The sequence below is a fragment of the Mercenaria mercenaria genome, unplaced genomic scaffold (assembly GCF_021730395.1).
Source record: "Mercenaria mercenaria strain notata unplaced genomic scaffold, MADL_Memer_1 contig_3205, whole genome shotgun sequence".
Taxonomy (NCBI): domain Eukaryota; kingdom Metazoa; phylum Mollusca; class Bivalvia; order Venerida; family Veneridae; genus Mercenaria; species Mercenaria mercenaria.
In genome coordinates this window covers 1-52,940 of record NW_026461324.1, presented here as the reverse complement: position 1 = coordinate 52,940, position 52,940 = coordinate 1, and the positions used below count along the sequence as shown (strand labels likewise).

The window sequence follows — 52,940 nt, the reverse complement described above, 5'->3', positions numbered from 1 at the left end:
AATAACAATGGCTTCTGCAGACTCATCAAATAACAGGCTACTGAAATATGTAAACCTTCATTTGCTGAAACAGTTAAACTATTTACGCTCTGACTGGGTCTAGATTTCTTCAGTACTTTCCATAACTGATTGATGTTATTATAACATTCAACGAGTTTAATGCGTTCTCTACTTTGAAAAGCATACTTTTTCTGATTTACAGCATTTTTAAAAATACTTTTCCTCTCTTTATAACATTCAAGGTCTTGATTACAATTTGTTGCTCTAAACTGACGCAGAGCCCTATATTTACTGAGTTTTAATATTTCGCACTCTTCATCCCACCATTTTGGTTGAGTTACTGATAATTAGGGTTGGATATCGTTAAGGACGAAGCGGTCCGATACCGATACCGATACCAACGAAACGATACGGTATTTTTAACGATACCGATACCGATACCATGCTTTGTAGTACATTACATAAGCAATGATTTGCTTAGTATTATATACACCTATGTAAGTAGATATACATGAAAATTTGCTGTGATAAATGAACATTTTAAGTTTGTTAATGGAATGTTGTATGTATTAGAAAAAATAAACATATCTTACAGACTAGTTTTCCAAAATAAAAATCTAGAGCAGATACCTCGCTCACTATGCAATTTAAATCTATGAATACACTCACTGTAGTAATGCTTTTAAAGCTCAGTACTGTCTAGAACTGTTAAACTGAACACTTATTAGCTTTCAAATTACCCCTCTAACAAGTCAGACTCATTCTCACTCATGATAATCTTCGACTAGGTTGACTAGTAATGTTTTTAAAGTGAAACACCTTGCAACACATTTTTAATTGAGCAATAACCTTCAAAACACTTGAAACAACCAACATTCCAACAAAAACATTATTTCTAATGGTTCGCGAAAACCGATTACCGGTATTTGTTTACGTAAGTTACAGCTTAGTCTCGTAATTTTTTATTTACATCATTTTTTTTTCATTGGTTTTAAAAGAAAACTACAAAGAAAAATAGTGTCGTATATTTTGAAAGTAAGTATTGGTTTACGTTGTTTAAAACGACGGGGAAAGAAGTATTTCAGGTAATATATTTAGCATACGAAACTATTCGCACGGTTGGCTCTCCATGTCAAGGGAGGTTACTCTGAGCGGTATCACAGTAAACAATGTCGATCGCGTTATTACGCTATTTGCTTAAATTTCTGCTTTATTTTGCCGCAGATTTTGTAAGAATTTTGTTTTTACTTTTATGGAAATACCGAAATCGGTACCGGTTCTTTTACGAAACGGTATATACTGGTACTTTTTGAAGTGATTATTCGGTATTGTACCGATACCGGGAACCGGTATCCAACCCTACTGATAATGTAGTATTGCTAGATTTAGAATACACTCGCATATGTGATGCTGCTTCTTGATATACATTAGTTAATGTACTAACTGCTCTATTTATGTCTGTATTTATAAGATTGAGAAAGGAGTCTCTGTGCTGTTCAAAAAGATTATTAAAAACAGTGAAAAAAGTATGGCTCTCATTAGAATCCCATTTAAATTTCGGAAATATCATTCCAGATGTACTCTCTGAGACCAATGTTTGTGTTTCATTATGACTGTATATACTAAAGTGTAATATACAGGCTACGGGAAAATGGTCCGATTCATTCCTTTCCAAGACATCGAAATATGAAACATGATTAAAAAGATCTTCACATGCTATCATATAGTCTACCACGCTAGCTCCATCCCCAGATGAACAAGTAAAATTACCTTGAGAATCATCAAAACGACCATTTAAAACATGCATGTCGTGGGTACAGCAAAAATTTATAAGAGTTCGACCAAAATTATTACACCGATTGTCTTTACTTTGCCTTGGGATATCAAAGAAGCTACTATTATATTCTGTATCACCAAATACATAAAAAAGGTTATCTGCTGGTATATAATCTAAAAGATCCTTAATCCTAGCATTCAAATCCCCAGCCCAGAAAAACATAGCATCAGGAAAACTTAATCGTATATTATCAATATTATCTTGTATTAGAATAATTCCATTTCTTTCATTATCATTATACAATGATGACCCTTCTGGTGATACATATGAAAAGTATATAATAAGATCTTTACAGTCGCTTATCAACGAAAATTTAAATAGCATCACGATACAATCTTTGAGTTCTTTCTTAATTCTAGTAATACTGATATGTTGAAACAATGACTCTTTAATAAATATGGATACTCCGCCACTATTACGAATTGAGTTCTTATTAACCTTCCGGATATTATCATAATTACTCATAAAATGATCGAATTCACCTGTATATCTTGACCAAGTCTCACATAAACATATAATGTCAAAGCCCTTCAAAAAATATTTTAAAGTACAACCCTCAACATATTTACTAAGTCCTTGAATATTCCAAGTCACAATATTTACATATTGTAAAAAACAGTCATTGTTTGGAACGCCTTGGCCAACTTCCTATTCGTCCACGCCCATTTCATCGTGCGCGCTCCAATCGTCTTCTTGCGCGGTAGACCACGTTCCTCCTACGTCACTGTTCACCTGATCGGTCTCGTCCAATCATTCGCTTTCCCCAATGTTGTTTACACGCTGGCCATGTGCTTGAGCACGTGGCCGTCTAATCTGTCGTCGCTTGCCGATACACACGATAGCCTGTTTTACATCATCGTATTTATAGATTTGGTCATCCACAATAAGCTTATCGTACCGTATCACAGCATACTTATCTTTATCTCGTTCTTCCAACATACGGGTACCCAATACACGTCTGTGTCGAACTACACGGTCTGTGTAGTCAGGTTTTACATATTTGTCCGAATCTCGAGTTAATATTCCGTTAGCTTTATTCAAAATGCATTCCCAACCTTTCAACCTACTGAATTTGACAATAATCGTGCATTTGGATGGGTCCTTTGATTTGACTTTGTGCACTCTCTCTATTTCAACAGACTCCATTTCCGGCAAATCAAGATCGTCCCTGATAAATTTCCTAATCTCAGACTCACAGACTGACCAGTCCTCACTCACGGGCCCAGGAATACCTCCTATACGTAAATTGTTCCGACGAGAATGACTCTCTAGGCTGTCAATTTGACCTCTCAAATAGTTCAGCTCAGATCTAATAGCCTGGTTTTCAGTTTTTAATTTGTCATTTTCATCACGTAGGCATTGCATAGAATCAGATAATGAGTCAATTTTTGTATTTACCTGTGATATGTTCTTTGACACACTATTATACTGGTTTGCTATATCCGTTTTCATTTTCTTAAGGAAATCCATCATATGTGAATCTTGTAAGTCCGTAGGCCCCCTATCCTGTGACTCATTTGCGGCATATGGATCACCGACGGATGTCCGACGGCCTGTCGGCAGCTGAGACATAGAATACGAAAACTAAGACAATGTTCTCTGGCGGGACCGAGTTCCGATATTGTCTCTAGCAACTTGAATATTCCCAGCACCACGCCTTGTTGGCCCAGGGTTAGTCTCAATATCCCCATCAAGGATCAAGATTATCGACACAAATACAATCCAATGTAATCCTTTACTGCACATATGTTTAGACACTTTTATTCCATAGAATGTGAATCTTTGCTTATTTGGCTGCATAAATCCACCTATCGCAGCACGCCAAGTTGTAAATCATTCCCCATTTTCACAAAACAAATATCAATGTCACTTATTTTGAAAAAGTACGGCCATCTTGCCAAGGGACACAAGGTCTTTCTATGTTTTGACAGAGAGACATAGTTTGATTCCAGATAACACAGTTTCATATTTATCCTAGATTTTATCAAGACATTCTCACAATGCTTTATACATATTAATTAAGTAGAAAATATGGCTTCTGGAGTGTGAATAAAGTTTTTCTATGATATAATCTACTGACCTACTTTTGATGCAACTTGACCCAGTTTCAACCTTTGCTTCAATTTCATAAATACAAACATTCTGACCATGTTTTACAAAATCAGGCGGATAATATAATGACTTCTACAATTTTAACAAGGTTTTCCTATAATTTGACCTAGTGACCTAATTTGAGAACCCATATGGCCCAGATTCGAGCCTGGCCTTTATTTAACAATGACAACATTCTTACCAGGATTCATACAGAACAGACAGAAAGTGTCAACATGATTTTTCTATGATTTGATCCAGTGTTCTAGTTTTTTTACCCCTGATGTCTCACTTTCAAATTTAGCCCAGATTTTATCAAGAAAGCCCTGTTTACATGCAAACCTGTAGCAAGAAACAGGGAAATAATTTTGACAAAACAAGAGCATACCAGTTTAAAACTTTGTTAGTATTCGTACCTTGTGGTTGTTGGCAACAGCGTTAAGACTAACTAGAAATGTGTCCATGGGACACAGATGCTCCCACTTCATGACAAAGGACACAGGTCAACTTTGGGAAAACAATATGTAATGGCTGTAGGTAAAATATTTTGGAGTTACGCATGATACAGCATTAAAATGACCATTTTTTCCTAGGTCAGGGGCCATAACTTCTACAATACTGAATGAATCCGGATGTGAAACCCCAGGTGCACCACTACACACATGCTGATCAACACTCCTGTAAAGTTTTGTGACTCTACGTCAAATACTTTTGGAGCTAGGCATGACACAACATTCTCAAAGGACGGACGGACAAGGGCAAATCTATATGCCCTCCCCACCACCAAAGTGGGGGCATAAAAATGCTTCTAGGCATTTAGAAGCTAAGAAACAAAAACTATTTTTACTTAAATTTCAAGAATGACCTTTACCTACAAGCATATATCACGTGCACCACACACTGTCTCATCAAGGGGAACATTTGTGTGCAGTATTAAGATTATCCATTAATGCACATAAAAGTTATGGAGTGGAAACAAATTCTTATTTTACCTTCAAAGGTGATCTTGGCTTTTGACTGACAACCATGAGTCATAAGCATGTCAAATAGTCTATCATGGGGAATATTTCTATGTAATAATAAAACAAGAGCTGTCCGTAAGTCAGCCAATGCTCAACTATTAAAACTGTTGCCACAGAGGCAGGATTATTTCTATTAATCTGTATTAGATTTTGGAAATAGTAACTTGCATTCCTAACTTCAACCAGGATTTTCAAAGTTCAAAAGGGGGCATTATTTGGCCAAAATGCATGTAAGTGTTATGGGACTTGATGATATAACCTAATTTTTTAACACCAAAGACACATATTATGAAGTTTCAATTCAATATTGGAGACAGAAACTTGAATGCAAAACTTTATCCAAAATTTTAAGTTCAAATGGGGGCATAATTTGCTAAAATACAACTTAAAAGTTATGGGATTTGACCCAGTGAAACTGGTAATAGACCTAGAAAAAGAAACAAGAGGGCCATGATGACCCCATATCGCTCACCTGAATAATGGTGACCTTGACCACAACCTTTACCCTCAGGGTCATATACTGGTTAGGACAAACATCCCTACTAAGTTTTCCATGGCAACCATAGTTAAGCATAGAATTCAGTTCTTTGAAGAAATTTAAATCTGATATATACTGTATAACAAGAGGGCCATAAAGGCCCTGTATCGCTCACCTGACCTATTGACCTAAAGATCATCATAATTAACATTCTGACCAAGTTTTATTAAGATATGGTCATAAATGTCGTCTCTAAAGTGTTAACTAGCTTTTCCTCTGATTTGACCCGGTGACTTAGTTTTTGACCCCACATGACCCAGATTCGTACTTGACCCAAAGATCATCAAGATTAACATTCTGACTAAGTTTCATAAAGATAAAGTTATAAATGTGGCCTCAAGCTTTCCTTTGATTTGACCTAGTAACCTAGATTTTGACCTCACCTGACCCAGATTAAAAGATGACCTAGAGATCATCAAGATTAACATTCTGACCAAGTTTCATTAAGATATGGTCATAAATGCGGCCTCTACAGTTTTAACTAGCTTTTCCTTTGATCTGACCTGGTGACATAGTTTTTGAGCCTACATGACACAGATTCAAGCTGGACCTTGAGACCATCAAGATAAACATCCTGACCAAGATTCATGAAGATACAGTCATAAATGTGGCCTCTAGAGTGTTAAGAGGCTTTTCCTTTGGTTTGACCTGGTGACCTAGTTTTTGAACCCAGATGACCCAATATCGAACTCGTCCAAGACTTTATTGAGGGTAACATTCTGACCAAATTTCAGTAAGATTGGGCCAAAATTATGTCCTCTAGAGTGTTAACAAGCTTTTCCTTTGATTTGACCTGGTGACCTAGTTGTTTACCCCAGATGACCCAAAATCGAACTAGTCCAAGGCTTAATTGTGAGTAATATTCTGACCATGTTTCATTAAGATTGGGCCAAAATTGTGACCTCTTGAATGTTAACAAGCTTTTCCTTTCATTTGACCTGGTGACCTAGTTTTTTACTCCAGATGATCCAATATCGAACTCATCCAAGATTCAATTGAGAGTAATATTCTGACCAAGTTTCAATAAGATTGGCTCAAAATTGTGACCTCTAGAGTGTTAACAAGCTTTTCCTTTGATCTGACCTGGTGACCTAGTTTTTGAACCCAGATGACCCAATATCGAACTTGTCCAAGATTTGATTGAGAATAACATTCTGACCAAGTTTCATTAAGATTGGGCCAAAATTGTGACCTCTAGAGTGTTAACAGTCAAATTGTTGACGACGACGGACGGACGACGAACACAGGGCGATCACAAAAGCTCACCTTTGAGCACTTCATGCTCAGGTGAGCTAAAAATCAAGGTGCTTACCATAAAACTTGCATCATTTATCCCAAGTGACCTTTACCTTCTGGATACCTGACTCTATCAGATGTCAGCTCCTTACCATCCCTTACCGGAGTGTTATGAAAATTGGGAAAATAGTTAAAAAGATATAGTGAAATTAAGAAGCTTGTCATAAAACAAAACCTAAATGCAATGGTGATGCTGACACCAGGGGGGAGTACAAAAGCCCTCCTCATTCTTCAGATAGAAAATTTATAGTGGAGATAAGTCAAATGCCATTTATGTCAGCGTCACTCAAAAATAATAATACCAACTACATATTTCATAACATGCAAAAATTTTGTACTCACCTTAAAAGCGCATCCAACAGACTGGAATTTGCATTCTTTAGGTTTACTTGGACACATGGCTTTATGGTTATTGAGCTGAAATAAAAATACACATTCTGATCTTACCAATGTTAAAATTCCAGTCCACAAGAAAACTAGGGCTATCAATAAAGCAATAAGGTGATTAATACCTCAAACATCGCTTTGGTACAAGGGAAGTAAACTGTAGTGCTTAACACATTCAACATTAAAATGTGACCTTGACCTTTGACTTAGTGATCTGGATTGTACACTTTGCAAGTTGTCTTGATGAGTTTACAACTGTTGCTTGCTTTACAAACATCCTTCCAGCACTTAAGAAAATTTGGGTAGAATACACATTTAAGTAATCTGATCTTTGACTGCTAAGTGTTATCTTAACCTTGGGCCTGACGACCTGTGTTGTTCAATTGATATGCCATCAGCTGATGCTAATTTTATGAAATTTATTCTGGCGGTTTAGAATACAATGTGTGGACAAGAATTTAAATTACCTGACCTTTCACTGCCAAAGTGACCTTGACCTTAGACTTAGTGACCCTGGTTGCATGCTCTGCATGGTGTCTCGATGGGGTAAACAACTGATGTAAGCTTTATGAAAATCATCCAAGCAGTTTAGACAATATGTGGTTGATACAGTTATACTACTTATCCTTTGACCTTCAAGTATTACGTTGACCCTGAATCTAGTGATCTGGGTAGTGCACTCTGCATGTTTACTTAAAAAGCTTAATAATTAATGCTAGTTTCATGTAAATCACCCCAGCAGTTAAGAAGACATGCAGGAGACATGATGGACGGACAGACAGTCAGGATACGATTTATTTGACCAAAGGAAATGCTCTTATGTCTCTGTCTCACCTTACCAATGCTCAGCCTGTATTTGCTATTATCTATCTTGTAAATGTTTAACTTCTATGCGTAGGTCCTAAAGCTCAAAACCTAGTTCCAATACAGCAACTCTTCTTTAGTCTCAAACGTCTTCTTTTATATAATTTATCTGCCCTGACAGTGTAGCTACAAAAGCTCACTTATTAAGATACTGGGATAAATTACAGGTTAACTCCTCGATGTGTTTACATCAATCGCTGGATACAGAATGAACTTACTGTCATTCGTCTACCTATAGTAAAGTAAAGTAAAGTTTCTTGTTTAACGTGGGTAGTCGACGAAAATTCCCATCTGGAATGGATGGAACAACTTATTTCCAGCTGAGACCATGGCAGGGGTCGTATTTCCTCCCCAGCATCCAGCACCACTGACCCCTATATGCCTATCCATACCCTAGAAGTGTGCTTGAATGGTGCTTGACTGGTGCTATCTATAGAACATGTTACTGATAGGTACAAAGATCATCAAGATTAACATTCTGACCAAGTTTTATTACGATAAGGTTATAAATGTGGCCACTAAAGTGTTAACTAGCTTTTCCTTTTATTAGACCTGGTGACCTAGTTTTTGACACCACATGACCCAGATTTGAACTTGACCTAAAGATCATCAAGATTAACAGCTAAGTTTCATGAAGATACAGTCATAAATGTGGCCTCTATAGTGTTAACAAGCTTTTCCTTTGATTACCTAGTGACCTAGTTTTCAACCCCACCTAACCCAGATTTATTCAGTGTCCTACAGATCATCAAGATTAACATTCTGACCAAGTTTTATGAAGATACAGTCAAATATGTGGCCTTTACAGTGTTAAGAAGCTTTTCCTTTGATTCGACCTGGTGACCTTGTTTTTGAAGCCAAATGACTCAATATCAAACTTGTGTAAGATTTTATTAAAATGTAACATTCCAACCAAGTTTCATTAGGACTGGACCAAAATTGTGACCTCTAGAGTGTTAACAAGCTTTTCCTTTGATTTGATCTGGTGACCTAATTTTTGACTTCCCATATGACCCAATATCAAACTCATCCAAAATTTTATTGAGAGTAACATTCTGACCAAGTTTCATTAAGATTGGGCTAAAATTGTGACCTCTAAAGTGTTAACAGTCAAATTGCTGACAATGACGAATGACAACGGACACAGGGCCATCACAAAAAGTCTACCTTTGAGCACTTCGTGCTAAGGTGAGCTAAAAATGTACAAATTATGATCTTTTTTAAATTCAAATTCAAATTTCAATTTAAGTATCATTGAACGCTTTCATTAACAAGAGGGCCACGAAGGCCCTGTACTGCTCACCTGACCTATTGACCTAAAGATCACCAATATAGTTTCATTAGGATATGATCATAAATATGGCCTCTAAAGTGTTAACAAACTTTTCCTTTGATTTGACCTGGTGACATAGTTTTTGATCCCATATGACTCAGATTCGAATTTGACCTAAAGATCATCAAGATTAACATTCTAAGTTTCACGAAGATACAGTCATAACTGTGGTCTCTAGAGTGTTAACAAGCTTTTCCTTTGATTTGACCTGGTGACCTAGTTTTTGACCCCATATGACCCAGATTCAAACTTGACCTAAAGATCATCAAGATTAACATTCTGACTAAGTTTCATGAAGATACAGTCATAAATGTGACCTCTAGAGTGTTAACAAGCTTTTCATTTGATTTGACCAAGATTTAAATGTGACCTATAGATCATCAAGATTTACATTCTGACCAAGTTTAATTAAGATATGGTCATAAATGTGGCCTCTAGAGTGTTAACTAGCTTTTCCTTTGATTTGAGCTGGTGACCTAGTTTTTGACCCTACATGACCCTACAGATTCAAACTGGACTTTGAGAGCGTCATGAGTAAAATTCTGACAAAAGTTTCATGAAGACAGAGTCACAAATGTGGACTCTACAGTGTTAGCAAGTTTTTCCTTTGATTTGATCTGGTGACCTAGTGTCTGACCCCAGATGACCCAATATCAAACTCATCCAAGATTTTATTGAGGGTAACATTCTGACCAAGTTTCATTAAGATTGGGCCAAAATTGTGACCTCTGGAGTGTTCCCTTTGATTTCACCCGGTGACCTAGTTTTTGACCCCAGATGACCCAATATTGAACTCGTCCAAGACTTTATTGAGGGTAACATTCTGACCAGTTTCATTAAGATTGGGTCAAAATTGTGACCTCTAGGGCGTTAACAAGCTTTTCCTTTGATCTGACCCAGTGACCTAGTTTTTGACCCCAGATGACCCAATATCAAACTCATCCAAGATTTTATTAAGGGTAACATTCTGACAAAGTTTCATTAGGATTGGGTCAAAATTGTGACCTCTAGAGTGTTAACAAGCTTTACCTTTGATTTGACCTGCTGACCTAGTTTTTGACCCCAGATGACCCAATATCAAACTCGTCCAGGATTTTTATGAGGGTAACAGTCTGACCAAGTTTCATCAAGATTGGGCCAAAATTGTGACCTCTTGAGTGTTAACAGTCAAACTGTTGAAGATGGACAGACGACTGACGAACGACGACGGACACAGGGCGATCACAAAAACTCACCTTGAGCACTTCGTGCTCAGATGAGCTAAAAATCATTACAACAAGGCAATCTGAAAGACAGCTAAATCCCCCGCCACTGCTATGGTTAGTGAAAGGGTTAACCTTTGATTTTAGCTGTGACCTTGACCTTGAACTGACATGGCTGACTCATGAATTCTGCACAACGTCTTGATGAGGTGATCATTTGACCCAAGTTTCATGAAAATCCTTCAAGGGGTTTAGGAGATACAGAGCTGAAACCTTTGACCTTCAGTTGTGACCTTGACCTTGAGTTGACATGGCTGACTCATGAGTTCTTGATGAGGTGATCAGTTGACCCAAGTTTGATAAATTCCTTCATGGGGTTTAGGAGATCTACAGAGTGGACACCAAATGGAAGGCTCAAACCTTCGACCCTTAGTTATGACCTTGACCTTGAGCTGGCATGGTTGACTCATAATTTCTGCACATCGTTCTGATGATGTAATAATTTGACCCAAGTTTTATAAAATTCCTTCGAGGGGTTTAGGAGATACAGAGCGGACACGAAATGGAAGGCTCAAACCTTTGACCTTCAGTTGTGACCTTGACCTTGAGCTGACATGGCTGACTCATAAGTTCTGCACATCGCCTTGATGAGGTGATCGTTTGACCCAAGTTTGATGAAAATCCTTTAAGGGGTTTAGGAGATATAGAGCGGACACCAAAATGGAAGGCTCAAACCTTTGACCCTAAGTTGTGACCTTGACCTTGAGCCAGCATGACTGACTCATTGGTTCTGCACATCGTCTTGATGAGGTGATCATTTGACCAAAGTGTTATAAAATTCCTTCAAGGGGTTTTAGAGATATAGAGCGGACACAAAATGGAAGGCTCAAACCTTTGATCTTGAGCTGTGACCTTGACCTTGAGCTAGCATGACTGACTCATGGGTTCTGCACATCGTCTTGATGAGGTGATCATTTGACCCAAGTGTTATAAAATTCCTTCAAGGGGTTTAAGAGATATAGAGCGGACACAAAATGGAAGGCTCAAACCTTTGACCTTGAGTTGTGACCTTGACCTTGAGCCGGCATGGATGACTCATTGGTTCTGCACATCGTCTTGATGAGGTGATCATTTGACCCAAGTTTCATGAAAATCCTTCAAGGGGTTTAGGAGATATGGACCGGACACGATTTTGTTACGGACGGACGCAGACCATTCCTATAATCCCTCCGCCACGGCGGGGGGATTAATTAAAAAAGTCTTTTTCAGCCACTGATGGCCAACTGTAAAATGCTGACAATTTAAATAATAATATCATCGATTCTCTTACATCCCTACTTTGTATGATTGCTACAATATGTAGGGTTTGTTTATAACTGTGACACATGTCTTCGAATGTCTACAATTCTAGTAGATTTTTTCCAAACTAAACAGAAGAACAAAATATAAATTTGTCAATAAATACTTTTTTTCTATTACAGTTTCTGACAAACATATCTGACTGCATCCATTCATACCATATAAAAGTACAAGACTAGAAATTGCTTTTGTAAACAAAGATCTGAATTCAATAAACACTTGATGCCCCTGGTGGCACCCTTGTCGATACAAAGCAACCTAAGTACAAAACGATGTCAAAGTCAAACTGAGGTCAGGTGATGTTTGAAGATGAGGAATGGTCACAGGTTACATCTGTATTAGTATCAATTCATTCTTGTAAGCGGTATTAATGCTAGACGATATGGTCCCATTTTGTTAACCAAGAGATGACCCATATAAAGCAACCTAAGTCCAAAATGAGGTCAAGGTCAAACTGAGGTCAGGTGATGCTTGAAGATGAGGAATGTTCACAGGCTACATCTGCATTAGTATCAAGTCATTCTAGCAAGGGGCATTGATGCTAGACGAAATGGTCCCATTTGGTTAACCTTGTACGGACGGATGGACAGACAGTACGATCACTATATGCCTCCCTCATCAGTAGATGCCGGGGGCATAAAAAGCGCACATCTCACCCAACGCAAAGTCCTATAGGCAAGAAGTCAATAGGGGTCAGGAGCGAAAGTCAAGTGACCCCAAAATAAATTGGGGTTATCTACTCTGCATGTCCAATCATCCTATTAAATGTCACTTAAAGCTAATTCTTCAGATAAAGCTTGCTGTATACAAAGTTTGGTGGCAGTAAGTACCCAGTAAGTCTTCACTAAAATTGAGAAGAAAAGAGTAAACTGCCTTTTTTATGATCACACTGAAAAAAAAAAGAAATTTGTAACTGCGACCTTGACCCAATGACATAAAAAACAAGAGGACCATGATGGTCCTGAATCGCTCACCTGTCCCCACATGACCCAATTTTATGAAGATCCATTGAAAAATATGGCCTCTAGAGAGGTCACAAGATTTTTCTATTATTTGACCTAATGACCTAGTTTTTGAATGCACATGACCCAGTTTTGAACTTGACCTAGATATCATCAAGGTGAACATTCTCACCAATTTTCATGAAGATCTCATGAAGAGTATGGGTTCTAGAGAGGTCACAAGGTTTTTCTATTTTTATACCTACTAACCTAGTTTTGACCACACGTGACCCAGTTTCACACGTTATCTAGATATCATCAAGGTGAACATTCAGACCAATTTTCATGAAGACCCATTTAAAAAATATGGCCTCTAGTGTGGTCAAAATGTTTTTATATTTTTAGACCTACTGACCTAGTTTTTGATTGCAGTTGACCCAGTTTCGAACTTGACCTAGATATCATCAAGATGAACAATCAGACCAACTTTCATGAAGATCCATTGAAAAGTATGGCCTCTAGAGAGGTAACAAGGTTTTTCTATTTTTAGACCTACTGACCTAGTATTAGACCGCAGTCGACCCAGTTTCAAACTGTTTTTTTAGATCTTAATGGAGATTCAACTGACATCCTTCTGTTCCACAGATTGGCCCAACACTCTAGATCACTGCAACACTGTTGAATTTTCTAAGTATGAAGATAAATTAAGTTATACCAACCTTGAACTTGACCCTAATGACCTCACATACAATCAAAAACTTAGTTTTTCTATAAGCTACCTATAGGTCAAGTTTAATTTCAATACAGCAATGCTAACTTAAGTTACCGGTTATGGAGATTAAATTTTTTTTTTCTATTTATAGCAACAGTGACCTTTACCTTGAACAAAATGACCTCATTATACAATCCCAATCTACGTTTCTATGCAGGCTACCTATATACCAAGTGTCATTTGAATCAGTCACTCCTTAAGTGGAAACAAAAGTTGACTGCCTCTACGCATTTACTTATGAAATACAAGCTGTATTTTTGACAAATTTAAATTTAGTTTATAATAAGTAGAAGGTTTACCATTTCTCTTAATATAATCCCTGTATAACTAATAAACTGTATTATTTGTATTTTATGCATTTTAATGGTAAAGTGAATCATACACACAGATTCTGTTAATGAGTTAAAAGCAAAGGAATGTTAAATGGTTGCTGCACAGCTCATAGAGGAATTATATGTAACTATCTTTTATACAAAAAGTCTGTGTTATATTTAAATGAAATCTGATTAAAAGGAAACAGCTGTAACTATTAAGACTGCTGAAGTTGGTAAACAGAAAATAGATAAAGTTTTAGTGTATTTATTTTTTACCTCTGCCCTAGCCATTGGTTGGCTACCACAATTGTACGGACAAGCCAGCTGAACCACCAAGCATTCTTCTTCCACATGTGTCTGCAATCAAACATTTTAAATCAGGTTATTTAAGGTAAGTCTGTGTAAATTTAATTAATAAATAGTTAACTAAAGTTTGATCAATTCTAAGTATCAAACAAGTGTAAACATAGTGAAACATCAATCTCTGGAGGACATAAGGGGATGGGTAATATGCTCAAATTAGCCATGGCTTCTTGACCAACTTTCTTCTGAAGTTTAAGTTTGCTTATCGGTTTTCACTGAGACACAAAGCAAATTGCAAATTTATCTGGCTGATACTGCAAAAATGATGTACAGTGAAAAGCCTCTTAACCAGAACCCTGCCCCCCCCCCACCCCCCGCCTCCAAATTGAACAAATTTTGCAGTCCCTAAGTTTGGACATTTTATTTTATTTGAAAAATTTCTTTGAAAACCAGAAACTGAACAATTATTCTGGACCAAACCTTTACTTATCAATACAAAGATACCATTGAAAGCAAACAATTTTAAAGGCAATCAGAACTTTGGCATTTGCATTTATCATGATCACCAGATGTTATCCTTTTTGGCGCCATATATCCATAACAAGAGGACCATGATGGTCCTCAATCGCTCACCTGTCCCCACATGACCCAGTTTTGAGTATGACGTTTTTTTCTATTATTTGACATAGTGACATAGTTCTTAAGCTCATGTTACCCAGTTCTGAACTTGACCTAGATATCATCAAGATAAAAATTCTGACCAATTTTCATGGGGTCACAAGGGTTTTCTATTACTTGACTTAATGACCTAGTTTTTGAGGCAAGTGACCCAGTTTTGAACCTGACCTAGATATCATCAAGATAAAAAATCTGACCAATTTTCATGAAGATCCATTGAAAAATATGGCCTCTAGAGAGGTCACAAGGTTTTTCTGTTATTTGACCTAATAACCTAGTATTTGAGGCACGTGATCCGTTTTCAACTTGACCTAGATATCATCAAGGTAAACATTCTCACCAATTTTCAAGAAGATCTTACGAAAAATATGGCCTCTAGAAAGGTCACAAGGTTTTTTAATTTTTATACATACTGACCTAGTTTTTGACCACATGTGACCCAGTTTCAAACTTTATCTAGATATCATCAAGGTGAACATTCAGACCAATTTTCATGAAGATCCGTTTAAAATGATATGACCTCTAGAGAGGCCAAAATTTTTCTATTTTTAGACCTACTGACCTAGTTTTTGACCACAGTTGACCCAGTTTTGATCTTGACTTAGATATCATCAAGATGAACATTCAGACCAACTTTCATACAGATCCCATGAAAACAAGAGCTCGTCGAACACGAAATGCCCCCCTTGATGCATTCAGTAATTGCACAAGGAACAGAAATTATATGCTCACTGTAAACAAAAGTTCTACCATTCTGGTTTAATCTGACCTTGACCTTTATTTAACCTATTAACCTAACAAGAGATTACAGAGTGATCTTGGTGCCATACACTGAGCCATTTTTGAATGTTCCAAATTTCAAGACTAGCTCAAGGTCAATTTGAAGGCTGTAGCTTGAGAAATGTGGAAGTAGGTCACTAGGTCAGAATCAAGGACAAATTTTATTTTGGAACAAAAAACTATGCATGTGGTCCAAATATGAAGCCTGTACCTTCAAAAATGTGAAAGTAGGTCACTAGGTCAATAACAAGGTCAAAGTTTTTTTCGGTACACAAACCTACGCATGTGGTCCAAATTTGAACGATGTAAGTTATGGACATGAAGATTCTAAGTTTTTCCCTATATAAGTCTATATGAACCATATGACCCCTGGGGTGGGGCCATATTTGACCCTAGAGGGATAATTTGAACAAACTTGGTAGAGAACCACTAAATGATGCTATATTACAAAATATCAAAGCCATAGTCTTTGTGGTTTGGACAAGAAGATTTTCAAAGATTTTCCCTATATAAGTCTATGTAAACCATGTGACCCCCTGGGCGGAGCCATATTTGACCCTAGGGGAATAATTTGAAAAATCTTAGTAGAGGACCACTAGATGATGTCATATACAAAATATCAAAGCCCTAGGCCCTGTGGTTTTGGACAAGAGGTTTTTCGAAGTTTTTTCCTATATAAGTCTATATAAACCATGTGACCCCCGGGGTGGGGCCATATTTGACCCCAGGGAAATAATCTGAACAATCTTGGTAGAGGACCACTAGATTTTGCTACATACCAAATATCAAAGCCCTAGGCCCTATGGTTTTGGACAAGAAGATCAGAAACCGTTTAACTATTCCTGGCCAATGTGACCTTGACCTTTGACCTAATGACCTCAAAATCAATAGGGGTCATCTGCTGGTCATGGCCAACCTAACTATCGATTTTCCTGACACTAGGCCCAAGCATTCTTGAGTTATTGCCTGGAAACCATTTTACTGTTCCTGGTCACTGTGACCTTGACCTTTGACATACTGACCTCAAAATCAATAGGGGTCATCTGCTGATCATGACCAACCTCCCTATCAACTTTCGTGACCCTAGGCCTAAGCGTTCTTGAGTTATCATCAGGAAACCGTTTTACTGTTCAGGGTCACTGTGACCTTGACCTTTAACATACTGACCTCAAAATCAATAGGGGTCATCTGCTGGTCATTACCAACCTCCCTATCAACTTTCATGATCCTAGGCCCAAGTGTTCTTGAGTTATCATCTGGAAACCGTTTTACTATTCAGGGTCACTGTGACCTTGACCTTTGACATACAGACCTCAAAATCAATAGGGGTCATCTGCTGGTGATGATCAACCTCCCTATCAACTTTCATGATCCTAGGCCCAAGCGTTCTTGAGTTATCATCCGGAAACGGATTGGTCTACATTCCGACCGACCGACCGACCGACCGACAGACCGACCGACGGACATCTGCAAAACAATATACCCCTCCTTCTTCGAAGGGGGGCATAAATATGGCCTCTAGAGAGGTCACAAGGTTTTTCTATTATTTGACCTACTGACCTAGTTTTTGACGGCATGTGACCCAGTTTCAAACCTGACCTAGATATCATCAAGATGAACATTTAGACTAATTTTCATACAGATCCCAAGAAAAATATGGCCTCTAGAGAGGTCACAAGGTTTTTATATTATTTGACCTAATGACCTAGTTTTTGAGGTACATGACCCAGTTTTGAACTTGACCTAGATATCATTAAAATAAACATTCTGACCAACTTTCATGAAGATCCATTTAAAATTATGGCCTCTAGGGAGGTCACAAGGATTTTCTATTTTTAGACCTACTGACCTAGTTTTGGACCGCACATGACCCAGTTTCGAACTTGACCTAAATATCATCAAGATAAAAAATTCTCACCAACTTGAGTGGTCACAAGCAAGTTTACGCACAGACGGGGACCATGGACGCTGCGCGATCACAAAAGCTCGCCTTGTCACTATGTAACAGGTGAGCTAAAAACATAAATGGGATGGTTTAATACAATAACATATATATTATGCAAGATCAGGAACTGACTGAATGAGGTTGCTTGATAACTGTATAACTATTTATGTAATGTAGCACACAATCCACCAACAAAACCATTCTAATCAAATACCCATCTAAACCTACCTTTTACTCTTGTCTAGAGGCCATTTAGGTTGGAGAGGTTCCACTGTAACGTTAACTTGGCCAGAATTGTTGTCTATAGAGTGGTAGCAGTAAAGTTGTAACAGTACAATGAACTAACACAACAGCACATAGGCAGATCACAATAGATCACCTTGAGCAATTTGTGCCCAGCTTAGCTTAACAAGTTTTAGGCGGCATTTTATATATTTCATCATAAATCTACTTATCTAATACTGCAAAATACTGATCAAATTATAACTCATACTGCTGGCAGAGGTGCATATCTGGGAAAAATCAAAAACTTTCTGCAGGCAAAATGGAGACTAAGATTCTCACATTAAAGTGTTGTTAAGGATGTAACAGAAGTTCATTCTAATTGGAAAAGTTAACCAGCATTGCATAATGAGATATTTTTCAGTCACATAAACTGTTAGATTACTATTATTAAATTTAGTTAATTTCAGATTTTCTTACTGGAGAAAATACACTTTATTCTATAACAAGAGGGTCATGATGACCCTGGATCGCTCACCCGAGTAATATAAACTACATATTTCTAATGTCAAACTGATGATTTTTAGAAATTTTTTGGAAGATTTTCCTATGTACAATCAAGTAACCCTTGGGGCTTGGTCAATTTGACCCTGGGGGTCAAGATTTGAAAAAAATTTTGTTGAGGTCTACTGCACAATGCTACATGTCAAATATCTAAGCTCTAGGCCTTCTGTTTTATTTTTAGAAAATTTTGAAGATTTTTCTATGAACAATCAAGTAACCCCATGGGACGGGGTCAATTTGACCCCGGGGTTCATGATTTGACCAAATTTTGTAGAAGTCTAATTGGCAATGCTACATATCAATTATCTAAGATCTAGTCCTTCTGGTTTATTTTAAGAAAATTTTAGGAGATTTTCCTATGTAAAATCAAGTGACCCCTGGGTCGGGGGTCAATTTTGACCCCGGGGGTCATGATTTGAACAAATTTTGTAGAGGTCCACTAGGCAATGCTACATGTTAAATATATGAGCTCTAGGCCTTCTGGTTTATTTTTAGAAAAATTTTGAAGAATTTCCTATATATACAGTGGAGTCCGCTTATTTGCATACCCAATTTGTCAAAGCAAAATATGCGAATAACCGGGCTATTCGTTTATCCGAATATACGTACATGGCATCTGTTTCGGTATGCTTCGGCTGCTCTAGGAGCAATGGTTATTACTTTGAATCAATACGGCAACATTAATTGGAAAATGGGTCACTAATGGAGTGATTAATCATACCTGTGTATGTTTTAAACAAATAAAGCTGTAAACGACAATATTTTTTATTTACCACTGACTGGAATTTACCCGCGAATCGTACAGATATCAAAACGCCATGCCGGTAATTTTCCATTCCACGAGCACGTGCGACCTATCGTAATACCTAACTTTTGTTCATCGACACGTATACAAAAAACGCGCGTCACGCTTTCATTTTTTTATTTTATCGCTTCAGATTTTCAACACCGATTGAGAAGTAATATAGTTTGAATTCTATAATGATTTAAAAAAGGTTTTAACAGAAATGTTGGCAAAATTCTATAAAATGGTCGATTTTTCATAAAATTACTTGCAAAATTTCAAACAGCAAGATCCTAATTACTTATTACTTTCTAAAAGTAAATAGATGATACAAACTATGGGCATAAAATTCAGACTTTTGACCAGAAAGTACAAAAAAAAACAGAATAGAAAAATCTTAAATAATGAAAAGGCAGCAGCAATTTAAAAATATGAAGTAAAACAATTTTTGCACAGATTTCTGTTACGCGACCTCGTGAACGTACATAGAAATTGCGGTTAAAAAACAAAAATATTGTTGTTGCGTATTTTTAATAAGTTTTGAATGAATCTTTGTACATGTATTTTTTGACACGACACTTTATAATAAGATATTCTTCTCAAACCATTTGTAATTTCCTTGAGGGCAAATAGGTCACAGGGGTAAGAAATCCGCTATTATAGTTTGACACGTTTACCTGTCAGTTTGTACGGGATATTGCACATTCGCTTTAACAAATTAAAAAGAAGCTTTTTTATTGATTGTTACAACACTAGATCTACTTCTCTCAGCACTTAAGTACCGAGGCGGTACGATCAAACAGTGATGTGCAACATGGCGCGAAAACATGACGTAATGCCACGAAAATCTCGGGGAAACTATACAGCTTTGATCTCCACTTCTAATGTCACGCACCTAGGCGACGTGAAACAGCTGATCGGCTAGAGTAATTCACAATTCAACAGTAAATTTTCGGCATCTTTTGATAATTTTTATCGCTGTTTGCGACCAAATTAGTGGACTTTTAGCCAAATGTTTTATGCAATTAAGCGGGAAGGATTAAAAATTCAATGCAATTATACGAAAATCTTTAACCCTTTCCCACATCGATACGTTTATCACCGTATCTATCGATTACCAAACAGAAACGTATTGACACGTGTCTATCGGTTCCCCGATAGAAACGTATTATACTGATTAACGGCCATTTGAACAGAATCGTTTTATCCTGTGTCTCATAATCAATTGCTTTATTTTCGTTCTTTTCCTAAAGAAACAAATTCCGGATGTTTACTAACTCAAAATATGGGATTTCATCATCATTATTTATGTAAAAGATCATGTGGTTACTATTTAAATTTATCGAGTACTTTGCAAAGAAAGACACCGGGGTTTTTTCCTACATGTGCACGACGCTACGTCATGGAAAATTACTGAGAAAACTGCTTGCAACTAGCCGTTTCGCAGGGCTTTCCTCGTTCTAAAAATAACAACCATTTAACATCAAAGTATTTTTAAATGTGTTAGGTCATGAAGGTCACGCGTGATACATGCAGATTTCCCCTAAACAACAATTTGTGTATACGATGGCTTGGAATTTATGGCCTTACATAACGGGAAGTGTCAATCAAAACAGAAGGACCGCGGCTTTCAAATATTTTATGACACCCAAGAGTTAATTGCAGCGGAAGTCACCCGTGATGTACCGACGTTTGATCATCAAAATATTACGTAATATTATCTTAAAAATATTTAATTTTTAGCACAAGAATACTGTAGTCGGTTACGAGTCTCGATCTCCGCGATCTTTTTGCACTTTCAGAAATTTTACGATCCGTTATTTTTGAAGTGTTATTCAGTTTGATGGTTGTTTTTTATATAAATACTTACCGATTCCGATTCGGAAGATAAGTCTATTAACTATAAATCAAACTTTCGAACATCAAAATGAAATTGTAAATGAATTTCAATGTGAAAGTAATCCAAAGCAGAATTTTATGCCTAAAAATATATATTCCCGTACTTTAACACTTTATATCTTCGAAACTAAAAGAGAAACTACAATAAATTTTGTATCATCGGAAAGAGAATTTAAATTGCTATAAACTTTATATTGACAAAAATAATGTCAAACTTACAGAAAATATCAAAATAATGACATTTTTAACATGAGTGTGTGTAATCACAAAATAATGCCAACACCTCTGTTCAGATAAGACAGTCACCTTTATCAGCCATATACCGATAATTGATTATTGATAATCACTTATCAGTATTATGTAAAAGAGGTTACTTTGGCTTCTGTTCTGTGTGGTAAAGGGTTAAAGGTAATTATATAGGGATCGATCGGTGCTTCAAGTTCGTATGTGAATATCCGGGATATGCGATTAACCGATATGCCATTAAGTGGAACGTACTGTACTCTGTGTCACTGAAAAGTTACCACCTAATATATACCTCTTTACTATTTTATACAATATCGACTTCACTTTTTCATGGCCTGTGCATGCTCTATTACTTATAGACCCTGTGTGATCATTTCTCCTAACCCATTTCATGACTGTCAGGTGAAAACAGCACATACGACGTGCAATTTCGCGACATGAAAGTTCGGCGTCAACCATGCTAATGGCCTGATGGCGTTGATCGTGCCTTAAACGTGGCATTCTTAGCAAGGATATTCTGGGTTTTTTTAATGTATTCCTTTTAGTCTGTCGACTAACTTTCAAGTGCAATGAATGATTTGCGATAGAAAATTCGTACATGTCGACATTGCTGGAAAAAGTCATTTTGCACATGCAGCCCATGCCTCAAATGGAGTTAATCGAATTTGACAAATCTTTACACCAGTAACGTCTCAGCTGCATCAAAAATGTAGTCATGTTATGCATTTAACACAGTCCAATGCGATTTTTAAAATATAAGGGCCATTAGGGTGCTAACTTTTCCGTGACGCTGAGTATAAAATCAAGTGACCCCTGGGGTGGGGTCAATTTTTCACCCCAGGGGTCAAGATTTGAACAAATTTTGTAGAGGTCCACTAGGCAATGCTACGTGTCAAACATCTAAGCTCTAGACCTTCTGGTTTATTTTTTATTTTTTTTTAAAGATTTTCCTATAGAAATCTATGTTAAATCAAGTGACCCCTGGGGCGGGGTCAATTTTGACCCCTGGGTCATGATTTGAACAACTTTAGTAGAGGTCCACTAGGCAATGCTACATGTCAAATAACTAAGCTCTAGGGCTTCTGGTTTCTGAGAAGAAGATTTTTTAAGATTTTCCTATGTAAAATCAAGTGACCCCTGGGGCGGGCTCAATTTTGACCCCGGGGTCATGATTGAACAAATTTGGTAGAGGTCCACTAGGCAATGCTTCACACCAAATATCAAAGATCTAGGACTTCTGGTTTTTGAGAAGAAGATTTTTTAAGTTTGTCCTTTCGGTTGCCATGGCAACCAGAGTTCTGCATGGAATTCAATTCTTTAAACAATTTTTGTAGAGCTTCACCCAAGGAACCTTCCTCTGAAGTTTGGATGAAACTGGCCTAGCGGTTTATCAGGAGATGCCGTTAAAGTAAAAGATTACGGATGGACAACGGACGCCGAACGGTGAACGATCAGAATAGCTCACCCTGAGCCTTTGGCTCTGGTGAGCTAAAAGCTAAAGTCAGAAAAAGCAACTTTTAAATCAGCACATATTACTTTTCAGTTGTTAAAGATACCAAAGAAGCCAAACTCATGACCTCACTGTACATCTGTGCCTTCCACTACTCAGCTATGTGGGAGAACTCTTGTTCTTTAACATGCTTGATGTGGAGCACTGATATACAAGAAGCCTTCTTTCCTGAGCTCCTAGTTGGTAGGGAGATACTAAAGACCATCTCAGAAATTTCTAGTGCATGAACTAGGGTTTGAATCCTGGACCTCTTGATTGTGTCAATCATGTTCCCACTACAGACCACCTATCACTGGAGCTGATATACTTTCGTGGTTCTAGTTATAGAATAAAATAGCATTCTATGAGGGACTTTAATTTAATGACAAATTGCGGACAATTACATTAATATAAGAAGAGGGTCATGATGACCCTATATCGCTCACCTGAGTAATATGAGCTACATGTTTCAAATGTCAAACTTATGATTTTTAGAATTTTGAAGATTTTCCTATGTAAAATCAAGTGACCCCTGGGGCGGGGTCAAGTTTGACCCCGGGGGTCATGATTTGAACAAATTTTGTAGAGGTTCACTAGGCAATGCAACACGTCAAATATCTAAGCTCTAGGCCTTCTGGTTAATTTTTTTTTTTAATTTGAAGATTTTCCTATAGAAATCTATGTAAAATCAAGTGACCCATGGGGCGGGGTTAATTTTGACCCCGGTGTCATGATCTGAACAACTTTAGTAGAGGTCCACTAGGCAATGCTACATGTCAAATATCTAAGCTCTAGGGCTTCTGGTTTTTGAGAAGATTTTCCTATGTAAGATCAAGTGACTCCTGGGGCGAGGTCAATTTTGACCCCGGGCTCATGATTTGAAAAACTTGGTAGAGGTCCACTAGGCAATGCTTCACACCAAATATCTGAGCTCTAGGGCTTCTGGTTTTTGAAGAAGATTTGTAAAGTTTTTCCTTTCGGTTGCCATGGCAACCAGAGTTTTGCATGGAATTCAATTCTTTGAACAATTTTTGTAGAGCTTCACCCATGGAACATTCCTGTGAAGTTTGGATGAAATTGGCCTAGTGGTTTTAAAGAAGATATCATTTAAAGTAAAAGTTTACGGACGCCGGACGGTGAGTGATAAGAATAACTCACCCTGAAGCCTTTGGCTCAGGTGAGCTAAAAATAACCCCAACACAACTGTTGATAGTAAACTGACATATTTTCAAATCTTGAATGAAAAAATCCAATATAGCTTTTTCTGTATGTAAACTGCCTAATAGGGATAACCAAAAATTTTATTACCTGCAACAGTTTGACTGGTATAAGATTTTTACAATATTGACACTGTACTTGTCTGTATTCACAATCATTCTGTATGTGCTGTTCCAATAAATGACCTGGTAGTGCTACTTTACATCCAAATTTTTTATTAGAACATTCTGTTGGCTGAAATTTGCATCCACGCAAATGATCCTATATGGAAAAAAAAAGAAAAGAAATTCTTGTACACAAATGGTCCTATATGGAAGAAAAAAGAAATTCTTCCAATCACTTTATTTTATAAATAAATAAATAACTGTGATCCTGACTCACTGTTGTGTATGCAATACAAATCCTGGTCTAAATATATATATAAGCTTCATAAAGCTACTTTGCATTTATTTTCCTTATCTTTCAACAAGCTTAGTAACAAGCCGATAATTTAATTCTATTTTATTCATTATTTTTATTTTGTTGGGTTTATTGTCGCACCGACACAACTATTTATAGGTCATATGGCCACTTTCTAGCTTTAATGGTGGAAGAAGGCCCAAGGTACCCCTCCATGCATTATTTCATCACTAGCGGGTAGCTTGGTAGAACTACTAACCTTCCGTAAGCCAGCTGGATGGCTTCATCACATGAAGAATTCAACGCCCTGAGTGAGGCTCGAACCCACATCGATGAGGGGCAAGTGATTTGAAATCAGTGACCTTAACCACTCAGCCACAGAGGCCCTAATTCCATTTTAAGTAAACATGATCATCACCCCACTTAACACAAGTTAGATGATCACTGGAGATATTTTTAAAATTTGCTGTCTATATCGAGGTTGCCTACAAAAGACTGTGTCATTTAAGCACAAGTATAAATTTGATTCTTAGAAATACATTCTGCATGCTCAAGGGCAGAATGTCGAGCCCACCTGCACCTTTGGCCTCTAAGTGTGACCTTGAACTTATACCTAGGGACCTTGGGCTACTATTTCAACAACAGCTGTCACAGGAGACAGTGCGCTCAACTATTTCGATGCTGGATAGTGAAACTGGGCATATTTGATGAAGCTGGAGGTGTCACTGGAGTGTTTAATGACTCCAAAGTGGATGAAGATATTGGATAATAGCTTGTGTCAAAAGTATTAATTAATAAGAGAGATAAGAATAAAGTGAATCAAAACATTAAATAAGTATAATTCAAAGCAAAAATGGGGCATAATTCATGAAATATTGGTGCAAGAGTGATGGATCTTGTGTCATATGTGAGTGATAAGGTGGTACAACTATTTTAAGTTTGAATCAAATCCATTCAGTAACAACTGAGATATAGTGAAAGTGCATCAAAACTTTAACCTGAAATTACAAGTATCAAGAGATCACAGAGTGATCTTGGCGCCCACCATTGAGCAGGGTACACATCTAGGGTACCAATACATCATTCTGACAAAGTTTGCTCGACTATTCTCAGTGATAGTATAATATAAGCTATGAGTAAAACTTTAACATTACAAATAGAATATTCTAAGTCGAAAAGGGGCCATTAAATTCAGTCAAAATGCTTGATAGAGTTGCCTCCTCCTTTTTACAGACTGGTGTCATGATGGTAAACAAGTACGCAAAATATAAATGTAATATCTCAAAGGACTTTGAAAATATTTAGGGTGGTACGCAAACTTTAACATTTGTGTGAAGCTCATGCTAACGCTAATGCTCACACCAACGCCGGGGCAAGTAGGATAGCTTCCCTATTCTTCGAATAGTCGAGCTAAAAAGTACTTACATTTCATCAGAATGTATTTTGTAATACAAGAGGACCATGATGGTCCTGAATCGCTCACCTCTTCCCACATGACCCAGTTTTGAGGATGACGTCGTTTTTTCTATTATTTGACATAGTGACCTAGTTCTTGAGCTCATGTGACCCAGTTTTGAACTTGGCCTAGATATTATCAAGATAAACATTCTGACCAATTTTCAAAAAGATCCATTGAAAAATATGGTCTCTAGAGAGGTCACAAGGTTTTTCTATTATTTGACCTATTGACCTAGTTATCGAAGGTACGTGACCCTGTTTTGAATTTTACCTAGATATCATCAAGGTAAACATTCTCACTAATTTTCATGAAGATCTCATGAAAAATATGCCTCTAGCGAGGTCACAAGGTTTTTCTATTTTTATACCTACTGGCCTAGTTTTTGACCGCACGTGACCCAGTTTCGAAATTGACCTAGATATCATCAAGATGAACATTCAGATCAATTTTCATGAAGATCCATTGAAAAATATGGCCTCTAGAGAGGTCAAAAGATTTTAATAATTTTAGACCTACTGACCTAGTTTTTGACCGCAGTTGACCCAGTTTCAAACTTGACCTAAGTATCATCAAGATGACCATTCAGACCAAATTTCATACAGATCCCATGAAAAGTATGGCCTCTAGAGAGGTCACAAGGTTTTTTTATTATTTGACCTACTGACCTAGTTTTTTAAGGCACATGACCCAGTTTCAAATTTGACCTAGATATCATCAAGGTGAACATTCTGAGCAATTTTTATGGAGATCCATTCACAAGTATGGCCTCTAGAGAGGTCACAAGGTTTTTCTATTTTTAGACCTACTGACCTAGTTTTTGACTGCACATGACCCTGTTTCGAACTTGACCTAGATATCATCAAGATGAACATTCAGACCAACCTTCATACAGATCCCATGAAAAATATGGCCTTTAGAGAGGTCACAAGGTTTTTCTATTATCTGACCTACTGACCTAGTTTTTGATGCCACGTGACCCACTTTCTAATTGATCTAGATATCATCAAGATGAACATTCAGACCAACTTTCATACAGATCCCATGAAAAATATGGCCTCTAGAAAGGTCACAAGGTTTTTCTATTATTTGACCTACTGACCTAGTTTTTGACGGCACGTGACCCACTTTCGAACTTTATCTAGATATCATCAAGGTGAACATTCTGACCAATTTTCATGAAGATCTCATGAAATATATGGCCTCTAGAGAGGTCACAAGGTTTTTCTATTTTTAGACCTACTGACCTAGTTTTTGACCGCACGTGACCCAGTTTCGAACTTGACCTAGATTTCATCAAGATGAACATTCAGACCAACTTTCATACAGATCCCATGAAAAATGTGGTCTTTAGAGAGGTCACAAGGTTTTTCTATTATATGACCTACTGACCTAGTTTTTGACCGCACGTGACCCAGTTTCGAAACTGACCTAGATATCATCAAGATGAACGTTCTGACCAATTTTCATGACGATCTTGTGAAATATATGGCCTCTAGAGGGGTCACAAGGTTTTTCTGTTTTTAGACCTACTGACCTAGTTTTTGATGGCACGTGAGACAGTTTCGAACTTGACCTAGATATCATCAAGGTGAACATTCTGACCAATTTTCATGAAGATTTTGTGAAATATATGGCCTCTAGAGAGGTCACAAGGTTTTTCTATTTTTAGACCTACTGACCTAGTTTTTGATGGCACACGACCCAGTTTCGAACTTGACCTAGATATCATCAAGGTGAACATTCTGACCAACTTTCATAAAGATCCCATGAAAAATGTGACCTCTAGAGTGGTCACAAGCAAAAGTTTACGGACGCATGGACGGACGCACGGACGGACGACGGACACCGCGCGATCACAAAAGCTCACCTTGTCACTTTGTGACAGGTGAGCTAAAAATAAAAACTATTGTTTAATATCTATTCAGTGATGACTTCTGTAATGTTACAGATGTCAAAAAGCTTTAATCTACTTAAACTCTAAAATTTTGGTCACACTATACCAAAATTTGTAAGGAATGTACTGTATTTTTCTAAGATATTGAAAGAACAAGTTTTATAGATAATTCTATTAAAAAAGCATTTTCTAAGGAACATTTCATTACCATCTACATTGCCTTAAAATACCCGACATCTGCACATGAGTATCGTCATTAACAAGCTACTGTACCTGTTAGGCAAAAAATAGAGTTTGCAATAAAAAAAGGCCAAACTTTTGATGAACAAGAGCTGTCTCCATAGGATGACACATGCCCCCGATGGCACTTTGAATGAATAGTTATGGCCGATGTTAGAGTTTAGGACCTTTGACCTACGGACCTGGGTCTTGCGCGCGACACGTCGTCTTACTGTGGTACACATTCATGCCCAATAATTTTAAAATCCATGCATGAATGACAAAGATATGGACCGGACACGCCCATCAATGCACTATCATGAAATATGACCTTTAACGTCTAAGTGTGACCTTGACCTTTGAGCTACGGACCTGGGTCTTGCGTGTGACACGTCGTCTTACTGTGGTACACATTCATGCCAAGTTATTTGAAAATCCATCCATGGATGACAAAGATATGGATCGACACGAATGCACTATCATGAAAAATGACCTTTAACGTCTAAGTGTGACCTTGACCTTTGAGCTACGGACCTGGGTCTTGCGCGCCACACGTCGTCTTACTGTGGTACACATTAATGCCAAGTTATTTGAAAATCCATCCATGGATGACAAAGATATGGACCGGACACGAATGCACTATCATGAAAAATGACCTTTAACGTCTAAGTGTGACCTTGACCTTTGAGCTACGGACCTGGGTCTTGCGCGCGACAAGTCGTCTTACTGTGGTACACATTCATGCCAAGTTATTTGAAAATCCATCCATCGATGACAAAGATATGGACCGGACACGAAAATTGCGGACAGACTGACAGACCGACAGACGGTTCAAAAACTATATGCCTCCCTTCGGGGGCATAAAAAGTATCCCTGGGTTGCTTCAAAGTCTTAAGCTGTTCTTCACAGCTACCTGACAACTCCCCTCATAAGTAAGAGGTGGAAAATGAATGGCCTTTAGTATATTGTCTTGAGCCAAACATCTCGGATAACATGAACGACTCACCTGATATCTGACCCTACTTTGATATCTTGTGGCTGTGTTGTTAAGCAAGCTGAGTGGGAATATGAATGTAGTGTTCAATATAAAAATCAATATATTTTTAATCTGTACAGATGTTACTTTTTCAGAAGGCTGAAAAAAATATTAACTGTCAAAAAACGTGTTCATGTTGATTAAACAGGAGTGGTTCTTTGTAACTGTACTTACATAGTCTTGCATAATTCTATTCCTTTCATTGTTGGACCGTTCAGAAAACAGTACTGGAAACAATTCATTCTCACTAGTTATTACAGTTCACCGGCTAATTGTCTAAGATTCCAGTCATTCTATGATTAGAAATTTCAAAGACATTTGTGATATAACGGCTGTGTGTTTTCTACTTTATAATGTTTACGTTGTTTCCAACACCATTTGATGAAAAGAATCTGCCATATATATACAACAGTAACTGAAGTAAAAGCAAAGTTTTCATTCACTTTTTGAGTGAGGCACGTCATAAGGTGAAAATGTGCATTTTTCAATATTTCAAGGGCCATAACTCTTGAAATAGGGGAGAGCAAGACGAAAAATAGGAGGTGTGCAATTTAATGTCATGAAAAAGACGCAGTCAGGGTTTCATTAATTCATATCAGACCCTTTTTGAACTAGGCCCGTCACAATATTCAGATGCACAGACAAGGCCAAATCTATATGCCTTCTCCACTCTGTTGCGGGATTGTGGGGGGGGGGGGGGGGGGGGGTGCTGAAACCTGTGTGTTTTCATGTATTTAAACAGACTAAAATCACTAAATTTATCCATCTATCTGAAATAATTTCAGGTTTGTTGACAAGAACGGACGGCATGATAACTTTAATAAATATATTTCTGCTACTTTCAAATAAGAAACAGACATATTTCTCTTCAGATGGGTCAAAAATGGTAAGCTTTTATGGGCTAGGAAAACGCTGAGGGGTGGATTTTTCAGCCTCAATATACGACGACATTAACTAAGTGTTGTAAATAACAAGGCTTTCAAAATAGAGGAAGTATCTGCTACAAATACCTTACAAACCCTTTAAGAACAGCATAGGATTTAAGGTACCTTCGAGATAGAGGCCCCAGGTTCTTGCGCATGACACTCAAGTCTCATAATGGTGAACATTCATGCCAGGTTACATTATATCACACCATGCGTGAAGAAGAAATACTCTGGACAAACTTCAATTTTACCTTTGACCTCCAACTGTGACCTTGACCTTTGAGATAGGAACATGGGGTTTGCGCACAACACTCCTTCTCATTGAGGTAAACATTCATGCCAAATATAAACAGGAGCACCACCAAGCGTGGCAATATATGCCCAAAGGGTTACATCAGAGGATGGCAGCAAAATTTAAACAAGAGGACCATGATGGTCCTGAATCGCTCACCTCTTCCCACATGATCCAGTTTTGAGTATGACGTCGTTTTTTCTATTATTTGACATAGTGACCTAGTTTTTGAGCTCATGTGACCCAGTTTTGAACTTGACCTAGATATTATCAAGATAAAAATTCTGACCAATTTTCATGAAGATCCACTGAAAAATATGGTCTCTAGAGAGGTCACAAGGTTTTTCTATTACTTGACCTATTGACCTAGTTTTTTAAGGCACGTGACCCAGTTTCAAACTTGACCTAGATATCATCAAGGTGAACATTCTGACCAATTTTCATGAAGATCCATTCAAGGGTATGGCCTCTAGAGAGGTCACAAGGTTTTTCTATTTCAAGACCTACTGACCTAGTTTTTGATCGCAGTTGACCCAGTTTCAAACTTGACCTAGATATCATCAAGATAAACATTCAGACCAACTTTCATACAGATCCCATGAAAAATATGGCCTTTAGAGAGGTCACAAGGTTTTTCTATTATTTGACCTACTGACCTAGCTTTTGATGGCACGTGACCCACTTTCAAACTTGACCTAGATATCATCAAGATGAACATTCAGACCAACTTTCATACAGATCCCATGGAAAATATGGCCTCTAGAGAGGTCACAAGGTTTTTCTATTATTTGACCTACTGAAATAGTTTTTGAAGGCACGTGATCCACTTTCGAACTTGACTTAGATATCATCAAGGTGAACATTCTGACCAATTTTCATGAAGATTTCATGAAATATATGGCCTCTAGAGAGGTCACAAGGTTTTTCTATTTTTAGACCTACTGACGTAGTTTTTGATGGCACGTGACCCAGTTTCGAACTTGACCTAGATATCATCAAGATGAACATTCAGACCAACCTTCATACAGATCCCATGAAAAATATGGCCTTTAGAGAGGTCACAAGGTTTTTCTATTATTTGACCTACTGACCTAGTTTTTGACGGCACGTGACCCAGTTTTGAACTTGACCTAGATATCATCAAGGTGAACGTTCTGACCAATTTTCATGAAGATCTTGTGAAATATATGGCCTCTAGAAAGGTCACAATGTTTTTCTATTTTTAGAACTACTGACCTAGTTTTTGACTGCACGTGACCCAGTTTCGAACTTGACCTAGATATCATCAAGGTGAACATTCTGACCAACTTTCATAAAGATCCCATGAAAAATGTGACCTCTAGAGTGGTCACAAGCAAAAGTTTACGGATGCACGGACGCACGGACGGACGACGGACACCGCGCGATCACAAAAGCTCACCTTGTCACTTTGTGACAGGTGAGCTAAAAAACTTGACTGTTGAAGCCCAAAGGACAGAAACAACAAAAAGAAAACAAGAGGACCATGATGGTCCTGAATCCCTCACCTGTTCCCACATGACCCAGTTTTGAGCATGATGTCGTTTTTTCTATTATTTGACATAGTGACCTAGTTTTTGAGCTCATGTTACCCAGTTTTCAACTCGACCTAGATATCATCAAGATAAAAATTCTGACCAATTTTCATGAAGATCCATTGAAAAATATGGCTTCTAGAGAGGTCACAAGGTTTTTCTATTATTTGACCTGTTGACCTAGTTTTCGAAGGTACGTGACCCTGTTTTGAACTTGACCTAGATATCATCAAGGTGAACATTCTCACTTATCTTCATGAAGATTTCATGAAAAATATGGCCTTTAGAGAGGTCACAAGGTTTTTCTATTTTTATACCTACTGGCCTAGTTTTTGACCGCACGTGACCCAGTTTCAAAACTAACCTAGATATCATTAAGGTGAACATTCAGACCAATTTTCATGAAGATCCATTGAAAATATGGCCTCTAGAGGTCACAAGATTTTTCTAATTTAAGACCTACTGACCTAGATTTTGAACGCAGCTGACCCAGTTTCAAACTTGATCTAGATATCATCAAGATGAACATTTAGACCAACTTTCATACAGATCCCATGAAAAGTACGGCCTCTAGAGAGGTCAAAAGGTTTTTTTTATTATTTGACCTACTGACCTAGTTTTTGATGGCACGTGACCCAGTTCCAAATTTGACCTAGATATCATCAAGGCGAACATTCTGACCAATTTTCATGAAGATCCATTCAAGGGTATGGCCTCTAGAGAGGTCACAAGTTGTTTTTTTTTAAGACCTACTGACCTAGTTTTTAACCGCAGTTGACCCAGTTTCAAACTTGACTTATGTAAAATCAAGATAAACATTCAGACCAACTTTCATATAGATTCTATGAAAGAAATGGCCTCTGGAGAGGTCACAAGGTTTTTTCATTATTTGACCTACTGACCTACTTTTTGAAGGCACGTGACCCACTTTCGAACTTGACCTAGATATCATCAAGATGAACAAACTGACTAATTTTATGAAGATCCATTCACAAGTATGGCCTCTAGAGAGGTCACAAGGTTTTTCTATTTTAAGACCTACTGACCTAGTTTTGACTGCACGTGACCCAGTTTCAAACTTGACCTAGATATCATCAAGATAAACATTCAGACCAATGTTCATACAGATCCCATGAAAAATATGGCCTTTAGAGAGGTCACAAGGTTTTTCTATTATTTGACCTACTGACCTAGTTTTTGAAGGCACTTGACCCAGTTTTGAAATTGACCTAGATATCATCAAGATGAACATTCTCACCAATCCTGAAGATCTTTTGAAAAATATGGCCTCTAGAGAGGTCACAAGGTTTTCTCTATTTTATGACCTACTGACCTAGTTTTTGAGCGCAGTTGACCCATTTTCAAACTTGGCCTATATATCATCAAGATAAACATTCGGACCAACTTTCATACAGATCCCATGAAAAATATGGCCTCTAGAGAGGTCACAAGGTTTTTTCATTATTTGACCTACTGACCTACTTTTTGAAGGCACTTGACCCACTTTTGAACTTGACCTAGATATCCTCAAGATGAACAATCTGACTAATTTTTATGTAGATCCATTCATAAATATGGCCTCTAGAGAGGTCACAAGGTTTTTCTATTATTTGACCTACTGACCTAGTTTTTGACCGCACGTGACCCAGTTTCAAACTTGACCTAGATATCATCAAGATGAACATATTGACCAACTTTCATACAGATCCCATGAAAAATGTGGCCTTTAGACAGGTCATAAGGTTTTTCTATTATTTGACCTACTGACCTAGTTTTTGATGACACGTAACCCAATTTCAAACATGACCTAGATATCATCAAGGTGAACATTCTGACCAATTTTCATGAAGATCTTTTGAAAAATATGGCCTCTAGAGAGGTCACAACGTTTTTCTATTTTTAGACCTACTGACCTAGTGTTTGACTGCACGTGACCCAGTTTCGAACTTATCTTAGATATCATCAAGGTGAACATTCTGACCAATTTTCATAAAGACCCCATGAAAAATGTGACCTCTAGGGTGGTCACAAGCAACAGTTTACGCACGGATGGACAGACATACGAAGGACGCCGCGCGATCACAAAAGCTCACCTTGTCACTTTGTGACAGGTGAGCTAAAAATCAAAAAAATTCGCAAAAAAAAAAATTCGCAAAAAAATGCTTACCAGGTAAAGTTATGTCAAAAAATATCTAACAAGAGCGCCGCCAAGCGGGGCAATATACGCCCGAAGGCTTACATCACAAAAAAAAATCTAAGTCCACAAAAAAAAAAATTCAGAGTCTACAAAAAAATCCTTATCAGGTAAGGTATGTAAAAATACACCTTAAAATTGGAGGTACCATCCATGTTATACCACAGAAAATTGGTCTCGGTTTTTCCCTACGGCCAATAATAAAAAGTTTCAAAATAAGCTATTTATAGTAACATAAAAGGGAAGTATTTAAAAAAAAATTTATTGTAAGTACAAAAAAAGGGATCTGCCAAATAAAAACAAGAGCACTGCAATGCAGAGCAATATACACAAAGCAAAGTCATATATGACCTTTGACCCTTAAGTGTGACCTTGACCTTGAAGCGAGTCATCCGGAACATGCGCTCCACACATCGTTGCAATGTGGTGAACATTTCTGCCAAGTTTCTTTGAAATCCTTCCAGCAGTTCAAGAGTTACAGAGCGGACACGAAACAAACTGATATGACTTTTGACCCCTAAGTGTGACCTTGACCTTGAAGCAAGTCATCCGGAACATGCCCTCTGCACGTCGTCTTGGTGTGGTGAACATTTGTGTCAAGTTTCTTTGAAATCCTTCAAGGGGTTCAAGAGTTACAGAGCAGACACAAAACAAACTGATATGACCTTTGACTCCTAAGTGTGACCTTGACCTTGAAGCGAGACATCCGGAACATGCGCTCTGCACGTCGTCTGGGTGTGGTGAACATTTGTGTCAAGTTTCCTTGAAATCCTTCAAGGGGTTCAAGAGTTACAGAGCGGACACGAAATGACTTTGACCCCTAAGTGTGACCTTGACCTTGAAGCAAGTCATCCGGAACATGCCCTCTGCACGTCGTCTTGGTGTGGTGAACATTTGTGCCAAGTTTCTTTGAAATCCTTCAAGGGGTTCAAGAGTTACAGAGCGGACACGAAACAAACTGATATGACCTTTGACTCCTAAGTGTGACCTTGACCTTGAAGCGAGACATCCGGAACATGCGCTCTGCACGTCGTCTGGGTGTGGTGAACATTTGTGTCAAGTTTCCTTGAAATCCTTCAAGGAGTTTAAGAGTTACAGAGCGGACACGAAATTGCTAACGGACAGACGAACAGACGGACGGACAGACGGACACCAGCGTCATAACATAATACGTCCCTTTGGGCGTATAAAAATTGAATGTACCATTCATGTGTACCACAGAACAAGAGGACCATCATGGTCCTGAATTGCTCACCTGTCCCCACATAACCCAGTTTTGAACTGAGTATGACGTCATTTTTTTCTATTATTTGACATAGTGACCTAGTATTTGAGCTCATGTGACCCAGTTTTGAACCTGACCTAGATATTATCGAGATAAAACTTCTGATAAAGTTTCATGAAGCTCCACTGAAAGAGAGGTCACAAGGTTTTTCTATTATTTGACCTAATAACCTAGTTTCTGAAGGCATTTGACCCAGTTTCAAACTTGACCTAGATACCATCAAGGTGAACATTCTCACCAATTTTCATGAAGATCTCATGAAAAGTATGGCCTCTAGAGAGGTCACAAGGTTTTTCTACTTTTAGACCTACTGACCTAATTTTTGACCACACTTCATCCACTTTCGAACTTGACCAAGATATCATCAAGGTGAACATTCTGACCAATATTCATGAAGATCCATTGAAAAATAAGGCCGCTAGAGATGTCACAAGGTTTTTCTATTTTTTGACCTAATGACCTAGTATTTAACCACACGTCATCCACTTTCGTAATTGACCTAGATATCATTAAAGTGGACATTCAGACCATCTTTCATGAAGATACATGGAAAAATATGGCCTCTAGAGAGGTCACAAGGTTTTTCTATTTTTAGACCTAATGACCTAGTTTTTGATTGCATGTGACCCACTTTCGAACTCGACCTATAAATCATCAACGTGATCATTCAGACTTATTTTCATGAAGATCCATTGAAAATTATGGCCTCTAGAGAGGTTACAAGGTTTTTCTATTTTAAGACCTACCTACCAAGTTTTGGACAGCACATGATCCAGTTTTGAACTTGACCTAGATATCATCAAGGTGATCATTCTGACTTATTTTCATGAAGATCTATTTAAAAATATGGCCTCTAGGGAGGTCACAAGGTTTTTCTATTTTTAGACCTACTGACCTAGTTTTTCACCGCACCTGACCCACTTTCAAACTTGACCTAGATATCATCAAGGTAAACATTCTGACAATTTTCATGAAGATCCATTGAAAAATATGGCCTCTAGGGAGGTCACAAGGTTTTTCTATTTTTAGACCTACTGACCTAGTTTTGGACAGCATGTGACCCACTTTCGAACATAACCTAGATATTATCAAGATGAACATTCTGACCAATTTTCATGAAGATCCATTAAAAAATATGGCCTCTAGAGAGGTCACAACGTTTTTCTATTTTTAGACCTACTGACCTAGTTTTGGACAGCATGTGATCCAGTTTCGAACTAGACCTAGATATTATCAAGATGAAAATTCTGACCAACTTTCATAAAGATCCCATGAAAAATGTGACCTCTAGAGTAGTCACAAGTAAAAGTTTATGCACGCACGGACGACGGACGCCACGCGATCAAAAAAGCTCACCTTGTCACTTTGTGACTGGTGGGCTAAAAATGGTCTCAGTTGTTCCCTACGGCCAATAATAAAGTTTCAAAATAAGCTATTTATAGTAATAAACAAGAGAGCCATGAAGGCCCTGTATCGCCCACCTGAACTATTGACCTAAAGATCATCAAGATAGTTTCATTAAGATATGGTTATAAATGTGGCCTCTAAAGTGTTAACTAACTTTTCCTTTGATTTGACCTAGTGACCTTGTTTTAGACCCCATATGACTTAGATTCGAACTTGACCTAAAGATCATAAAGATTAACATTCTGACTAAGTTTCATGAAGATATAGTCATTCATAAATGTGGCCTCTAGAGTGTTAACAAGCTTTTCCTTTGATTTGACCCAGTGACCTAGTTTTTGACCCCACCTGACCAAGATTTGAATATGACCTATAGATCATCAAGATTAACATTCTGACCATGTTTCATTAAGATATGGTCATAAATGTGGGTTCTAGAGTGTTAACTAGCTTTTCCTTTGATTTGACATGGTGACCTAGTTTTTGACCCTACATGACCCAGATTCAAACTGGACTTTGAGATCATCATGAGTAACATTCTGACCAAGTTTCATGAAGATAAATATGGCCTCTACAGTGTTAACAAGCTTTTCCTTCGATTTGACCCAGTGTCCTAGTTTTTGACCCCAGATGACGCAATATCAAACACATCCAAGATTTTATTGAGGGTAACATTCTGACCAAGTTTCATTAAGATTGGGCCAAAATTGTGACCTCTAGTGTTAACAAGCTTTTCCTTTGATTTGACCTGGTGACCTAGTTTTTGACCCCAGATGACCCAATATCAGATTCATCCAAGATTTTATTGAGGGTAACATTCTGACCAAGTTTCATTAAGATTGGGCCAAAATTGTGACCTCTAGAGTGTTAACAAGCTTTTCCTTTGATTTGATCTGGTGACCTAGTTTTTGACCCCAGATGACCCAATAATGAACTCGTCCAAGACTTTTATGAGGGTAACATTCTGACCAAGTTTCATTAAGATTAGACCAAAATTGTGACCTCTAGAGTGTTAACAGTCAAATTGTTGACGACGGACGGATGAACGGATGACGGACGACGGACACAGGGCAATCACAATACTTCGAAAAAAAATTATTGTAAGAGAACAAAAAGGGATCTGCAAAAAATTTAAATAAAAACAAGAGCACTGCAATGCACAGCAATATACACAAAGCAAAGTCATATATGACCCCTAAATGTGACCTTGACCTTGAATTGAGTCATCCAAAACATGCGCTCTGCATGTCGCCTCAATGTGGTTAACATTTGTGCCAAGTTTCTTTGAAATCCTTCAAGCAGTTCAAGAGTTACAGAGCAGACACGAATCACATTCATAACTGACCTTTCACTCCTAAGTGTGTCCTTGACCTTGAAACTAGTCATCCGAAACAATCGCTCTGCATGTTGTCTCAGTGTGGTGAACATTTGTGCCAAGTTTCTTTGAAAGCCTTCAAGCAGTTCAAGTTACAGAGCGGACACAAAACACACTCATATGACCTTTGACCCCTAAGTGTGACCTTGACCTTGAAATGATACATCCAAAACATGTGCTCTGCATGTTGTCTTGGTGTAGTGAACATTTGTGTCAAGATTCTTTGAAATCCTTCAAGGGGTTCAAGAGCTACAGAGCGGACACGAAATTGCTTACCGACGGACAGACGGATAGACGACACCGGGACCCTTATAGCATATAAAAAATTATTATAAGTGAACAAGAAAGATCTGCCAAATAAAAACAATAAAAACTAGAAAATGCTTTTGTAAAAAAGCACATGTCTCCCCCAATGCAAAGTCCTATAGGCAAGAAGTCAATAGGGGCCAGGAGCGAAAGTCAAAGAGACACTGATGGCTGGCTGCAATAGGGATCATCTACTTGGCATGTCAAGTCATCCCCGTTAAATTTCAACACTCGTGGCCATGTGGTTCTCAAGTCACTGTTCAGGCTCCTGTGACCTTGACCTTTGATCAAGTGACCTCAAATTAAATAGAGGTCATCTACTCTGCATGTCCAATCATCCTATTAAGTTTCAACATTGTAGGTCAAGTGGTTCTCAAGTTATTTCAAAAAAATGATTTTACATGAACAGGCCACTGTGACCTTGACCTTTAATAGACTGACCCCAAAATCAATAGGGGTCATCTACTCTGCACGTTCAATCATCCGATGAAGTTTCAACATTCTGGGTCAAGTGGTTCTCAAGTTATTGACCGGAACTGGTTATCAATGTTCAGGCCCCTGTGACCTTGACCTTTAATGGAGTGACCCCAAAAACAATAAGGGTCATTTACTCTGCATGAACAATCATCCTACGAAGTTTCAACATTCTGGGTCAAGAGGTTCTCAAGTTATTGATTGGAAATGGTTTTCCATGTTCAGGCCCCTATGGCCTTGACCTTTAACAGAGTGACCCTAAAATCGTTAGGGTTCATCTACTCTGTATGACCAATCATCCTACGAAGTTTCATCATTCTGGGTCAAGAGGTTCTCAAGTTACTGACCGGAAATGGTTTTCAATGTTCGGGCCCCTGTGACCTTGACCTTTCACAGAGTGACCCCAAAATCGTTAGGGGTCATCTACTCTTTATGACCAATCATCCTATTAAGTTTCAATACTCTGGTTCAAGTGGTTCTCAAGTTACTGACCGGAAATGGTTTTCAATGTTCAGGCCCCTGTGACCTTGACCTTTAATGGAGTGACCCCAAAATCAATAGGGGTCATCTACTTTGCATTTACAATCATCCTATGAAGTTTCAACATTCTGGGTCAAGTGGTTCTCTAGTTATTGATCAGAAATGGTTTTCAATGTTCAGGCCCCTGTGACCTTGACCTTTGACGGGGTGATCCCATAATCATTAAGGGTCATCTACTCTTTATGACCAATCATCCTATCGAGTTTCAACATTCTTGGTCAAGTGGTTCTCTAGTTATTGATCAGAAATGGTTTTCAATGTTCAGGCCCCTGTGACCTTGACCTTTGATGGGGTGATCCCATAATCAATAAGGGTCATCTACTCTTTATGACCAATCATCCTACGAAGTTTCAACATTCTGGGTCAGGTGGTTCTCTAGTTATTGATTGGAAATGGTTTTCAATGTTCAGGCCCCTGTGACCTTGACCTTTGACGGAGTGACCCCAAAATCAATAAGGGTCATCTACTCTTCATGACCAATCATCCTATAAAGTTTCAACATTCTGGGTCGAGTGGTTCTCTAGTTATTGATCGGGAATGGTTTTCAATGTTCAGGCCCCTGTGACCTTGACCTTTAATGGAGTGACCCCAAAAACAATAGGCGTCGTCTACTCCAGCAGCCCTACAACCCTATGAAGTTTGAAGGTTCTAGGTCAAATGGTTCTCCAGTTATTGCTCGGAAATGAAGTGTGACGTACTGGCGGACGGACTGACGTATGGATGGACGGACGGACGGACAGGGCAAAAACAATATGTCTCCTGGGGGAGACATAACAAGAGCACTGCAATGCAGAGCAATATACAAAAAGCAAAGACATAAATGACCTTTGACCCTTAAGTGCGACCTTGACCTTAAAGCTAGTCATCCGGAACAATGGGCTCTGCACTTCGTCTCAGTGTGGTGAACATTTCTGCCAAGTTTCTTTGAAATCCTTCCAGCAGTTCAAGAGTTACAGAGCAGACACATAACAAACTGACTTATGACTCCTAATTGTGACCTTGACCTTGAAGCGAGACAGCCAAAACATGCGCTCTGCGCGTCATCTCGGTGTGGTGAATATTTGTGTCAAGTTTCCTTGAAATCCTTCAATGGGTTCAAGAGTTACAGAGCGGACAAAAAATTGCTAATGGACAGACGGAAAAATATATTATAATTGAGCCGCAACATTGGAAAACCAACATAGTGCATTTGCAACCAGCATGGATCCAGACCAGCCTGCACTCCTTGTCATTGAGGTAAACATTCAAGATCCATGCTGTTCGCTTTCAAAGCCTATTGCAATTAGAGAAATCGTTAGCCAACAGCATGGATCCAGACCAGCCTGCTGGTCGCAAATGCACTATGGTGGTTTTCTCATGGTGTGGCTAAATTATATTAAAAGCATGTTTGGAATTTGAAAATACATACCGCTAAATCTTTCCATTTGGTAACTTGTTTACAACCAAAGTCTTTAAATTCACAGTAAAGGTCACGATTTCTTATTTCTCTTCTTCCGCTGGGATCAGCTGTTATCTGTTAACAGATTTTAAAAATAATTAGGACACCATCACCCCTTTATCTATTTATAATTACATATAATAAGACTGGGGTATGCTTTCAAAGAGTTTGAGTCAATTTTCAGAATATCATGCAAAATCTGTTTTGAATTTCTTACACCTAAAGTTGTATTCTAATGCACATCCTCTTTCAAAATGTAATAGACATAGACTTGCAAGCTAATTTTCAGTCCTAGACAATATATAGCTATCACTATAGGTGATTACTAGACGATGCTTTAGTAGAAAAGCACATGTCTCCCCAGACGCATAGTTTTATAGGTAAGACGTCAATAGGGGTCAGGAGCGAAAAGTCAAAGAGATAGTGTATGTTGGCTGCAATGTGGATAATATACTTGGCATGTCCAATCATATTAAGTTTCAATATTCTGGGTCAAGCAGTTCTCAAGTTATTGATTGAAAAGACTTTTCTATGTTCAGACCCTGTGACCTTGATCTTTGATGACCTCAAAAACAATAGGGGTCATGTCATCTACTCTGTAAGTCCTATTACCCTATTGAGTTTGATTTTTTGTTTGTTTGTTTTGAGTTTAATGCCGTTTTTCAACAGTATTTCAGTCATGTAACGGTGGGCAGTTAACCTAACCAGTGTTCCTGGATTCTGTACCAGTACAAACCTGTTCTCCTCAAGTAACAGCCAACTTCCCCACATGAATCAGAGGTGGAGGACTAATGATATCAGACACAATGTTGTTTATCAAATAGTCACGGAGAACATACGCCCTGCCCGAGGATCGAACTCGCAACCCCGAGATCCATAGACCAACGCTCTTACCTACTGAGCTAAGCGGGCGGGCTATTGAGTTTGAAGTTCTAGGTCAAACGGTTCTCCAGTTATTGATAGGAAATGGATTTCCATGTTCTGTCCACTTTGACATTTACCTTTAATAGAGTGACCCCAAAATTAAAAGGGTTCCTCTACTTTGCATGTCCAAACATCCTATAAAATTTCATCATTCTGAGGCAAGTGGTTCCGAAGTCAGAGTTCATACAGAAATCTGTTACTCAACTTCCATTAGATTCACCACGATACAATGTGCGATACAATCTTTATGCAGAACTTAACATTTTGTGATATTTCTAATCAAGAAAACTTGCATGGCAAAAATAATGAATGCAATCAGTAGATCCATGCATTTATTAAACAAACAGGAATAATGCTTTCTGTTGTTTTTCTTTATTAGAATTCATTGCAAGTTTCTTCTGCAAATCTGAATATTACTGAACATACCGTTGATACTTGTGTAAAATGTGCAGATTTATGACCCCCGGGAATACCCGAGTCGTGTGAGCGTAGTATTCACGGGTATAGATCTAAATGAATTTCCAACTTTCGCCATTTCGGTAATGGGAAACTACTCTCAGCGCTAACTGTCTACGCTAAAATCTAACACTGCCGTTACATACAGTAAAAGATCAAGTGTTTTTTTTTTCTTTAATAATTTTAATTTCATATAAATTAAGTATTATTTTGATGAAAGAAATATAAAACAAGAGGGTAATGAAGGCCCTGTATCGCTCACCTGACCTATTGACCTAAAGATCATCAAGATAGTTTCATTAAGATACGGTCATAAATGTGGCCTCTAAAGTGTTAACTAACTTTTTCTTTTGATTTGACCCGGTGACCTAGTTTTTGACCCCATATGACTCAGATTCGAACTTGACCTAAAGATCATCAAGACTAACATTTTGACTAAGTTTCATGAAAATACAGTCAAAAATGTGGCCTCTTGCGTGTTAGAAAGCTTTTCCTTTGATTTGACACAGTGACCTAGTTTCTGACTCTACATAACCAAGATTCGGACTTGACCTAAAGATCATCAAGATTAACATTCTGATCTAGTTTCATAAAGATACAGTCATAAATGTGGCCTCTAGCGTGTTAGCGAGCTTTTCCTTTGATTTGATCCGGTGACCTAGTTTTTGACCTACATAAACCAGATTCAAACTGGACTTTGAGATCATCATGAGTAACACTCTGACCAAGTTTCAACAAGATACAGTCATAAATGTGGCCTCCGCAGTGTTAACAAGCTTTTCCTTTGATTTGACCCGGTGACCTAGTTTTTGATCCTACATAAACCAGATTCAAACTGGACTTTGCGATCATCAAGATTAACATTCTGACTAATTTTCATAAAGATACAGTCATAAATGTGACCTATAGAGTGTTAACAAGCTTTTCCTTTGATTTAACCCCGTGACCTAGTTTTTGACACCACCTGACCAAGATTTGAATATGACCTATACATCATCAAGATTACATTCTGACTAAGTTTCATTAAGATATGGTCACAAATGTGGCCTCTAGAGTGCTAACTAGCTTTACCTTTGATTTAACCTGGTGGCCTAGTTTTTGACCCTACATGACCCAGATTCAAACTGGACTTTGAGATAATCATGAGTAACATTCTGACCAAGTTTCATGAAGATACAGTCATAAATGTTGCCTCTACATTTTAAACAAGCTTTTCCTTGGATTTGACCTGGAGACCTAGTTTTTGACCCCAGATAACCCAATAACGAATTCATCCAGGATTTTATTAAGGGTAACATTCTGACCAAGTTTCATCAAGATTGGGCCAAAATTGTGACCTCTAGAGTGTTAACAAGCTTTTCCTTTGATTTGACGTATTGACCTAGTTTTTGACCCCAGATAACCCAATATCGAACTCCTCCAAGATTTTATTAAGGGTAACATTCTGGCCAAGTTTCATTAAGATTGGGCCAAAATTGTGATCTCTAGAGTGTAAACAAGCTTTTCCTTTGATTTGACCTGCTGACCTAGTTTTTGACCCCAGATGACCCAATATCAAACTCGTCCAAGACTGTTTTGAGGGTAACATTCTGACCAAGTTTCATTAAGATTAGGCCAAAATTGTGACCTCTAGAGTGTTAACAGTCAAATTGTTGACGACGGACGGACGACTGACACAGGGCGATCACAAAAGCTCACCTTGAGCACTTCGTGCTCAGGTGAGCTAAGAATCATTGATATTATGATACTAATTAAAGATCGAGTATTATCTCCAACCGAGATCAAACTGTGAACAACAAAACTGACACATTTAGGTTCACGCTAATTGCTGGCGATTTAATAAACAGCAGACTGTTCTAAATTATATTTTTATTTTCGCTTGTTTTCACTTCGGACTTTCGGCCGCGAAAATAAAAATAAAACTAGAAATTGCTTTTGTAAAAAAGCACATGTCTCCCCCAATGCAAAGTCCTATAGGCAAGAAGTCAATAGGGGTCAGGAGCGAAAGTCAAAGAGACACTGATGGTTGGCTGCAATAGGGATCATCTACTTGGCATGTCACTTCAACACTATTGGTCTAGTGGTTCTCAAGTCACTGTTCAGGCTCCTGTGACCTTGACCTTTGATCAAGTGACCTAAAAATAAATAGGGGTCATCTACTCTGCATGTCCAATCATCCTATTAAGTTTCAACATTCTAGGTCAAGTAGTTCTCAAGTTATTTTCCAACAAGAGTGCCAGAATGTCACAATATACGCCTGTCACAGCAAATTTCTTTACTCTAGCACCTGTATTTGCAAATGGAATTTTAATTTTGTGGTTGTTTAGTAATCATTGTAAGTCTTTTGTTTTTCTAAGTCCACAAAAAAACTCCTTACCAGGTAGAGATACCTTAAAATCGACCTAAAATTTGAAAGTAACATCTTATGATGTTGTACCACAGAAAAGTGGTCTTGTTTTTTCCCTACGGTCAATTATAAAAAAAAAGTTATAATATAAGTTATTTATAGTAACAACTAAGGGAAGGTAATCTTAAAAAAAAAAAATCAAAAAAAAATATTTTAAGTCCACACAAAAATTTTTACCAGGTAGAGATTGGTCAAAATACACCTCATAATTGGATGTAGCATGCATGTTGTACTACAGAAAAGTGGTCTCGATTTTCCCCACGACTAGTAATGAAAAAGTTACAATATAAGCTATTTATAGTAACAACAAAGGGAAGTAATTCTAAAAAGGGAACTGCGCATGACACTTTGTCTCATGATGGTGTATAATTGTGCCAAGTTACATCAAAATCCCTCCATGCATGAAGAAGAAATGGACAAAGTCATTCTTGTATCTGACCTTTGGCCTGTAAGTGTGACCTTGACCTTAGACCTAGAGACCTGGTTCTTGCGCAAGACACTCCGTCTCGTGGTGGTGAAAATTTGTGCCAAGCTACATCAAAATCCCTACATGCATGAAGAAGATATGCTCCGGACAAAGTTTTCTTTCTTGTGTCCTTTGAATTCTAAGTGTGACCTTGACCTTAGATCATACATGTGATAAGTTCAGAATCCCAAAACTGGAGGTTTGCCATTTTTCAGCTGGAGTTTGGGTCTCAAAACTGGAGGTTTTTTATCGACATAAATTAAGCGCGCAGACACAAAACTTAGAGACAAAATCCAACATTTTAGGTCTCACAATAATGCATAAGTCTACACCAGAAGAAACAATCCTCGTAACTCTTGATTTGAATTTTGACAGAGTTATGCCACTTTTTAACTTCATTTGTTTTGTTCAAGTTTTATATAATGTCTAATATCTCTGTTACATTCAAAGCTATTGCCTATTATGCCCCTTTTACTGGCAAAGCTTTAATTCAGAGTCAATCACTGAGAAAAGTCGAGCATGCTATCTTACTTGTTCTAATTTTAAACTTTCTTAACAGATTTTAAAATTTGTAGAAACAAAGTCTCAATTTAGGTTTGAAATGAAGATGAACATGCATTAACATTATTCTACTCGAGGACTTAAAAAAACGAAGCTGTAAATTGGTCTGAACACAACTCATAAATTATGTAAATTCCTTACCCCACCCACTTTCGTATAAAAATACTGATGATTTTTGACATGAAAAAAATAGAAAACGGAAATGCATCAACATGTGTTAACCCTTACCAAAATAATGTAGATTGATGTCATCAAATAAATGAGTGTGTGTTTTCATCCAGTTTTCAATTAAATAAGTCCGATTTAGTAGCAAATTAATTTGGTAAACATTGGAAGAAAATGGCGTAACTCCGTAAGGGGAAATAACACTCTTGTTCTAAAAATAGTAATGGGTTGGTTTTTCCAACAATTATTTATGTGATTTTTCTTTGAATAATCAAAATTCATTTCAGTTTGGAATTATTTCTTATGACTGGGAGTTTTTTTTGCTTCAAATTGGTAAAAAATGGAGCTTAATTTGCATTGAGAATGGGCAGATATTCGGCCCCGTGAGACAGGTGGAAAAGGCCCTGCTTGTCTAATCCCTTATCAAAACAAACAATTAATTATTCACCTGTGAAAAACAATTCTTTCCTCCAGCTACATATGTGTCAAACATGTATAATACACAACAATCAGTGACACTTTGATTTACTGTGTAAACATGTTTGGCACTCCACGGTAATTATCAAACCAGTCATAATACTGATTTTTTTTTTTTTTTTTTTGAAAAGCGGGAGGAATATGGTTTTGGTCGGGAGACGGGAGGCAAGGTGAAAAAATCGGGATTTTGACCCTCCCGCGCGGGAGATCACATGTATGCCTTAGATCTAGGGACCTGGTTCTTGTGCATGACACTCCGTCTCATAATGATGAACAACTGTGCCAACTTTCATCAAAATCCCTCATGCATGAAGAAGATATGCTCCGGACAAAGTCATTCTTGAATTTGACATTTGACCTCTAAGTGTGACCTCGACCTTAGAACTAGGGACCTGGTTCTTGCGCATGACACTCCGTCTCATGATGGTGAACAACTGTGCCAACTATGCTCCGGACAAAGTCTGTGGACGCCGCCCGCCCTTCCACCATCCCGCCCGCCAGGGGCGTTCCCATAATACGTTCCGTTTTTCCAACGGGCGTATAAAAATGATTTAACATGACCAGGCCCCTGTGACCTTGACCTTTAATAGACTGACCCCAAAATCAATAGGGGTCATCTACTCTGCATGTTCAATCATGAAGTTTCAACATTCTGGGTCAAGTGGTTCTCAAATTATTGATCGGAACTTGTTTTCCATGTTCAGGTTCCTGTGACCTTGACCTTTAACAGAGTGATCCCAAAATCGATAGGGTTCATCTACTCTGCACGTTCAATCATCCTATGAAGTTTCAACATTCTGGATCAAGAGGTTCTGAAGTTATTGATCGGAAATGGTTATCAATGTTCAGGCCCCTGTGGCCTTGACCTTTCACGGAGTGACACCAAAAACAATAGGGGTCATTTATTCTGCATGAACAATCATCCTTTAAGTTTCAACATTCTGGGTCGAGTGGTTCTCAAGTTACTGACCGGAAATGGTTTTCAATGTTCAGGCCCCTGTGACCTTGACCTTTAATGGAGTGACTCCAAAATCAATAGGGGTCATCTACTTTGCATGTACAATCATCCTATGAAGTTTCAACATTCAAGTGGTACTCAAGTTATTGATCGGAAATGGTTTTCAATGTTCATGCCCCTATGATCTTGACCTTTGACGGAGTGACCCCCAAAACAATAGGGGTCATCTACTCTACATGACCAATCATCCTATGAAATTTCAACACTCTGGGTCAAGTGGTTCTCTAGTTATTGATCTAGGCGAATTGTATACTGACAGACTTATTCTTTGCTAGTGCAGCAGAAATGATGAAAGTTTTGCAAAAACTAATACGACCACAAAAGTTTTACGGAAGTTCCCTATGGGGAACATCAAAATGGAAGCAGATCCATTATATAAGTCTTTATTCAAGATGACAGCTATTTCAAATTAATCCAAAATTATTATACATATGAGTTAATGTAGATCTATACATAGAGCTCTGAATTTGGCTACCCATATCGGGCCTCAGTCAGACTTGCCGTCAGTATACAAACGGCAGCATGTCAATACATGCGATCAGCTGTTTAGACGGCATAGAGGCTATGACTAGAGTTAATGCAACCAAAGATTTTATATTTGGATGACTTTAGTTCTCTTCTATGCTAGCTTAGATCTTCTTAATAGTCATTATGTACATAGAAATTAAATCATCCAAATATAAGTTTGTTAAACTACCAACAAAATAGGTTATTTAGTTACACAGACTATTTAAATTAAGAAGGCCACCACTTTCCAAATTTCCATATAACTGCCTTAAACTTTGATCAAACATGCACATATGAAAGAGGAGTAGTTCTTTAAAAGTTAAAACTGTAACAGGAATCACCTGATATTGATTGAAACAAGTTACAGGGGATTTTACCGCTAACAAAATGACCACCTGATATCGCTTACATGTACAAATATTGATGAGCTACTACTGTTTAAATATTCAGTATTATAAAACAAACCAAATAAGTTTTCAAGGATTGAAATTTGGTTATTGCATATCCAGATCAATCTAATAAAGATAATGTCTTGTCATTTTCAAACTAGTCGCCAGAAGTAAACATACATATGGATACAATCTAATGAACCATTGCTGTAATAGAAGTTAAAAAATTTCAGTTGAAAACTACTTTACCAATATGAACTACTTCTCTTGTTTTAATCAAGATGGCGCCATTTTCAAAATGCAAACCATAAAAGACATAACAGTAATATGATTTAAATACTGCCTTTGTTTCTTTTAAAACTAATCATGTTACTCTCAATTTTCATTCAAAGGATTTTGAATGTAGCTAAAATGTAATATTAATTAATATCAGAATGGCTGCCTGATTGATGTTACATATACAGTGTATCCTGTTAGAATAATGAAAAATGGAGAATGGAGCATATAATGAAATTATCACTTTCTTCTGAGGTAGTGAAAAAGATCATTGTACAAACAGTTGTGTCTTTTTAAAACATTTATAAGGATTTATAATGTTTATGTTTAAATGCAAACTGCATATTTCTATCACAGTCAGCTAAGAGTTTACGACCTCTTTTTAAAGGACAACTCACATATATACCGGCAGTCACGCATTTGCTTGACATACTGAACAGGTAGTACAGTACAGAGCTTCGCAGTTATAATTTAAACAAGTCCTAGGAATCAAAAAGTCATGTATCGTATCTGTTTGTTATTTGATTGTATGAGTAATAATTATTGGAATTGTTGTAATTAATATTTAAAGTAACGTATGCTTCAATCCCTTTAAGGATGTAGCTTAATGATTTTACTTCAGAATAAAGCTCTTAACTATAGAGTTTTTACAGATATGTCGTAAAGATATCAATATACCACTGGCGTTTTCCAAACAAATAGTACAGACTCTGTAAGTATGCATATATTCGTTTATGATGAACTTATTCTGATACTGATACCGAAAAGTGACTTCTCGCAACCTCTCATATCAAAATTTAGAGCATATTTCTGTCATTATGGTGTCCTCTTGTGTAGTTCTGAAACATACGTTACCGAAATTAGATTAAAGTATTTACTAGACTTAATGGTTGAAACACAGTTCCATACTGAGGTAATCTAAATGTAACAGTTGAAAAACATCAATTTTTGAACGAACTAGTTTGTTTGTATGTGTTAATAGTTTTGAAAGTAGAATATTGAATTTTAGTAATTTGTCGACATCCTATAACTGAGAATAGTTACAGGGTTAAGTCCATCAAAATTATAACGGTCATGTTTGCATGTTCAGTAAACACAGTTTATTTCAACAAGAGGGCCATGATGGCCCTATATCGTTCACCTGTTATCATTGCACTTGAGGACAAGAAGGTCCTCAGAAATAATATCTAAGTCCAAAGGACAGGAACAACAATGGGAAGAAATTTAACCAAAAAGAAAAAAAAATTCTTACAAGGTACAGATCTGTCAAAATACACCTAAAATTGGAGGTACCATCCATGTTGTACCATAGAAAAGTGGTCTCAGTTTTTCCCTACGGCCAATAATAAAAAAGTTACTAAAAATAAGCTATTTATAGTAAAAGGGAAGTAATTAAACAAGAGGGCCATGATGGCCCTATATCGCTCACCTGTTATCACTGCACTTGAGGACAAGAAGGTCCTCAGAAAAAATATCTAAGTCCAAAGGACAGGAACAACAAAGGGCAGAAATTTAACCAAAAAGAAAAAAAAGTTCTTACAAGGTATAGATATGTCAAAATACACCTAACAAGAAATATCTTTAAAAATGATGGTCGGCGAATTGTAATAAGGAAAGAAGTTTATAAATTTTTCATCTAACATTCATCTTTCATCTAACATTTTTCAAATTGCAAAACTAAACACCGCACTTTAACAATTTAAATGGTTCTCTTTTAATTTTTCGCAAAGGTTTCGTAGGGTTGCAATTTTGTTTCGTTTATCCTTAGACGAATAATTACAGCAGTAGTTCGATGAAGATTCATAAAGCGGTTCATGAGAAGAGGTCATTAAACGTTTTTATATTTTTAGCTAAATTGGTCCCTATCCCCATTTGTAACAAAATAGCAGGAGACCTTACGATATTGTTACACATCGAGTTTGATAAAAATCCATTACATTTTAGTGGTTAATGCGAAGAAAGGCATATCTACTTTTAGCTATAGTGGTCCCTAATAGGGCCAAAGTTCCTATATAAATAAATTTGGAAGAGGACCTTATAATGATGCTCCAGACCAAGTATGACAAAGATCCACCAAGCTGTTCATGAGACGCTGTATAAAGGCATTTCTAGTTTTAGCTCTAGCAGCCCCTAAAAGGGGTCAAATGTCCCAGCTGAACAAAGTTGGCTGCGGGCCTAATAAAGATGCTACAAATCAAGTTTGATTAGAATACATGAGAAAAAATCAATTAAAGGATTTTTTTATTTATTATTTATTTCTAAAATAGGCTAACTGATCCCGCTTTAACAAATGCATATTCGCTATTCGTGAATCTTTGGACAATGACGTCACACCTATAAAAAGTGAAGTTCAAGCAAAACATACAATTGTTATTATTTGAAAATTTCTGTTTCATAAGCAAATTTTGACCGCATAAGCAAAGTTTGACCGTAGTTATATCACATAGATAAACTGTATGCAACGTACCTTCATTTCAGTGTAAAATGAGATTCAGTCATATATATAGCATATATATAATGAAACAGATTTCAACTGAGTTCAATACTTGCATACAATACTAAAAAAAAATATTCATATATAACAAATCAGTTAAATGATTTGTAACAAATATATCAAAGCAAACAAGTACTCATTTTAATATGCAAACTGAATAAGTCACAAAAGCAAGAAACCTTTTCATATACTGACGACAATTGTAACAAGGAAAATCTTTTAAAAAGCACTTCTCTACATAAAAGACTTTTATCACACCCTTATTCATGTGATACGCAGACCGTATTCAGCTCTTTCTTTAATTTGGTATATGTTGGTATTTGAACAGGTTTTTATCATATTTATTAAACTTACTTATTATTTTGAGATATATCAATATTCTTGCTAAATATACTGAGCCAAAGTTGGCTTTAAAACTGTGAGCAGCGCTGCTTAGGATAAAAGCTTTGTCTACATTTCACTCAGCGTAGCACAGTCAACAGAGTGAAAGAAATTGACACTCTCGTCCAATCAGGCAGAGTGTTGCATAAATCTTCCGTTTTGATAAATTATCTATAATGCGTTATCAAGTAGTTTGATTGGCAAACGGAAGTCACGTGGCATAGGAAAACGAAAACGAATTTAGACGGCGTCACCGAAAAATTTGAGGTACCATCCATGTTGTACCACAGAAAACTTGTCTCGTGTTTTCTCTACGGCCAATAAAAAAAAAGTTACTAAAAACAAGCTATTTATAGTAACGTAAAAGGGAAGTAATTAAAAAAAGTAAATATTGTAAGTGGACAAAAGAAGGATCTGCCAAATAAATCTGTTGACATGATGAAATTTCAGATCAGTATCTTCATTAGTTATGGAGATATAACAATTTTAATTTGAAATAAGGGAGGTAATTTGACATAAAATCAGTCCATAGTTATCTACCCTAACTGTCTCAGTTCAACTAATAACAACAAGAGGGCCATGATGGCCCTATATCGCTCACCTGTTATCACTGCACTTGAGGACAAGGTCCACGGAAAAAATATCTTAAGTCCAAAGGACAGGAACACCAAAGGGAAGAAATTAAACCAAAAAGAAAAAAAATTCTTACAAGGTACAGATATGTCAAAATACACCTAAAAATTGGAGGTACTAGGGCTGGGTACCGCCTTGAAAAAAATACCGCGGTATACCACGGTTTTTTCCTAACTACCGCGGTATATACCACGGTATACCACCATATTTATCGTAAGACTTACAGCTATGGTAGTGGTCATAAAAATATTGAAAAACTCTCAAAAATACTTCATTTATTATGAGCAACAACGAAGACTAGTTACTTGACTAGAATTAAAGAAAAAAAAAATACACTGGAATATTAACTTGACTAATGACTAGTTAAGATTAATGACCCTTAGTATTTTTTACCAGCGTGTATTCGTCGGAAGACGCCATATTGTCTCTAGGGAAGCACTGAGTCACATATATATAGGTCGCGCGTGTTTGAAGTTCGATTCGTGCACCCGTTTGATAAACCAGTAACGTTTATGAAGGCTTCATCAGATCGTTTTCAAACAAAAAATAATAAATTTCGACTGAACATTTTCCATACTATTTATTTCTTTTTTAATACGTGCAAATACATACTGGGATATTTTAAACTATCATCATTTAAACAAGATGAAAAAATGTTGTGGTTCGGGTCACCCGACCCTACCTAGCAAAAGGCTCCGACCTTGCTGTTTTTTTTTCGACGCCAGACATAGCGAAATTCGTCGGTCCGACGGACAAGACCGGAAGATTTTGACGCGGACCGCCGTTTTACGAGTCAAGGCTGGTCCGACCGTCCGGCATACTCGGCCGAGTGGTTTTTACGTCGTAACTTACCAAATTCCGAAATTACATCCAGAAAAATAACCTGGATTTCGTGGAATTTACCCGCG

General features: G+C 37.5%; 1 protein-coding gene across 1 annotated transcript; it reads right to left on the bottom strand.

The window, feature by feature from the left end:
• Positions 1 to 6,541: 6,541 nt before the first annotated feature.
• Positions 6,542 to 40,953, bottom strand: LOC128552832 (TNF receptor-associated factor 3-like; the record flags this gene model as incomplete). The annotated part of the gene is made up of 4 exons (XM_053533894.1): positions 6,542 to 7,201; positions 14,233 to 14,313; positions 24,175 to 24,345; positions 40,849 to 40,953. Coding segments are annotated over 4 exons (492 nt in total), but the record flags the coding sequence as incomplete, so codon positions are not given.
• Positions 40,954 to 52,940: the final 11,987 nt, after the last annotated feature.